The sequence below is a fragment of the Glycine soja genome, chromosome 3 (assembly GCF_004193775.1).
Source record: "Glycine soja cultivar W05 chromosome 3, ASM419377v2, whole genome shotgun sequence".
Taxonomy (NCBI): domain Eukaryota; kingdom Viridiplantae; phylum Streptophyta; class Magnoliopsida; order Fabales; family Fabaceae; genus Glycine; species Glycine soja.
Window position 1 is genome coordinate 25,064,432 of NC_041004.1, and position 72,089 is coordinate 25,136,520.

Below are 72,089 nucleotides of genomic sequence, written 5' to 3' on the forward strand. Positions count from 1 at the left end.
AAGCTGCTCAAGAAGGCCTTTCAGCCAGGACAACAGGTGTTGCTTTTCAACTCAAGACTTAAATTGTTCCCTGGAAAGCTTAAATCAAAATGGTCTAGACCATTTATAATCAAGAAAGTCCGACCATATGGAGCAGTGGAGCTTTGTGATCCTCAATCTAAAGATCCTGATAGGACATGGGTAGTGAACGGACAAAGGTTAAAGCAATATCATGGTGGAGCTATGGAAAGATTGAACCTTGTTCTACACTTGGATCCTGGATAACAAGAATATGTTTCAAGATAGTGACATTAAAAGAGCGCTTATTAGGAGGCAACCCAGCTTTTCTTTCTCTTTTCTCTTTTCTCTTTTTCATTCTTATCTCTTGCATGTAGTTGGGATAATTGCTTGTGATTGTGATTAATTATTAGCTTGTTTAGTAATGAACCAGGGGCTTTAAGCTTGTGTGAAGAGATAGACAGAAAAGACTTAGAAATTTTTTTGCAATTGTTTATCTGCTAAGCGCAGACCATGCGTTAATCGCCCAGTCTTCACACGCTAAGCCCGAGCTTGCTCGCGCTAAGCACAGAGACCCCTGATTGGTTGGCTGAATAGTTCAGCTAAGCGCACATCACTATGCTAAGCCCAACATCTTTACTGTAATTGAACCTTAATTTGTGGGCTTAGCGTGGATGATGCGCTAAGCGCCAACTCTCCTTTGGAAAAATTTATTGTAGTAGTGCTAAGCCCCAGATCCATTTTGGAATTTGAGTTTTCAAGTTGGGCTTAGCGGGGCAGGATGCGCTAAGCGCCAATCTCTTACTGTTTTTGAATTCTTGGAAGTGCGCTTAGCGCACCTGTTGCACTAAGCCTGAACTACTCTCTGTAAGTTGAAGCTTGATTGTGCGCTAAGCCTAACATCTCAGGCTAAGTGTATATTGCAGAAAATATCATGTTGCAGAAAACACTAAGCGTAGCTTGCTGCGCTAAGCCCCAGATGCTCACTGGAATTTGAAACTTCAAGTTAGGCTTAGCATGAGGTTAGGCTAAGTGCTTGGGATTTTAAACTCAATCATCACATGGGCACGCTAAGCACAGCTGTGTGCTAAGCGCGCCATACAAATTTTAGTTTTTAAAAACCAAAGGCTGAGGCACTTGGGTGTTACCCAAAAATCATTTGCCTTTGCCTTTGCTAACCCTGAGCGTTTGTGGATTTCTGCTGTGTGTTGAAACTAACTACTTGCTCTGTTCTTACTTCATTATGCATTACAATCACAATCAAAGTAAGTGAGTACATTTTCAATTTCATTTTCATCCTTCAAACCATAGGATAGATTATTTCTTGCTTTCTTAGTTAGTAATGTTGTTAAGTTAAGGTTTTTAGTTTTAGGGTTAGACACTCTAGGATTTTAGGTAACTTAGAAGCCCATTAGGGGCAATGTGGCTGAAAGGGGTGAAGACCCCTGTGTTTCTATTTGGAAATCGCGGTGAACGCGCTAAGCACGCCTGCTGCACTTAGCCTATTCATCGCAGCTGTTAAATTTTTGGATTTCCAGATAATCGCGCTAAGCAGACCATGTCGCGCTAAGCGCGTTTATCCCTGCTGATGAACGAAAGTGATGAACCCACTAAGCGCGTCTGTGCGCTAAGGGGGCCTAGTGTTCAAACATTAAGATTTTTGAAATTTTTGTTCAGCGCTTAGCCTGATCAGCGCTAAGCCTGACCTGTCAGGCTAAGCACCACTATGCTTCTGTGTTTTAACCCTTTGAATAATGCTAAGCGCAGTTGTTGCGCTAAGCCCTTGTTGTGTGTCAAAGAGGTTGAGCTAAGCGTGCCCTGCTACGCTAAGCTCAACTCTCTCACTGTTTTTGAGTTTTTGTAGTTAGGCTAAGCACGTCCTGTGCGCTAAGCCCGAGTGTCATTCTGGTGAGCCTAAGCTAAGCACGCCATGCTGCGCTAAGCCCAGACCCTCTTCTATTTTGAAAATTGTAGAGTTAGGCTAAGCCAAGCATGTTGCGCTAAGCCTAATCTGCAGAAAAATATTTTTTGTGTCTTTAGGCTAAGCGCGAGTCTACTACGCTTAGCCCATGAGTAAAGTGTTATAAGGCGCACTAAGCCCATCCTTCTGTGCTAAGTGCCCAGTTCAAATTTCAGTTTTATTTTTTTGTTTTTGTTGAAACTAACCTATGCTAATCTTTTGTTGTTTGATCTTATATTTTCATATGGCTTCCAAGAAAAGAAAGTTCATTGCTTCTTCATCTTCTCATATCAAATTTGACAAATCAAGATTCCATTCTCAGGAAGCTTGCGACAGATATAATGATATTGTGGTGCCAAGGAAACTACTACTAGAGAGAAATGTAGTAGTATACTACACTGAATTTGACGAACTTAAGAGGAATTAGAAAGAAGAAAATGGGATAAGGAGTTGACAAGCTTCACTGAAGGTAGTATTGATGTAGCTATTGTCAAGGAATTCTACGTAAACCTCTACGACTCGGAAGACAAGTCACCTAAGCAGGTGAGGGTCAGAGGCCATCTGATCAAGTTTGATGAACATACTTTGAACACTTTTCTGAAGACCCTAGTGATTCTGAAGAGGGGGAAAATCTCTGTGCTTATTCCTGGTTTGCACTCCTGAGGCCTGATCTTCAGGAGTTGGCTGCTAAGCTCTACATCCCAGGGAGGGGATTTGAGCTAAATGCTGATGGTCAGCCTTTGAAGATTTTAAGGAAGAACATGATCACTTTAGCTCAGACATGGAGCGTTCTTTCCATCTCTAACTTGGTTCCTACCTCCCACACATCTAATGTCACATTAAATAGGGCCAAGTTAATCTATGGAATAATTATGAAGATGGACATGAATTTGGGTTACCTCATCTTTCACCAGATCTCTATTATAGCTCAGCATGACTCCTCTAGGCTTGGATTTCCAGCATTAATCATAGCTTTGTGTAAAGCTAGAGGAGTCACATCATGATGCAATCCTACCCCCCAAGGGTATTAATGGAAGCTTGCTTGTGGATCTTCTATGGAGGCTGGATCTTTGAGCTTCAATGAGGTCCTTCAATGGTGGTTTTCCACCATGGACATGCAGTGGAAGGCAAAGGAGAAGAGGAGAGGGGAGGCACCATCCACTAGGGAATAAGCCATGGAAGAAGGAGCTTCACCACCAAGAATGTGCCTTGGATAAGAAGCTTGAAGAGGATGCTTTAATGGAGGAAAAGAAAGAGAGAAGGGGGGAGCATGAAATTGAAGGAATAAAAGAGGGAGAGAAGTGGAACTTTGAAGTGTGTCTCATAAGACTTTCATTCATCAAAGTTACAACAAGTGTACCACATGCTTCTATTTATAGACTAGGTAGCTTCCTTGAGAATCTTTTTTGAGAAAACTTCCTTGAGAAGCTTCTTTGAGAAAACTTCCTTGAGAGCTAGAGCTTAGCTACACACACCCCTCTAATAACTAAGCTCACCTCCTTGAGAAGCTTCCTTGAGAAGATTCCTAAAGAAGCTAGAGCTTAGTTACACACACCTCTCTAATAGCTAAGCTCACCTCCTTGAGATGAGAAGCTAGAGCTTAGCTATACACCCCCTATAATAGCTAAGCTCACCCCATTCCCAAAATACATGAAAATACAAAAAAAAAGTCCCTACTTGAAAGACTACTCAAAATGCCCTGAAATACAAGGCTAAAACCCTATACTACTAGAATGGCCAAAATACAGGGCCCAAAAGAAGGAAAAACCTATTCTAATATTTACAAAGAATAGTGGATCCAACCTTGACCCATGGGCTCAAAAATTTACCCTGAGGTTCGTGAGAACCCTAGGGCCTTCTTTAGCAACTCTAGCCCAATCCTCTTGGAGTCTTCTATCCAATACCCTTCGGGGTAGGATTGCATCACATAAGATTCTAGATCCCTAAAGAGCCTCAGCCTTGCCATTAACTTGGCATATATTAAGAAGAATTGTTGGAATCTAAATGATCCAACAGATACATTCAAAGGGCCAAAGAAAACCAGGGGCAAGAGACCAGAGGCCCCTACTACTTTAGTAGCACCAAAGACAGTCGCACCTTCTTCATCCACAGCTCTAGCACCTCCCAGTTTGACTCCAGCTATTCTTGCTCCATTTCCATTTCAGCTTCCAGCTCTTTCATCTTCTGGACCATCAAAGTTTTTATTTACACCAGAGATGCTTCATTCTATGCTCCAGAGCTTACACAAGGGGTAGGCCATTATCAGGCAGAGCCTTCAGAGCTTGGGCCTGCCATCCATCATGAGCATGGATGAGTTTGACACATAGGTGGCTTGGCTAGGAGCCCTGCCTTCTCCTTCTGAAGGGGGTGGGGCCTCCGCAGCCCAGGAGCCTGAGCCAGAGGAGCCCACAGCAGCAGCTGAGGAGCCAGTAGAGGGGGAGGATGAGCTCACTCCTCCTGAGCCCTTTTATTATGATACAGATGTACACATGGCTCAGGAGGAGGAGACTTCTACAGATCAGATGCCAGAGCCACCTCCTGCACCAGCCTCTAAGGACACCTTGCCATCAGTACTAGCCATGGAGCCAGAGCAGCCCATTCTTCAGGATGTACCAACTGCTCTAGTGCTGGATTTAAACAAAGATTAGCCACAGGATGAGCAGGATGTTTAAATTCTGTTTTGTTTTAATTTATGCAAATTATGAACAATTTAGTTTATCAGTTATTTAATTGCTTTATGTTTTAGTCATTTAAATTTAGTCATTTAAATTCCAGTCTTTTGAAATTCCAGTTATTTTAGTGTTGTTGAGTGCTTGTACAAAAAGGTTGTTTGAACAGTGAAATGATTGAATTTGATATTTAGTGGTGTGTTTTGTTTGAAATGAATGGTTGTGTTTGTGAATGAATTGATTGAGCAAATGTATGAATTGAGTGGATTGGAATGATTAGATGTTTGTTTTGATCAAGATTGCAGTCATTAGAAGAGAATAAGCATGTGAATGGAAGTATGACTGAAAATGTTAGTCAGTTTGTCAAATTGATTATGAAGGAATGCATTGACCACATCCCGGTGAGAGTGTGATCCTTAAATTTTGAGAGAAACAACTATCATTTAGTACTGATTTTTGCATGAATCTCTTAAGTATGGACTGGATGCATGAATTGAAGATGATGAAGGCCATGTGTTGATTGTGATAACCACTTAGCCAAAAAGCTGACCCTGTGCTCGAATAATATCCCTTGCACCCAGCTTGAGCTGAATGAATTATTGATTGATTGAATCCTGAGCCTATACAGTGTTATTTCCTGCTACCTTGTCTTAGGTTGTAGGAGAGCATCATCCACAGAAGCTTGGTTCAAAGCAAATTTGTCCTAAATTTGGGGGAGTAATTATCAAGGTAAATTTGTTCCAAATTTGGGGGAGATACTGGGTAAGAATTGAAATGGTCAAAGAAAATAGCATACACACACTATTTCTATATATACACATATTGTTCCTATATATGTGTTTAAAAAAAACTATAAATATGGATCAATCTAATAAGTATGTATGTTGTAATTCCATGAATGAAAGCTAAGTGCCTAAATCAAGGCAAGTTTGGGGTAGGAATGAAATCAAAGTAAGGTTATCTATGGATGAATGCTCTCCTAGAATCTAAGCTTTCGAATCCTAGAAAAACCATGATTTGTTGGCAGCCAAACCTATTACAAGCCTAGAAAGTCCTTCGGATTCATTTTGTGTGTTCATTGTTGTATGATATGATATGAAATGCAAAGGTTGGGACTTGTGTCAGTTGTTTATGATGGAATGAGCCTAAACACTTGAGCTTGAGTGAAACAATGACTGTGAGGTTTTGGTTGATGATCCTTCCTTGATTTCTACCATCCTTACTAGCTTATTTCAGTTGTAACTTTAATGTGTATGTTCTTATCTTTGAAAAACTGCATGTTTGTGAAAAGCAATTGATTGAAGAAGTCCATGATATTCAGTTCATATGGTTGAATTTCTATGTGAAGCAAACACCACTTTGAGTGATCACTGTAGTTTGTCACTTGAGGACAAGTGAACTGTTCTTTCTTTGCTTGAGGATAGGCAAAACTGTAAATTTGGGGGAGTTTGTTAGTCGTCTTATACGACTAACTTTTGTATAGAAAACATTTTCCAAAACTTGTATAGTTCTCCAAATTATGGTTATTTTGTAGTGATTTTTGTAAATAAATCTTGTTTTATTGTTAAAGTTGTCTCTAGAATATTTCCATTGGATTTAATGATGAAATCTGTGTAATTTCAGGTGAAAAAGAGGCTAAGTCATGAAGTGCTAAAAATGACAGTTGAGCTCAGCTCATTAGTTGGGCTAAGCTCGCATCCACCGCTAAGTGCAGCTTCAGTGCACTTAGCACAACAGAAGAATCTAGCACAACACCAATATCAAGGTTGCGCGCTAAGTGTGAGATCAGTGTGCTAAGCACAACGATTGTCTTCAGCCAGGCTTAGCGCATGACTGGCGCCAAGCCCAAATCCACTTACTCGCGCTAAGCACGAGGGTGGCACTAAGCGCGACGTCGCAGATTTAGAGCCTATTTCAAGTCCGTCTTGTGTAGAATTAGGGTACAACAGATAGATGATTTTTAGAGACGAGAGCACACCACAATGCCTATTTCAAGAAAGGAGCTCTGGAGGCACCAAGAGGAGCAGCTTTTGCAGAGAGACCTAGGTTTTGTAATTAGAGAGAGATTAGTAAGTTGCAGAGCGATTGTGAGATGTTGAGAAAAGGAGGAGGGATCCTCCTTCTTGTGTAAGGAACAATTATTCTCTACAATTAATCTCATTTGTGTTAGGGTTTTTCTGTATGGTTGGCTAAACACTCTTGTTGGGAATTTCTAAGGAATAGCTGATGTAATTATTTTAATATCTGATTGATTGTGTTTTCCGTATTCAATGCTTCTTTGAGTTCTTTCAATGCTTAATTTCTACATGCTCTTGGTCTGATCACCCATTTGTATGTTTAGTTAGGTGACTTTAGCATTGGGAAATGTACTGCTGCCTTAGAACTTGATAGAAGCAGGATTGAAACTTAGTCTTAAATGAGGGATCTACCGATTAAGTTTTAGTTTTCTTAATATGTTGTGATGATAATGCTGTTTAATCTAAGTCTAGTCCAACAAGAGAGATCCGAGGATGAAGCTTAGGTTAAATTAGTCTAAACTTACGTAAGTTGATTAAGCTGAGTCTAGTCCAACAAGAGGATGAAGCTTAGGTTAAATTAGTCTTGAAGCTCCTAGGGAGTTCTTTCCAAACTCTTGCTATATATGCAACTAGGAGAGCACAATTCCAAGCCAAAACGATTTCTAATAATTTTAAACAAAACCCATCATGGAATCCTCTTGAGAAGAAGAAAATGGAACCAACAAATCTAAGAAGGATAGGAGAAGTGCTCAACATTTAATAATCAACCCAAGAAGCTACAGAGAATAAGGAACAAACCACCAATAGTGTAGGAACTCCAACCTTTAGCTTTAAGGTGAAGAGGAAGTTTGGAGAGGAAGAAGGAAGTGAAAGAAAGTGAGGAGTGGATGATGTTTCCGATTTTTAAAAAGCTTGAGAGAGAGTTTGTGGTGAGTTTTGGGCTTTTCCTACCTATCCAAACCTTTTTCCTATACACACCAATTTTTACATGTGCTGCCCAAAATCAAGCCCAATAACCATAAAAGAGCACTATAACACACAATACATATGGAGTTTCATCCTACTTTTATTACTTAGTTCATTAAATAACATAAATTTAAATTTTGTTTCCTCTATTATTTTAATCAAATAGTCATCATATATTATAAAAACTACAATTAATGTTACATACAACAACTCACACACTATGTTTAACTAGACCCCATTTTAATATCAAAAGTGGTGCATCACACTTTTTTGTACACAACATGTATTGGTTATTTTTTTTTCCGAATAAATATTTACCAAATAATAAATTTTCTAAATTCATACCATGATGAAATTAACCAAATTCATACCATGATGAAAATAACCAAAAGTATAGTGATTTGGCTTAGAACCTTCTCGCCCACAGCCTAGAACACATTTGTTTATTTAGTCTCATTTATTATGTTCATTACTTTCTTAGGGTTGAGATATGATTTGAGCATTAGATTGTCTTTGTATGTATTTATTCCTGTAGAGAGCCAAAGAACCCAATACTTAAAAGGAAGACGCTAGCAATAGGAAAATTGCCTTGTTACCTTCACACATGAACACAAAGAAAAGGATAAATACCCATTATGATCCTAAAACTAAGGTGGTGACAAATTAGTCCCCAAAAGATGAGAAATTTAGGGTGTGTTTGGTTTGGATTTTCATTTTTTGTTTACATTTTCTGTTTTCATTTTCTGAAAACTGTTATCATTTTTAAAATATTAGAATTTTGAAAACATGTTTGATTTGACTTCTTATTTTGTGCTTTCAAGAAATAAAAACACTGAAAATGTGTTTTCAAAAGGAAAAATATTTTTAGATTGGCTTAAAATTACATTTCTTGCCTCCGCGTTTTCATTTAACCCAAAATGAGGTTTCTAGTTTCAACTGAAAATGAAATTTTATTGCTTCCAATTTTTGGTTCGTTTGGAAAAATATTTTCACTGAAAATGAAAACAGAAATTCAACCAAACACATTTTCATCACCATTTTATATTTCTAGTAAAAATGAAAATAGAAAACAACCAAACCAAACACCCCTTAAATTTAGTATCTGAATATGTAAAAAGTGTGACCAAATTGGTTTAGTAATTAAATTTGTGAGATCATTTTGTCAATCAGTTGTAATGTTCAAGGATCAATTTGACAATAAGTTGTATTTCTTAGGACTAATTTAATATTAAATTTCAAAGTTTAAGGATCAATTCGTCATTAATTTATCAACAAGATTAATTTATCGTACTTTTTATCAAATTGATAATTAAATTTAAAATTTTTATTTTTAAGGATCAATTTATTATCATCACATTCTTTAGGAATCAAAATAATTATTTATCCAAAAAGAAAAGGTAAGAAAAAGAAATATCATGCTATCATAAAAGTGCAACTTTCAATGAAAGGACGAAAGATATATTATAAATTTTCATTTTAAATCATATTGAAATTATGACATCCTTAACATGACGTGAATTCACCTACTTGCCATGAATGGGCAACCACCAAAAAAACGGTCACACTCAACCTTGCAAAATCCAAGCCATACACAGCTCATAGACTCAGGAGAGCCGAACTACTTTGAGCGTCAATTTAATAAAAAAAATAGTTTAATAATAACAATGAAGTTATCGGATAAGTTTAGATTAATTTTTAATTTTAAAATGGTTTTCTTTAAAATAATTAAAATTAAACATAACAATAAAAACCGAATTTTGCCTTGGATTTTCATGTGGTTTGCTTCCCTAGCTTTTCATAAGTCATAAATGTCATTGGTGATCTATCGTTGTGGTTTAACATTGTAATTTCTTAAAGCATATTAGCAAAATATAAGCAATTTGTTTGTCCCCTATGTTTCGTTTTATGGAAGTGTAAAGGAAAGAAATTAGCTTTTTTCTTTTGGAAGGGAGGTGAAAAGGGAGTAAAGAGAAAAAGTGCCTGAGATTCGTTAATATAAAATCTCATTCTATAAAATAATATTAGTCCTAATAGATGATCAATTTTTGTTAAGTATATACATTTTAGTCTTTACATAATGCACCTTTATTTTTTTTACGTATTACATGATACACCTTATTAACTAAAAAGATAATTTTTGTATTACTTTATACGGACATAACGGAATTTGTATTAAAATATTATTATTATTATTATTATTATTATTATTATTATTATTATTATTATTATTATTATTATTATTATTATTATTATTATTATTATTACTCAACCAACCAAATACTCAAATAGAAACTGATTCTCTTTTACCTTTTTCCCTTTTTCTTTCAACTCATACAGCTTGAAAATTTACTTATTTTTATACTTTTCTCTCTCTATTGTCACTCTTTTTTATAAAATTATATGTAACAACTTTTTTTCCTGAATACTTAATATACTTCTACGTCTAAAATGTACCTCAAAATCACTGATTAAACTAAATTTCCAAATTCATGTGCATGTTAGCACCACTAATTAAGCTGAATTTCGTGCCAATTCATACACGTGTTGAGTGGTTTTATAAAAGATTGTTTTTGTGACAAGTTGTTTTACATCACCTTCGTCTCTTCCTATATTGTAATAAGCAATAAGTCTTATTGTGTATTAATTTAATAATTTCCAATTTGGACTTTCACTTAAACAAGAATGCACTTAAGAAACTTTCTCAATTGGAAGTAGTAGAAACAGGATCGGAGGTAGAGTAATTTCATATATATTACTTTGAAAAAATCTTAATGCTATGTACGACTTTGAAGGGTTAAAGAGAGAGATATTTTGAAACAGAGAAGAAAAACAGAGAAATTACAGACAGGAAAAATAATAGTCAAACATTACCGGTGGCGCCGGTCAACGGTTGATAAACCTCTCTCTCTCTAAAGCTCTTCTTTATGTCTCTCTCTCTTGCTTGGTCTTTGAATTCTGTGGAGGAGCTTCTTGGGTTGGTTCTCTGAGTTTTTACCTCCTCTGGTCTGATCCAAAAAGGCTTAATTTTCTTTGTTCCGAGGAAAAAATTCTGCTTTTGAATTTGTTGGTTTTCAAGCTTGGTGTAGAAGGAAATGGCAGTAAGTTTTTTTTTTAATTTTTTTTTCTCTTTTTGTATTTTTGTTTTTCATTTGTTATGGTTTGGTTGTGTTTCATGTGTCTGTGATTGCTGTGAAAATTGTGGAGAAGGGTAAGGGAAACTGAGTTTAGTTTCAATCTATTACATTATTGTGTTGTTTGTTTTGCTGTATTAGATAGAGGTTATTTTTTCCTTCCTTCACATGTTATCTCTTCTGTTCATCTTTTGAAGCTTCGATATGGTTGACCAAAATTAGAGGCTTACTTTATTTGGTCAACCTTTTGTCACTAATCAACCATTAGCAGCTTCATCTTTCTGCTTCTTGGAAACATGAAGCAATTCAATTAGAATCTTATTATGTAGACTTTTCTTGGTTTTCTTTTGTTTGCTTTGGCAGCTAGTTTCATAAATCACGTTGAGTTAACAATTTGGCTTAGCCTTGTGAATACTGAATAGAGGTTTGTTTTGGTTTCATAGATTTCTGACTTATTCTTTGTAAGGTGTGGATCTTGTAACAACACAGTAAAATTTCTAGTTGTATGTGTTGTGACTTGTAGTTTTTTCTGGAATCAAAATATGACAAACTAAGCAGCTAACTGAATTGTATAACTTAGTCCATAAACGCAAACAGAAAAAATTGCAGTGATAATATTTCATGATTTATAAGGAAGAGAGCAAATTTGCACACCTACAAGTACAAGGAAGTTACTTTCTTCGTTTGATGGTGAATTATCTCATTGTTGTTCCCAACATGTTTCTCATCACAAGGCATTTAGGTTTGGAGTTACTTTTAATGTGTGAATCAAATCAAGGTTTCTGACAATTTTGTACTGAAAAAGAAAATTTGGAAAATTGTGCAAACCAGGTATTGAAATTTGTAGTCAACAATCACTAATTTCAACTATAATACACTGCTATTTATGCAGATAATTATGTGGATGTACCATGATTAGATAAGATTACTAACCTACAAAACTTCGGAAACCTTTGCAACAGCCCAATTGTCTTCTATTGTTTTTCAGCAGAAAGACATCTGAAATCACGTTTGAACCAAAATGGCCATACATGAAATCCACAATTACATACACATTCCTTCATGGCTAGAGGAACACCTTATGGTCAACAATCACTAATTTTCAGTATGTTTGGACATGTAAAGAAAGAAATAAGAAGAACAAAAATAGAAGAGAAGAAAAATTGAGTTCTTTATCTGCTTTTTTTGTTTGGCTATTTCTCTCTTGACTATTTCTTTCCTTCTAACTTATCATGATCCAAACCAAGCTTTAATGTATTCATGCACAGATGCATTGTATTGATTAGAAATATAAAATTGTCATAAGTTGGTCTTATTGGGAAGATTCTTGTGTATGTTGTTCTGATATTCACAGCCACAGTTTTCTCGTTGGTAGTGATTTTGTTTTATGTTGAATATTGTAATATGTTTTCAATTTGATATATTCTGTCCAAGAATCTGGTGTAGTGGAAAACCTGACCTTAGGCAAATTTGTGGAAGGTCTTTGTGTTCCAGGCACTGGTTCTGAGTGCTAGAGGTGGTGGCACAAAGGGCACTTCTAAACTCAAATTAGAGGCAGTGCTGGGAGGCTAGTGTCTGAGGTTGAAGATTCTATTTTTTGCCTTAATTTGTAGCAGATATAGCTTATTTGGAGAGCAATCCTTTAGACTAGTCCTTTTAATTTAGGGATTGAAAAGAATCTTTGAGATTTTTTCGCTTAATTCCTTGATACTGGTAGATTTTGTGTGATCTATACCAGCTTCCAGATTTGGTGGGGGCGAAATCATTGGTTATCAATTTTCTAAGCCCTGATCTGAAAGTAGTATAATGTATTCCCTTTTGCAATGAAACAAAAGGAGCAATACTGCTGTTTTTTTTTTCTTTGTTGTTATTTGCATTATGAATGACTCTGATTCTTGATTTTGAGTTGGAATAGAACATTTATTAGCATTTGAAACTTGTATTCTGGGGTCTATTTATTGAAACTTAACAAGAAATTTTCAATGTGTCAATTTGGCAGCAACGTTCTCATGTACCCAAATTTGGCAATTGGGATAGTGGAGAGAATGTTCCTTATACAGCATATTTTGACAAGGCGCGGAAAGGTCGAACTGGGGCAAGGATAATAAATCCAAATGACCCTGAGGAAAATGCTGATTTAAGTCTGGATAATCCATCATCTGATCACCTACCTCCTACCAGACCCAGAGCTAATTCAGAGGATCAATCCGGAAAAGGATCATTGCCTTTGGAAGATGATCCTAAGCATTTTGTCGACTCTCCAGCTCGTCATGACAATGTAAGCAGTAGGAGTGGCAGTAGAAGCCACGGAGTAGGTTCTGCTGAAAACCGTAGAAGACATTCGACACAAAGTACTGGTTCCGAGTACAGTATTGAACGTTCACCACTTCATCGCCAGGCTAGAGCCCCTGGCAGAGACAGTCCCCAGTGGGAACCAAAGAATTCATATGACAACAGCCAGGGAACACCTGGGAGATCTCGGTTAAGACCGGTTAATCGAGGAGATGAAACAGTTAGTTTTCTTTTCTGCTTCCTTTGTTTTACTATTTATGGCATGAAAAAAGAAAATCATATATAGTACCATGGAGACCAAGAAAGACATTGGGAGAAGTTGTTTAGAGGAACTTCATGGTAAATAGTGTTTCTAAAAATTTGTTCTTTAACTGAGTTGAATGATGTCATGTGATTCATGAAGCCAACCTCACGGACCAGGATTCTTTGCAGTTTAAAAGCAACTGCAGGGTCTTGCAGTCAACATCTGAGGGTCCAATTTTTGTTAGTCTTTAATTATTTAATATTTTTTATGGCCAAGCTGTGACTGCAGAGAATCTGTTTCCCCAACCTCACCTTGTGGGATAAGGCTTTTGTTGTTGTTATAGTACCAAGGATTTGACCTTGTTATCTTAGTGAAATTTTCTTTTGTATTTTATGATTTTGATATTCTGATAATGCAGCCGGATAAAGGTGCAGCTGTTCCAAAGTTTGGTGACTGGGATGTGAATAACCCATCATCAGCAGATGGCTTTACTCACATTTTCAACAAAGTGAGGGAGGAGAGACAGGGTGTCCCAGGACAAGTGCCGGGAACGCCTAATGAGAGACCACAAGCTATTAGGGGCCAATCTAACGATGACAAAGTCCAGGTATGTAATGAGATAGTAGATCTGTTAGTTTGAGTTTCCACAGACTGTGGTGCTTATCTTTATGCTATTTCTTGCTTCTCCAGTGTTGCTGCTTCGCATGGGGGGGCAAAAAATGATTTCTTGGATTAGAAGTGTGAATGATAATATTTGAACAAAAATGATGGAAAAGATAGCGTTGTGAATGATCATGAGGTGTGTGTAGCTCTTGTAAATATCCAAGGCTCTCTCTCCAAGCGGGAAGACATCGATGAAGTAAATTGACTGCAACTACTTTGTTCCTTTTCTTCTCCCTTTTGTTTTTCTTTCAAATATTCAAGGAGACTCTTTGGATGCAAGATTGTGCTTTTTCTTTGTTTTTTCTTCATTTTGAGCCTTCTGTTGTGTTACTGTTATGCTTTACAATTCAAATTAACTGTATTTACCTGAGATATAGAGGGAGATTGGTTATATAATTATTTTCCAATGAATTGATGGGTTGTGACTCGAGTTCTATTGTGTTCATGTTGGTGTTGAACTCCTCTAGTTTAGCTGGAGAATGATCCGGTAGCAAATTGTTTCAAAAAGTGATCTTATCATGGTCTGTTTGTTTCTGTTTGTTTCAGTTAATCAAGTAAGTTCATATTCTATTTGAATTTGTCACTTTTTGACCATATTAGTGCGCCCCTTTTGACTGCTAGACCCATGTTCTTCCTTTAAAACTTTTGGCCGATATGGTGGGACCACTACTTTTTTGAAGGCCATTGCGGGAAAGTTATGTGCATTCCATGAAGAAGTTTTCGTACCTTTCTTCATTCATTTACCTAATGATTACAATATACCTTTTGGTAATCAAACTTGAAAAGATTGTAGGGTTACTATCTCCGTATCTAATCAGAGGGCAGAAAAACTTTATAACATATAGACAAAAGAATTTTTCATTCTCAACCCAATGATGCATTTAGTCCCCTACCTTGACCGTATCAAACTTTTCCAATTTATGTACCCGTAAAGCTGTTATCGTGAGAAATCTTAATTATTAGCTGAAATGAGCTTGGTTATAACTGCTTCAACATGATCCAAAATTTGAATGAAGAATCAAACCATTTGATTGTCTAAGAGGGGAAATGTGTTTCTTGACCTTTTGTGGGCTCTCAAATTACTAAAGAAAACATTTTATTTGTGGTGAATCTTAACAGGCATATGAACAAACTAAAGTAAAAGTGGAATTCAAATGAAAACAATAAATTTGGCAAAGTTAACTGGAAAAGAATTGCATTGATTGGTTGTCTAGTAGAAGCTCCCTACAAACGATTCTGAAACATCTCCCACGTTTTGACTTTTTAGGAACTGCTTCCTAGATCATGGGCTTTTTACGCCAAATTATCTTTACGAACAGCTATATCTTATCACTAATCTGAAATAACAAACAATCCCCTTTTCAATTATGTTTCTATCTTGATTCATCCGGATAATTGAAAATGTTTCGACTGGTAGCAAAAGCCAAGCTGGTAAGACAAAGAAACTGAATTTGTTGAATATGAAAGATTATTTTGCTCTTGCAAAGAAAAAAAAAATAGGAGGCACAAAATGCTAGTTCTCCTCAAGGTTTTCTTCCAAAGCTTAGTCTAATCAGGCTAATATCCCTCTTTTTTCGGTTAATATTTTAGGGGTTTTTTATGCATCAGAAAATAAAAGACACAGAAATACAAAGAGGAACAGCCATGAGCTTTGGGCTGAGACCCGCAGGACATTGATGCCAGACTTTAAAGGGAACACCATCTGAAGAACCTTTCTTGGCTAGGCCATCCGCCACTTGATTACCTTCTTTCGGGTAATGCCTGAAGGTAAGAGACCACTGCAAATGCCTGAAGGTAAGAGACCAATGCAAATGCCTGAAGCTTCTGATCTTGTTAACCAGAGGGTACAAAGGATGATAGATCCCAACGTCGTCGTGAATCATGTTGATGGTTGATTGAGAGTCCGACTCACAGATTAGAGAAGTAATTTCCTCCAACCAAGTTATATTGAGACCATTAAAAATAGCCTACAACTCCACATTGATAATGTTGGTAAAACCGCACGAACCTTGGAAAACAATCTTCCATCGACCCCAATGATCTTGGATAACTCCACCGAAACCCAAGACCCCAGGGTGCCAAGAGAGCTCCCATCCGCATTCAACTTGGAGGTACCTTCTGGGGGAGGTGTCCATCTGATCTGAGATGTAGTCCTAGTCATGGTGTTGTACTTGAAGGCTCGAGAAACATCATCAAACAAATTGTGGATTTGGTGAAGAACTACCCAAGTATTTGTTGATGCGTTCTGAATGACCTCTTTATTTCTGAATTTCCATATAATCCAGCAGGAAATCATAAACAAAAGGCCATAGTCTGAAGAAGCATGGGAATGGAGCCAATCTGCAATATTCATGTCCCCTTGGTGATGGCTGACGTCCAACCGCAAGGCACTCCAAACTCCCACCACTTTAGGACAATCCGCAGCATGTGCACTATAGATTCTTCACTTGAATTGCACCTGTGACAAAGAAAACCAAAAGAGACGTGACGGTTAAAGCGAAACAGATTTGTGGGAATGTTTTCATTGGCAATGAGCAAAAGAAAGAACTTGATATTCTCTGGGATTTTTTGAGACCAAACCCAAGATCCTCTCCCTCGTAAACCAGCAGTGGGTAATCGGGCCTTTGTGAGCCAACCAAACGCGAATTTCACTGAACAATTACCACGAGAAGATATATAATTAAAGTTAAAAGAAACATGATTCACACCTAAATTATAATTAAGTCTTACTTCATTATAGGAATAGAAGTTATGGCTGTTAGTTTCAAAAATAAAATTAATTGTACCCAAAAAATAATATATATATATATAGGCTGACTTATCAGATTTTATGTAAGTCAATTCGTAGGTTCCTGTAGGCCGGCCTGGCCTATTCTTGGCTCATTACCTATCATAGGCTTCTTTTTTTAAAGGCTCGACTCGGCTTACATAAGAGTCTGGCTTGACCTAGGAGCCTATCTAAAAGTCTGTTTAAAGATGTCTTTGACCAATTAATTGTTTTATTAAAACCTAGTGAAATACTAACTAAAAAAAGAAACTTATAAAATTTCGTATAAGTAATGTACAAATCCAAAAATAATTGATAAACAAAATCATATTGAATTCAAGTTCTTAAAATACAATGTATATCAAAAGAAAATGAAAAAAAAAAGAGCATAATATTAAAAAATATATGGATTAGAGATGATTTATACTAATATAGCCAAATAAAAATATTTAAATTGTCTAAAAATGTCTTTACAAAACATTTTTTTTTAAGTATTAATCTGATTGTTTTATCATTTTAACTTTGAGTCTTTTTTTTTTAAAAAAAAATTTTCACATGCAAGTGAATTCTCTAAGCACTTTATGTTATTTCATCCTGTCATTCATAATGCCATAAAAATGGGATAGATAATAATAATAATTATTATTATTATTTAAACAAACCAACTTGTCAAGCTTAACAAGCTTTTTTTATAGTTTGACTTTGACCTTTTTATCTAAAAAAGTTTTTTAAAAAACTTGAGTTTGACCTTTATAATAAACAAGCCAAGCCGAACCAAGCCTTAAATAGCCCGAGTCAAAAGCCCTTGACAAGCAACTCGCTCATTTCCATCCCTACCCACGAATAATAACGACCAGGGTATTCCTTTCTTCTGAACAAGAGGGGTGTTGCTAGATGCATCCAACAACATTGCTGATGTACCCAACATTTTTTTAATACCCAAAATGTCCCTAGTTTATTGTTCTTTTTAATTTCTGGCTGAGTGGTGATTCGTAAGTGGATTTTTCACATACTGATCAATTTGATTCGTATGAATTATACGAATGAAGTTGATCATAAGTATGAAGTTCACCTATATAAAGTATACGGATGAAGTTCATCCGTATAAATCATACGAATGAACTTCATTCATATTGGTTTTTTGTTTTCATTTAATTCCTTGAATTTTTATTTTTTTAATTATTAATATGTTAAATTACTTATTTATGTATTAATTTTTTTTTACTATTATAAAATTTAATATATATTAAATTTTATAATAGTAAATATTTTTTATTTATAAAAAAATATACGGATTAAATGATTCATATAAGTTACATTATAATTAATTGTCACAAAATTTATTATTTAAATTTACATGTACATTAAATATACATTAAAAAATTTAGTATTATGTATAATAACATTATTTATTTGATAATGTAATTGATTCATTAGCTCAATTGGTTAGAGCGTTGTACTAATTATTGCTTGAACTATTAATTTTAAATTATTTTGTTACAACTATTTTTAAAAGAATTTAAAACCTCGGTACGAATGACCTAGCAACACCCTCAACAGAGAGTCACCTCGAAGATATTTAGCCTTAAACAACTGGACCCAAATTTTATGAGGGTCCTTCATCACAGTCCGTCGAGCTTGCCAAGCATAGCTACATAAGCCTCACGCGTAGTGGGAATGCCCAAACCACCCTTACTCTAAAGTTGAGTTTTAACATCCCACTTCACCCAATGCGAATGAGAAGATCCCCAGGTAAAGGATCTTGTAGTTTTATCTAACCCCTCATAAACACCGTGGGGTAACCACATATTTTTGAATGGACCAAATAATTTTAGGGTTTAATTTCCCTTTTAATGTCAAATATAACATTCTTGACACCATGAACCAAATAAAAATTATGAAGGATGCGATTTTTAAAATAATTAAAATTATAAAATTAATGATCTTATCATACGGTAATTCATTATTGGATGATAGAAAAAACTTTACGATGCCAATTTTATAAATTAAATCCACAATTTTATCATGAATAAATAATCCGTCGACACTCTCGAAAAAAATCCTTGATATAACTTAAGCTCAATTGTAAATATCTCTAGTTTAGTTCCATTAATTTCAGGTGGCTTTTAAAAAAACGTCATGGTTGGGCCTTTTCAGTATAGGATGGGTTTGAGACAACTTGAAAATTATATTATTTTGATAACTAATTATAATTAGAATTAGTTTTTGTTTGGGAAAGTTTGTTAAAAAGTTATTTGAAGGTGATTAATTTTGTTTGGATGTAAAAAAAACAATCAATTTTGACACAATAAAAGAGTTTAAAAACAGTTGGAAGAAAAAAAACACTGTTAAAAATAATCATAAGTTACAAATTTTTAGATTCATAAAAATAATTTATTTTTTCAGATAAAGTTTTTATATTAAATTTCAGCTGATATCCAAAAAATCAAACTTATTTTATAACAACTTTTTTTTCCTTTCATAAAGACAGACTAAATTGGGGACTAAAAGTTAAAGACCTACATTATATTATTTACATTAGTCTCACCAGCAAATATTTAAACTCAAAATAAATGAGGAAAAAATAAAATTAATAATTCTGTAAAAAAAATTGAACTATGTGCATCACATATTAACCTATTTTTGTTCAAATAAAATATGAATATTAGTTAATTGTAACATAAAAGATTATTTTAATGAATCTAATTTATATACACGACCAAGAATGAATCTACGTGCATGATGGGTTTTGGGGGCAATTACTCCCACTAGTTTAAAATTTTTTCTAAATGTAATATACATGTGAACTTATAAATTGTATCTGTTAATTTATTTGTATCAATACTATCCTCACAATACAAAATTTTTTGATCAGTCACTCATTACATTTTCAATATAAAATCTTCTTAATACAAATGTATAGAAACTTTTAATTATTTTAATATAACACAGCATTCTATTTATTAATATAATGCAGTAATAGAATAAATTTCTATTATATATGTATATAAAAATGTTTGTTAAACTCTATTTTAAGGAAAAATCTTCCTCTCAAGCTCTAACTGATATGATACCCCATCCTGGCGGTTAATTAACGCGTGGTACCGAAATTGAAGATTATAAAAAGCGTAAGTACAGCAGTCTAATTAACACGCCATCCATGCTCCATCAATAGGCACCTATAGTCTACAGTATATAGATAATAAAATAATTTTTTAAAACAACTTGACAAATGGCTTTATCACAAGCTTTGGTAATTAATTTGGCTTCTAATTACTAAATCTGTTTGTATATTTATTAATACGGTTGATGGTATTTATAGGAATAGTAATTATGGCGATAGCAATTAGAGGAATTTACAGGTAATTTATTTATTAATACGTTTGTACACTATTACAAATTACACTTTCAACATCGGTTATTTAAAGCATTCTACATCAGCTCTAAAATCGATGTTGAAAGTGACGATATTGAATGTATCATCGTTAACATCGGTTTTCAAAAACCGATGTTAACATAAATATGATAACATCGGTTTTCTAAATAACTGATGTTAAACACAAAGAACTACAACAAAAAAAGTGTATGCATGACGAAAGTTGACATTGGTTTTGTAGTAAAACCGATGTTAACGTTATATATTAACATCGATTCTCTAGAAGAATCGATGTTAATATATGACATTAACATCGATTTCAGTAGAAAATTGATTTCAGTAGAAAATCGATGTCAACGTTGATGATGCATATACTTATTTGTTGTACGTCTTTGTATATAACATCGACTATTCACAGAAAACCGATGTTAATGTACAACTTTAACATCAGTTATCTATAGATAACCGATGTTAACATTTGTACGTTAACATCGGTTATGTATAGATAGTCGATGTTAACTTATGTACATTAACATCGGTTATCTATAAATAACCGATGTTAATATACAAACGTTAACATCAGTTATGTACGAATAACTGATGTTAATGTACAAAAGTTAACATCGGTTTTGTGTATGACCGATGTTAAGGTTCATGTCGACATCGGTTTTTGTAAATAACCGATGTTGTTTACCATATTAACATCGGTTTTTGTTAATAACCGATGTTGTTTTCAAGTATTTTTTTATATATATACTTTTTGTTTTTACAGTAAACCCAAAATTGTACCTGTCAAATGCAATTTCAAGCCCAATTCACAGCAAATAAACATTTTATTATGCTTTCAAGCAATTTTAATGATAATAAACATCAAATAATTTATTTATCATAAAGAAAAATCATCAAATGAATTCAATGTTCATATTACATAGAAAATGTCAAAAATGTTAAACCAAAGTAAACTAAAGCTAAAGATAATGTCCCTAAATCCTAGGCCTGATCTCTAACTCGGAGATAAAATTGGGTCCACTAAATCCGCAATGCCTTTAATCTCTCTGGCTCCAACGGTCTAGGATCGTTAAAATACTGCATGATGAAATAAATCATAATAAGTTAATAATGTAATACAAATTATAAATAAATCGATTTTGTTTGAAATAAACTTACCACTTCCCAATTATTCCTAAAAATTCCAAAAATGATGGTGGACATCCAGTGCATCACATAGTAACCGCACTCAGTACTTCCTTTTTGTTTATTACACTAAATACATAATGAAATTTGGATATTAATTAAACAACTAGTGTACAGACACATAAAGATATATATTTAAGTGGAATTTTTATGTAAATGACGTACCTTGACGACAATCCACCTAGCAGGAGCCTTTGATTTAGGCTGTGGAGCATCATCAAGACCTTTTAAAGCACTGTTCCAAATGAGTAACAATTAAAAACTGGTGTTGTACGTTGAGGTATTTCAATGCAAATGTATTGAAAAGAACACTAACCTATTAATAATCCCCTTAAGGTAGTTGTCTGGCCTGTTATGCAATGAACAAAACCAGACAACTAGGTGTTCCTTGGGCAGGATGACCACCATCTGCCAGTGTCCGCTGCAGTGGAGATTAATATGGGTTAATACATTAGTAAACATTAATTAAATTCAGTTATTTCGTGACTTACCCATTTAGGTAGGCTCCAAGATAGACATCGCGTTTTGAACTCTGCATCCAACTCTTTATGTAACTTTCAGACTCAAACTGTGATTGCCCAAACCTCTGAATGGACTGTGGCTCAAGGAATCCATAGATATCAGGATTAGCCGCTCGCATACATGTTTCAGTGAGATGCCTGTTTATGTTAAGTCAAAGTTAAATATTTATGAATTGAAAGCAATAACTTAGGTAATTAAAAGTAATATAAAATGACTTATAGAATCCACAACTGTAACACTGATATGCTGAGACATTGACCTCGAACACGGTGGCATCCCATCTAACCTGATAAGGCCTCAAGAAAAGCTCTGGGATGGTCAATGTCATCAGATAAAGCGGATCATCGACCTCCGGATCGGGCTTTGGAGGTGGTTTTGCCGGAGACACAACTACCTGTTCATGAAACAAAGTTAAATAACCTAATTTAAGGCACGCTTAATGAATTAATTTAAAAAGAAGAAACATATAGTAAGGACAATAAGTACCTACTGTGATAAAGACTTGACCAGATGTGTCGGCCAAGCAAGAAAGGTGTGAAGTGCCTGCTCCACTAAGGAAACCTCATCAGTGGGTACAGGAACTGGAGCATCTGCATCTGTAACCTCCTCCACACTCACCTTTACTTGGCCAAGCAACAAAGGAGTGTTATAAACAACAGTGGATCCCTCATAAACTCTCCCCATGGCAACCAGGCGGGTAGGATCTGCTTCTATGTACAAGCCGCACCTATCAGAGTCACCTGTCTCAAGATCGTTTCCTGAGGGATCAACACAACTCCCCTTTGTGCTCACTCGAGGACCGGAGGGACCAACCAGAGGGTCAGGAGGCACTGCAAGTCCCTGAGATTGCATCTGCGACTGAAGCTGGAACTGCATCTGGCTGAAGGATGCCATGACCTGCCGCGTCACTCTCTCTATGATGGACTCCTCTTGTTGGTCCCTGATTTACTGGGTTAGCTGCTGCAATTCGTCAGGAGGCAGGGAGGAAGAGCTGCGGGACGTCCGTCGAGTCGATCCAAAGTATTGCTTGATGGTGACAACGTTATCAGCTTCTTCTTCATCTTGATGGAGTCGATGTTAATCAATTCTCCTTCATCATGATCATTACGATTAGCATGAACGTCATCAACTACTTCTTCTCCGACAACGTTAGGAGTAAATTGAGCGGTCAAAGGACTAACATAGGTGTCCATGTATGAATCATCATCTTCTACATTAACACCAATTGTTTTGCCCTGCAGAACCACGCACCACCTTTCATCACAAGGGTCTTGCACGTAAAATACTTGTCTAGCTTGTTCTGCCATGATGAAAGGGTCGTTGTGGTAACCAAGTTTCTTTAGGTCTACCAGCGTAAATCCTATATCATCGGTGCACACACCGTTGTTGCTGTCAACCCATTTACATTTGAAAACATATACCGTAAATTTCACATATTTAAGCTCCCAAATTTCATCAATGAACCCAAAGTAAGGGATGGAAGCTACACATGGATTGGCATCATTGACACTTGCAAAGTGTTGAGATTCAGCCCTTAGGGTGACCCCGCTGTTCTGCATTGTACTTTTGTCATCTTGTGCTTTTGTGTAAAATGAATACTTGTTTATGTCGTATCCTTGCCAAGTTATAACATTTCTTTTAGGCCCATCTGCTAGCTTTCTTAATGTTTATGAAGCATTGCCATCTGCAAAGATTGTATCTTTAAACCAATCACAGAAAGTCTTGTTATGCTTTTTCGACACCTAATTCTTTGACATTTTTGGATTATTCTGTTTGACTAAAGCTTCATGCTTAAGTATGTATGGCAAAACTTCATTACTGTTGTTCAAGACATACAAGTGAGCTTGTAACAAATGTTCTACACTTGGAGTGATCACATGCAGTCCTCTTGAACCCTTACCACCCACTCTGTCATCATGCCGAGACTCAGGAAGGCCAACAGGTTTAGCCTTCTCTAAGTATTCTGAACAAAATTCAATGGCTTCTTCTGCAATGTACCTCTCAACAATAGATGCTTCTGGATGATATCGATTCTTTGTATACCCTTTCAAGATCTTCATGTATCGCTTAACCGGGTACATCCACCGTTGATAAACAAGACCACATCATTTGATTTCTCTGACCAGATGCACAATCAAGTGAATCATGATGTCAAAGAAAGCAGGGGGAAAATACATCTCCAACTGACACAGTATAATTGCGGCCTCATTTTACAACTCATCAAACTTGACAAGATTAATGACTTTGCTACATATAGCATGGAAGAAAAAGCACAGGCGAGTTATCGCTAACCTGACTTTGTTTGGCAAGATGTCTCATATAGTGATATGAACCCTCATGGAACAAGGGCTGACTTAGGATCGTCTAGGATTAAACCTTGATGGAAAATGCGGAAATTGATTAAGGTAAGGATGGAAAATAAGGTGGTTAATTTCGTGGGTCTTAATCAGGTGGTTCTTGGCATAAAATGGATGAATGGGATGGTAAAATGTAGGTTAAGTGGTGGCTGGACAGAAATATAGAAATGGCAATAACTGAAGCTACAGGGCTCCAAATGAGGTAATTCCAAAACGAGGTGAAAGGTCTCGTTTTGAAATTCAATTTAGGCTCAAGAATCACTTAATTTGAGTGCGTAAAACGGGAGTTATGGCCACGAGATAATTCTGGGCAGAGGTGGATTTTCTGGAATTGTGGTTTGAAAGAACAAGGGTGAGGATGAAAGGAAGGAAAGAATCACTCTTTCCAGCGAGGGCAACACACAAAGGTTGTGAAAGTCCTTTGATACAGCCAGGGTGTTCTTGAATCACTCAAGAATTTAGGAGAATCACTCTCACTAAGATAAAAGAGATAAACTCTAATTTTCTGAATAAAACTCAACTTGTGTTTATTGATAAAATGGTTCAGCTTATATAGAAGCTTTACAGCAGATTTTAGTAATGACCCACTAACCTAGAATTAAAATAACTTAATGCCATTAACCTAGGGAATTAAAAAAAACTTAATGGCTGAGTGTAACTGAAATTGTGGCAACCAAAAGTCACCCCCAACAGCCAACAAGTCAGCCACCATTTGGTCTCCCAAAAGGCTGATGCCTAGGTTGCCAATTGGGCCCTTATTACAACTTGAACTAAACCTAACTAAAGCCTTTTTAGTTGATTAACCCAAAACATATTTTTGGTTAGCCAACTTTACAAGGATTGGGCCATTATTTAGACAAACTAAACACTCTAAAATTGAGACAAAGTGGTGTCATTTAGTCCTCCTCCATTTGGGCCATGATACCACTCACAACCTTGGACTTTTCTCCTTGAAACTTGGGCTTGTATTCAAATAGTATGGACAACACTTGTTGAAGAGCTTCCTTGGCTTTCCTTGCTCTAGCCCTTGTCATAGGTCCTCCAAGTCCTTCAAGTGGATCCTTGCCCTTGCTCTTGAACATGTCCTCATCATTCTCTCCCTCTTGAGAAGGATTTGTCCTCAAATCGGATTCTCCATCTGCATCAAAAAGAGATAAATCAGAGACATTGAAGGTGGAACTAACATTATACTCACCGGGCAGCTCAACTTTGTAAGCATTGTCATTGATTCTTTCAAGCACTTGAAATGGTCCATCTCCCCTTGGTTGAAGCTTTGATTTCCTTTGTTCCGGAAACCTTTCTTTTCTCATGTGCACCCAAACCCAATCTCCGGGTTCTAAGACAACCTTCTTTCTCCCTTTGTTGGCTTGTTTAGCATAACTTTTATTTTTCCTCTCAATTTGATCTTTGACTCTCTCATGAAGCTTCTTCACATAATCTGCCTTTGCTTGACCTTCTTTATGATTAAAAACAGAAACATTAGGCATAGGCAAAAGATCAAGAGGAGTTAGTGGATTAAAACCATAAAAAACTTCAAAAGGAGAACAATTAGTGGTGCCATGAACAGCTCTATTGTAAGCAAATTCAACATGGGGTAAACAAGCTTCCCAAGTTTTTAAGTTATTCCTCAAAACTGTCCTAAGCAAAGTTCCCAAAGTCCTATTAACAACTTCCGTTTGCCCATCGGTTTGTGGGTGACAAGTGGTTGAAAATAACAATTTAGTGCCCAACTTGCTCCACAAAGTCCTCCAAAAATGCAAATCATCAAGCCTAGGTATAGGATGCCTATATTTAATGGTGATGTTATTAAGGGCTCTACAATCAGAACACATGCGCCATGTCCCATCCTTTTTAGGGACCAAAATCACTGGGACAGCACAAGGACTCATACTATCTCTTACCCAACCTTTGCTAATGAGTTCATCCACTTGTCTTTGAATCTCTTTGGTTTCTTGTGAATTACTTCTATAGGCTGGCCTATTGGGCAAAGAAGCTCCCGGAATGAGATCAATTTGATGCTCAATTCCCCTCAAAGGTGGTAGTCCACTTGGCACATTTGGTGGAAACATGTCATGAAAATCCTGCAAAAGAGTTTTAACACTAGAAGGCACTTCAAAATCATCAAAAGTGTTAGTGGTCAAAATCTGATTTTTGCAAAACAAGATATAGAGTGACTGTTTAGCACGAAACAACCTCTTGACCTCACTTTTTGTGGCTAAATAGCTCTCCCTCACTTCAAGTGTTTCACTCTTCTTTTGTTCACTCTTTTTCCTCTCAAGTGTTTCCCTCTTTTTCTCACTCTCAAGTGTTTTGCTCACCTTTTCTTTTTCTCTTTTCTCTTGAAGAAGTTTTTCTCTCATTTTCTTTTGATCCTCACACACTTCTTGTGGACTCAATGGCTTGAGCACAATCTTTTTGTCTTGGTGCATGAAAGAGATCTTGTTGGTGTAACCGTCATGATTGGCTCTTTTATCAAATTGCCATGGTCTCCCCAACAGTAAGTGACTGGCCTCCATAGGAACAACATCACAAAGTACCTTATCATTGTATTTCCCAATGGAAACGTCCACTTCAACTTGCTGCCTCACTTGCACCTCCCCATCCTTACTAAGCCATTGAAGTTTGTATGGCCTAGGATGTGGTTTAGTAGCTAAATTTAGCTTTGACAATAATCTAGCACTAGCCACATTGGTGCAACTACCTCCATCAATGATCACCATGCACACCTTGCCATTGATTAAACATCTAGTGTGAAAGATGTTTTCTCTTTGGCTCTCCTCCTCATGCTTCAATTGACCTCCAAGTAACCGCCTAATCATCAACAAATCTCCCTCCGGAGTCTCCTCTTCCTCTACGTACTCACTCTCCTCTTCCTCTTCAACATCAGATTCACTTATATATTCTCCATCTCTAAGAACCATGGACCTTTTGTTAGGGCACTCATAAGCATAGTGTCCTAGGCCTTGGCACTTGAAACACTTCACATCTCTACTCCTTTTAGAGGGTTCCTCTTGGGACTTTGAGCGAGTTTTTGATGGGATAGGTGTGGAACTACTAGAAGTAGCAGCCCCATCTTTCTTACCTTTGTCTTTCCAACCAGAAGAATCAAAGTTGGTAAAACTCCTCTTAGCCACTCCCTTCCTTTTTAATTGTTGCTTCACTTGGATTGCTTTGTGAAGCAAATCATCCATTTCAACAAACTCCTGCAGCTCAACAATATCACGGATATCATTAGTCAAACCATTAAGAAATCGAGCCATAGTTACCTCCTCATCTTCTTCAATATTTGCTTGAATCATGAGCACATCCATTTCCTTGAAATACTCCTCAACCCCCTTGTTGCCTTGGGTTAGTTTTTGGAGCTTGAATTTCAAGTCCCTTGAGTAACTAGCCGGCACATACCGCTTCCTCATGATCTTTTTCATCTCCGTCCATGTATCAACCATTGGCTCTTCATTTCTTGCTCTCTCCTTTTGTAGCTTGTTTCACCACACAAGAGCATAGTCGGAAAACTCCGTGGCGGCAAGCTTCACCTTCTGGTCCTCCTCATAGTTGTTGCATGAGAAAACATGCTCTATTTTCATCTCCCACTCCAAGTAGGCCTCCGGATCATTCTTTCCTTTAAATGGAGGAATGTTGAGTTTAATACCATCAATTCGGTTTTGTCTAGGAACACCATCATTCCCTCTTCTCCTCCTTTCTTCTTCATTATGATCTCTATTCTCCATTTGATCCAACCTCTCATGGAGCGCATCATCTTGTTGTTTCATTAACCTCTCCAAATGTTGCATCAAAGCTTGCATTTGGAATTGCGAAAGCCCCACTCCATCATTAGGATTAGTACCTGACATCTCAAACAAACAAATCAAACGTAACAAGACAATTATAGTTGTTGTTTGAATACCTCACCCACTCAAGTGTATCACACAATTATGGCTTTTCTCTAATGAAACACTCTTGCCTTTTACCACTCTAATTCCCCTTGAGTTCTTAGGCAATTCAAGAGATTATGGCCACAACAAAGAACAATTCACCAATATGTGTAAGGTAAGGCTAGAGAGACAAGGAAAAGGTTAACCAAGAAAAAGGCTAACAATGTTTTTAGGCACAAATGAAGGAAATAAAATTCAGAATTTAGGAATTCAAGTAACAATCCTTCACGCAACCAATATATTACCTTAAAGAGATTTTTTTTAAAGTTCTTCAAGCATGAACCATTCAGCCCAATTTTTTTTTTTTTTTTAATTTTGATTATACGAAATTCTGCTTCTTTTTTTTTTTTTTTTTATAACAAAGAGATCAAAAGGCTTAACTTTTGCAATGGTTCAGCCTAAAAAAATATATATGAATAAGAAGGTAATATAAATGGCAAAGAGAATAAAGAAGGATGTTACCCAATATTTCCAGCAAAGGAAGTGTTGATCCTAGAACCGGAGCTCTGATACCAAATGATATGAACCCTCATGGAACAAGGGCTGACTTAGGATCGTCTAGGATTAAACCTTGATGGAAAATGCGGAAATTGATTAAGGTAAGGATGGAAAATAAGGTGGTTAATTTCGTGGGTCTTAATCAGGTGGTTCTTGGCATAAAATGGATGAATGGGATGGTAAAATGTAGGTTAAGTGGTGGCTGGACAGAAATATAGAAATGGCAATAACTGAAGCTACAGGGCTCCAAATGAGGTAATTCCAAAACGAGGTGAAAGGTCTCGTTTTGAAATTCAATTTAGGCTCAAGAATCACTTAATTTGAGTGCGTAAAACGGGAGTTATGACCACGAGATAATTCTGGGCAGAGGTGGATTTTCTGGAATTGTGGTTTGAAAGAACAAGGGTGAGGATGAAAGGAAGGAAAGAATCACTCTTTCCAGCGAGGGCAACACACAAAGGTTGTGAAAGTCCTTTGATACAGCCAGGGTGTTCTTGAATCACTCAAGAATTTAGGAGAATCACTCTCACTAAGATAAAAGAGATAAACTCTAATTTTCTGAATAAAACTCAACTTGTGTTTATTGATAAAATGGTTCAGCTTATATAGAAGCTTTACAACAGATTTTAGTAATGACCCACTAACCTAGAATTAAAATAACTTAATGCCATTAACCTAGGGAATTAAAAAAAACTTAATGGCTGAGTGTAACTGAAATTGTGGCAACCAAAAGTCACCCCCAACAGCCAACAAGTCAGCCACCATTTGGTCTCCCAAAAGGCTGATGCCTAGGTTGCCAATTGGGCCCTTATTACAACTTGAACTAAACCTAACTAAAGCCCTTTTAGTTGATTAACCCAAAACATATTTTTGGTCAGCCAACTTTACAAGGATTGGGCCATTATTTAGACAAACTAAACACTCTAAAATTGAGACAAAGTGGTGTCATTTAGTCCTCCTCCATTTGGGCCATGATACCACTCACAACCTTGGACTTTTCTCCTTGAAACTTGGGCTTGTATTCAAATAGTATGGACAGCACTTGTTGAAGAGCTTCCTTGGCTTTCCTTGCTCTAGCCCTTGTCATAGGTCCTCCAAGTCCTTCAAGTGGATCCTTGCCCTTACTCTTGAACATGTCCTCATCATTATAGCCACGGCTAACAATTGTTGTATGAGCACGTGACAATCGTGAGACTTTAACCCTACAAGCTTAAGCTCCTTCAACTGCACAAGGCTCTTAATATTTGAAGGGTATCCTTGTGGAACCTTCACCCGACGAAGACACTGACAAAAACTTATCTTCTCCTTCTTGGACAAAGTATGGCAAGTTGGGGGCAAGTAAATTTTCTTCCTATCAGACCTTGGATGCAACTGTGATCGTATACCCATATCAGCTAGATCTGGACGAGTATTCAAGCCATCCTTCGTCTTACCTTGAATGTTAAGGAGCGTCCCAATCACACTGTCACAAACATTTTTCTCCACATGCATAACATCAATACAATGTCTAACGTTAAGATCAGACCAGTACGGAAGATCAAAGAAAATGAACCTCTTCTTCCATATGCAACTCTGACTTTTATCCTTCTTTTGGGTCTTCCCAAATATAGTATTCAGGTGTTGAACCCGCTGATATACCTGCTCACCAATCAACGGTATCGGCACAATATCATGCTCTTGACTTCCATTAAAAGCTTTTTTCAGTCGTCTGTAAGGATGATTGGGTGTTAGAAAGCGGCGATGCCTATTGTAGACTATTTTTCTCCCATGTTTAAGTTGTATGTAACTTGTGTTTTCTTCAGAGATGGGGCATGCATGATGACCCTTAACACTGTAACCGTTGAGATTCCCATATGCTAGAAAGTCATTAATGGTACAAAAAAGCATTGCACTATTTTCAAAGGTCTCCTTGCGAAACGCAACCCCCTCGTCCCACAACTTTCTCATATCTTCAACCAACGGACTTAGATAAACATCAATGTCATTTCCTGGCTTTCTTGGGCCTGATATCATCATAGGCAACATCATGTATTTTCGCTTCATGCACAACCAAGGAGGCAAATTGTAAATTACTAGCAGAACTGGCCATGAACTGTGTTGAGTGCTTAAGGTGCCATATGGATTCATTCCATCACTGGCTAGTCCAAGTCTAAGATTTCTTGGCTCTTTCCCAAAATCCGGATACAAATCATCAATCTTCTTCCACTGCAAGCAATCAGCCGGATGACGAACCATTCCATCAGAAATCCTTCCATTTGCATGCCATGTAAGGTCTTTTGCGTCACCCTCATTAGAAAAAAGACGCTTAAACCTTGGAATGATTGGAAGATACCACAAAACCTTCGCTGGGGGGCCCTTGTTGGAGTTTTCATCAGAACTACTTTCTTCTTCATCCTTCACTTTGTACCGTGAAGTCCCACAGATAGGGCATTTGGACATTTCTTGGAATTCATGCTTGTACAGTATGCAATCGTTGGGGCAAACATGAATCTTCTGATACTCTATACCCATCAGATACAATATCTTTTTCTCCTTATAGTAACTTTTAGGCAACATGTTGTCCTCTGGAAGCAGATTGTGCACTACCTCAAGCAGTGAGGTGAAACTTTTGTCACTCCACCCATACCTGGCCTTCACATTAACCAGACTTAACATAGCAGACAACAGGGTTAAGGAATTCTTGCACCCTGCATACAAAGGCTTCTTAGAATCACTCTGCAATCCTTCATAGACAGGGGCATGTGCTTGCTGGAAAGACTCTTGTCCAAGGTCACGAATCATGTCCTATAACCGATCTCCCATTTCTACATCAAACAGTTCAGATTGGGACCCACTCTGCATGTCTATGACTTCACCATGCCATATCCACGTCGTGTAATTCTTCTCAATCCCATCACACAATAGATTGTCCCGTATGTCATCGAGTAATTGTCGTCTTCCATTCAAGCAGTTGATGCAAGGACAATAATATTTTCCTTCTTCATTCGGTCGACCTCTTTCTGAAGCAAATTGCAAGAACTGTTCGACGCCATCCTCATATTCTGGGCTCATGCGACTTTCATTCATCCAACTTCGATCCATCTAAGCAATTCCATGCATGAAAATCTCACTTTTTTTATTTATAGGAGTGGCCCTATCCCATTTAGGAAAATTGTCTTTTATGTTAGCTTCAAACGTTAGGGTTACCATTATTTACAAAAATTTGACTAAATTTCGGCAACATTTCGCATTGGTCTCCAAGTACACGACATGACATCGGTGAAATGAATTCCCAATAATCAAGTATGCACTCAGAGAACAACTTGAAATGCATTGAACCGAAATTTAATCAAATTAATGAAAATAATAATAACCTTCACGAATGAATCTAACATAAAAATACCAGTCTCCCCAAACTGTCCAAACGGACAATTCAAGACTAAATACAATGACTAATGCAAACTGTCCGCAAGAGTCATTGCATTCAGTCTCAAACGGGAATCTAAGGTTCACTCAACATGAACAACAATTGTTTATATAGCAAATTACACTGATCACATACAAGAACATACAAAAGGTAAAATTCAATTACAGCCAAATATAGACATCATCAGTTGTTTATGTAACTAATTTAAAATGCTGGGTTTGAAGGATGCTTATGCTTTATTATTGTAGTTGGGTATATGTGTGTGTGTGTGTGTGTATCATGAGGGTGCGTGTGTATCATGGGGATGTGTGTAGTTGTCATGCTAGTAAAATTTGAGGGCAAACTAGTGATCAATGTTGTTTTTTGTGATGACAAATTATGGAAATCTATCCACTATTGCTTTAAGTCTGAAGGACCCTGTTAGTGTGAAGGAGAGGAGGGAACGTTTTCTGCAGGGTTAGGGCTTAGCTGATTCTACAAACCAACTATCTTGTGCCTCTCAGCAAGGATGAAATCCTCACCTTATGACTGCCCTTGAGCTTCCTGTGAGTGATTGGGAGGACAAATGGATTGATGTGTACTTCGACATAAGTTCAAACTTGCTAGACATTTGTAATGCATTTAGCTCTGAGCTTTGACGTCTGAACCAGGGAAACCTTCCTCTTAAGTGTGCACTGCACAATTTAGACTGTTTTTTTTTGTTTTGCTCAGCGAAAATAGATAATATAGTTCTAGTAACCCTAGCATTGAGAAATGTAGTTCTATGTTAGATAATCTTGTGGGCTCACTAGATCTTGCTAAGGTTAAAAATTCTGGCAAAGGAAAGGTTTTGATGCAAGCAATGTATGGAGTTAAGGTGGAGACTGTATTTATTTGTAGGGTGTTTACTGTAGCATTCTCTGGCTCGTCAAAGAAGTTATCAGACTTGAATGTGGCGGATATACATTCATGGGCTCTACATTTTAGAAGGTTGCAGAATCTTGTAAATGAGGAAATTAGAGTAAGATTTTCTGTTGGTAAATTTACTGTATTGAATGAGTTGGAAGCGGTTGATGCCTCTATGAAGATATTATATCCTACTATCTAGGATGGTGTAGATACCGTTGAGATAGAATGGCTTCTGAAGACTGTTGAGGAATTACGTGCGGGTATCGAGAAGCTTTCACAAGGAAATGATCTTCTTGCAAAGGGAGTAGATAGGTTTTTTGAAGCCGTTATGACTAGTCGCGATACTTTGCTCAGCTCTGTGATCGTTCCCCATGCCGTAGCAGCTAGTTCACTAATTTTGTGTGTGTGTGTGTGTGTGTGTGTGTGTGTGTGTGTGTGTGTGTGTGTGTGTGTGTGTGTGTGTGTGTGTGTGTGTGTGTGTGTGGGCCTGTGGGTCTGTATGTGTGTGTGTGTGTGTGTCTGTGGTTGTGGTTGTGTGTGTGTGTGTGGGGGTGTGTGTGTGTCAACAGCACAACCTGCATTTCAAAGATAGCTTTAGGGGAGGACTATTGACAGATACTCATTAGATGTTAGATAAAGTTAGTTAAACAAATACAGCAATTTATCTACCAAACAATGGTATTGGGCTTGCAAATTCATTATTTGTGATTTACTTTCCAAATTTTTCAATAAATACTACTTTCATGGCATTGCAATTTATGCTGTACTTAGCAACAACTGATGAGTATAAATCAAACAGTTCTACAAGTATACCAGTAATGCATACACAAACAATTTGAGAGTAGTTTTCGAATAAAACATATAAATACCTGAGTTTGAGGCTTCAGCACAATTCACTTTCCAGCAATGACCGCAAGACCAGTTTTAATTAATTTCGAAACAGCAATGACCTCTGGCTTCTCAACAATGCCTATCACCACAGGATAATTTCAATGTCAACAGAAGCACAATAAATCTTATCATAATAATAATAGGAAGAATTTTATAGCTTTATATCAACTTAAGTGAACTCAAAAACATCAATGACTGTTCACTATAGCTAAAATCACATTAGTATGGTAAGATTACACATTCAATGGGAGGATTAGGCAAAATGCAGGTATATAGTATTTTCACAAGGGAAATAGTATGTAGAATAGATATTTTATTTTGCTCGGCAATAAGAGAATATATATAAATAAGCACAAGATCTACAAAGACTACAAACATAGCATATACACCCAACAAGCTCTCTAAACAGAGAGTTTACAATATCCTCTTAAAACTTGGCCAATACCAAGTCCATGCACGATATAATTTTTGCAACAAATAAGCACAAAAAAATTCGAATCTTTGCCTATGAAGACCATGATTGGACGCATAAGAGAAGATACAAATGCATCAACAAAGCAATATTTCCATAACAAAACAGGCATGCTCCCGCAGTCTGCCACTGCAAGAAAGAAACAGAGAATTCCTTGTTGTATGCCTTCACTTATGCCATAATTGCTCTCGGTCAGGTTAAGCTCCATCAAAAAATAACTTTGTTTCTAAGTAACCATATGTTCCAAATAAATGCGGTCCATCCTACATGCTACCATGAATTGGCATTGGTGCTGGTGCCCTTAGTTCCCCTAATGATATGGCTAAAACAATCATTTCCTTATTCACTTGTTTCTCAAACTAAAAAACATATAGCATTATAAATGTAAATATACAAATTATAATGAATACTTCAACAAAGAATTTGTCTTTGCATTTTACACATATTTGTCAATTACTTTTTCTGTCTTGTTGAATTTTATTTCCATCTCTTTAATTTCAAGTGTACCCATACGTGTGTGTGCTCACAGCTAGTGTACAACTGTATATTACAAAATGGTGGTCCAGTGCTCAATGCTTCCAAGTTCCACCATTGTGTGGTTTGAGGAGGTTCCTCTCAAACTTACCCATGTGAGTAGACTTTGGTTGTTAAAAGTTGGAATTAGTACTAGTATGTCATTTTGTGTAGATATTTCTTGGACAGTCTAAATATGAAATTATTTTGCCTTCACTCTCCAGTCACCTTCAATGGCACAACAGCTAAAGGAGCCTTTATCAAAATTCTATCTATATATAGATATATGACAACTGACTTTAAGTTAATGCCAAGCAGTGGTAATATAATTTTCTTATGTTCTCTCATTATAGAATTGATTATTAAGATGAGGAGTTATTATCTACAACTCCACAAAAGCATGCCTAATTATCAGAAGGCAATCATTCGTATTTTTACTTTTATAAAGTTTCTAATTATTTTTACTTCCTCTCTTACTTAAAAATCAATTAGTCATTATTTTTAATCAAATAGATTGTCTCTCAATATATCAATACTCAACAATTTTAAAGCTAATTAGTCATTGGGGAGGCATTGTTGGACCCCCTTAAAGCAGCTGGTCCTGTTCAGATAATTTCACAATGATTAATCATTAATGAACTTTGGTAGTTTGGTGAGGTGTAGGAATTTGGTGAAGGGGGCCTTCCTGATGAAAGATGCAAAGGTTAGTCTATATGAATGAGGTAAATGACAGCGATGCATGACCCTGAAATTTAAATCAGCAAAGAGCATTTTGGTATGAGTGTGAGGACAAATGATTCTGTGAAAAATGCCAAGATCAATTAAAAATTTAATTGTGTTAGGAACCCCTCTGAAAGATTGGGAAGCAATCGCAACAATTCAGATAGTGGCCTAATATCTGAATTTAATGACTGGCTTGCTGCAATGGAGGTTGATGACATTCCTTGTGTGGGTAAGCCCTTCACTTGGGTCAGGCCAAATGGATCTTGTAAAAGCAAATTGGACAGAGTGTGTGTTTCTGATGGCTGGTTGTCCAAGTGGCCTGATAGCTCCCAATTTAATCTTGAGAGGAATTACTCTGACCACTGTCCTATTATCATGCACTCTAAATGCATTGATTGGTGCCCTAAACCTTTTAAGGTTTATGATGGTTGGTTAATGAACAAATAGTTTCAAAAGGTGGTGAGGGATTGTTGGTTTGAAAATCAGCCTATGGGGTGGGGTGGTTATGCTTTAAAATGCAAGCTTCAGCACCTTAAACAAAGGTTGAAAAACTGGAGTAAAGATAACATAGGTGACCTGTGTAGCAAAGTGAAACAGGTCCAACAGAAGCTAAATGACTTGGAGAATTCTATGTCAGCTCAACCTTCTGACCAACAAGTCAAGGAGCTCAAGAAAACCCAAGCAGACCTTTGGGAAAAAGCTACTATGCATGAGTCCATTGTGAGACAGAAATCAAGATGCAGATGGATCAAAGAGGGGGACAACAACACCTCTTACTTTCACAGAATTATTAATTATAGGAGGAGGAGAAATGCCTTGAGGGGGATGCAGATTGGTGACACCTGGGTGGAAAACCCTAACATAATAAAGGCAGAAATACTACATCATTTTCAGAGCAGATTTAATGAGCCTCATTTGATCAGACCTAACCTGGATGGGGTTTCATTTAAAACCTTGACTTTTACTCAGAGGGAAATGATGATTGAACCATTTAAAAAGGAAGAGATAAGGTGTGTTGTGTGGACTTGTGGCAATGACAAAAGCCCAGGGTCAGATGGATTGAATTTGAGATTTATTAAGCACTTTTGGAAGGATTTGAAGCCTGAGTTTCTAAGGTTTATAGCAGAATTTCATGTGAATGCTTCTTTCCCCAAGGGCCTCAACTCCTCTTTCATTAAAAATTGCTTCCAAAGCTTTCTGGTGGGGAAGAATAAAGTGCCTGTTAATATTCTCCAATATGCAGACGACAATTTTTTTTGAAGAAGCTTCTATGGATAATGTCAAATCTGTGAAGGCCATGCTTTGATGTTTCGAGATGGTTTCTGGCCTGCGAATCATATTTGCTAAAAGTCAATTTGGAGCTATAGGGAAATCTGAGGATTGGTGCCTATCTGCTGCTGCCTTCTTAAACTGTGCTCTGCTCAACTTTCCTTTCTGCTACATAGGGATTCCTATTGGAGTTAATCCGAGAAGAATGGTGGTGTGGGAACCCATTATCAGAAAATTCGAGGCTAGACTCAATAAATGGAAACAGAGAAGCATTTCTATGGCTGGCAGAATTACTCTAATTAATGCTGTCCTAACAGCGCTATCTATGTTCTATTTGTCTTTTTTCAGGGCCCCTACAGCAGTCATTAATAGGCTAACTGCAATTCAAAGGAAATTTCTCTGGGGTGGCAGCTGTGAAGGGAGAAAGATAGCTTGGAGTAAAGTTTGTGCCTCTAGAGCTATGGGAGGCTTGGGAATTACAGACATTAAGGCACTTAATAATGCTCTATTAATTAAATGGAAATAGCTGATGTTTCACCAATCAGACCAGCTTTGGAGCAGAATCCTATTTTCTAAGTACAAGGGATGGAGAGGCTTAGACCAGAGGCCATCAAAGAAATATTTCTCCCAATGGTGGTCTGACTTAAGGCTTGTTAATCAGCACCCGGACATGGAGGATGTCTCCAAGCAGTTCTCTTGGAAGGTGGGTAGGGGAGACCAAGCTCTTTTCTGGGAAGATTCTTGGGTTGACGGTGGGGTACCTCTCAAAGACCAATTTCCAGAACTTTACCAAATTTCTTCCCAAAGATTACACATTGTGGAAGACATGGGGTACTTCTCTGATCATGGGTGGGAATGGAATTTCTCTTGGAGACATAATTTGTATGACAGTGAGATGGGGGTAGCTTCAACTTTTTTATACAATATTGCAGCTATCACAATTCATGGCAATTTGAAAGACACCTGGCTGTGGGGGGCTGAACCTAATGGGATCTTTTCTACCAAATCAGCCTACGTACAACCTTATTAAAGCTGAGCAGCTCCCTGAAGTTTCGGGCTTTCATCAGCTTTGGGATTTGAAAGTCCCTCCTAAAGTCTTATCTTTTGCTTGGAGGCTGCTTTGGGATAAACTCCCTACTAAGGATAATTTGTCTAGGAGACAAATTCAGCTTGATAATGACCTATGTCCTCTCTGTCAAACTCAACCAGAAACTGCCTCTCATTTGTTCTTCACCTGCGAGAAAGTGTTGCCTCTGTGGTGGGAATTCTTTACTTGGGTCAAGCAAGATACAACTCTTCATTATAGCCCAATCGATAACTTCCTTCAACACTCATCTACAACTGGAGGAAAGGACATCAATAGAAGATGGAAGATATGGTGGTTGGTTGCCACAAAGTCAATTTGGCAATCCAAGAAAGACTTGCTGTTTCACAATCACTCATTTGATATCTCTAAGTTGGTTGATAATTCTATTTTCCTCACTTGGACTTGGCTCAAGGGGTGGGATAAGGATTTTAGTGTTCCTTATCACCAATGGTCATCAGCAATGCCTTTAGCCTTTGCTTAAGTTTGATGTGTAGGGTTGGGGTTGTGTTGTTTCTTTTGTGGGGCTCTTTTCTTTTGTACCTTATCAGGAGATTTCTCTCCAATGCTATTTGTAGTACCCCTGCTACTCTTTCATATTAATATATTATTATTTTTGGCGGTTCAAAAAAAATTCCTTTAGTGATTTCAGACCCATCTCCCTCATAGGATGTGTCTACAAAATCATTGCAAAGTGGTTGGTCAACATCCAAAGCAAATTAAGCTTCAAAACCTAATACCACCTTAAAGAAGAAAATTTATAAATTCAAACTATTTGAAGCTGAACAAAGGGGAGTTATGGGCTAAGGTGTTGAACTCCAAATATGGAGGATGGAGAGGCTTGGCTGAAGTGGACAGGGTAGGCAACAAATCTGTTTGGTGGAGAGACTTACAAAAGGCTCTCACCAGTTCACACCAAGGACAGATTATCCAACAGGGAATGAAGTGGAGGGTGGGCAGCAAAGACCAAATAAAATTTTGGGATGACAAGTGGAATGGGGAGGAGGAATCATTGGTTGAGAAATATCCTAGACTATACTTAATATCACTATAGCAGCATCAACTCATAAGATCAATGGGAATACATACAGATGGGGGGTGGGAGTGGAATCTCTGTTGGAGAAGGCCATTGTTTGAAAATGAAATTGATTCAGCAGTTCATTTTCTCACAGACATTGAAGATTCAGAAATTCAGCAACAAGGCACAGATACTTGGGTATGGTCTGGAGATCCAGCAGGTCATTATTCAACAAGAACTGCATACAACTTGTTAGGGGAAGAAGCAACAGTTGGTAGACAGGAGGACTGTTTTGACAAGCTATGGAAAATAAAGATTCCAACTAGGAAATGGCAGTAGAACACTTCATTTTAGAATCTTGTACTGCTTTTTTCTATATAGTATCCTAATCTTGGATTTACCAATAACAAATTTGTTTTCAAAACAACCAAATGTTCATCCAATACAAACTTAAAGCATGTAAGGCTTCAAACAGCACCTTCACAACCATCTCTATCAAATATGTACTTCAAACTGCACCTTCATAACCAAATGTTCATCCAATACAGACCTAAAGCATGTACTGCTTTTTTTGTTTACTTAATACACCTTGACTTAAGGTTATTTGCCTTATAGGTTTTCCTGAGAAAAAAATGTCAAGGTTTTATAAATAAAAAAAGTTATTTCTTCAATAATTTTTTTTCTTTGTTAGTTTGGGAATTAGATTGCAATGTGGTCTACCTCAAGCATTGTCTTTTCTCTCTTGGGGCCATTCAGATGAAAATGGACGAATGGTGTTGAAGTCAACCTGAAACAATCGCCAACAGGGTGATGATTGAGTATATATGGGGAAGCTAGGGCTTTTCATGTTGTGACATTTTATTTTTTCTTCATGTTTGGCACTTTATAGTTTCACCCCCCATCCTTTTGGCTGGGCATTAGGTGTTTTCTTTAAAAAGTTTAAAAGTTATGCATTGTGCTTCCCCTTTCAATCGAATGGTCAAAACATCGACTGAAGTTGAAAGCAAAAGGAGCCAACTTTCCACTATTACTTAGGCTTTTGAGTCTATTTAGCCATAGAGGTTATAGTGGGAAAAGTACAACAAAGGCTAAATCCCAAGCAGCAAATTGAATTAAGGTTAATCAATAATTTGGTGGACCACAAATACTATCTCATAGTCATACACACATTGATACTCTTTAGTTGAAAATTTTGACAATGTAAAGACAACCCAAGCCAATAATTTTAAATCAATGTAGTGTCTTTGGACATTGGGTTACAACTATTTTAGTAATTAAAGAAAAAATAAGGAGGGGAGAAAGAAGAGAAAGAAAAGGGTCACTATTGAATGCTCCATTAAGCTAGAGCAGGCATTATGCCAACCAAAAAGGGTTTCACTTTAACATGATGATCCACCATTTATAATTCTGTAGTAATTGTACAATGGTACACCCCAGGAATAAGTGCCAGAAATTGATCATAGGCCTACTAGCTGGGTGGAGTAGGAATGACCAATATGGTGGTGCATTGGGTGAGAAATGGAATTTGGCCATGCCTCAAATTAAAGCTTTTATGGTGTTAAGAAACTGTTGTGTGTGACTAGTGGTGGAGGGCATAATCTCACAACCATAAAGGACATTCAATTTTACCTATATATGTATAGGTTTGTGATTGAATTATTGAATGGTAACGGATAACATATTTTTCTCCATTTGATTACCAAAGGCAACAGAGCCTTGATGGGGGAAACAGAATAATAAAGGCACACTCATCATACAAATTCCATTTGAAAACTTTGCCAATGCTAGCTTGTCAACATTTAATTAGGCTGGACCAACTTCTTTATTTGTTTGTGGATATTGGAAGGCTGAACCATCTGTATCAGATCTTATTTTTGAAGTTAAAAAGAATTCTATTTTGCTTATGTGCTACATTTCTTGTAAAACCCAAAACAAACAATGGGGTTCTTAAGGAAATCTGTTAAAAAAACCCAAAGAAATAATTAACACAATTTTCATACATTAGCCACTATTGAGATTCATAAGTGTAATTAACCCATAAAGGATTATGATTTTGCAAGGTCTGTAACTTCATGAACTAAAGAGCAAATACAAATGAACAAAATACAAATACATCCAGCAACATCAAATGACTCAAATCCATTACTTCAAAATACAAATACCCAAAGGAACTACAACACAATGTATTTTAATTATTAGCAACAAGAATATTCTCATCTTGGTAAGAACCACAAATAGAGATGCATATACTCACCGATTGTCAATTGTTGTTAGTGGTGGAGATATTCCTAATCAACACTGATCACTTAGCAGCACACAGAACACAAGCAACAAAGAACCTTGACAACGACTAAAGAAGACGAACAAATCACCTGAGCAGCAAAGTAGACATGATATATACAAAGTTAAGCAATTGGTTTCGAAACATGACAACAGAGACATACCTTCGATGGCTTCCCTGGGAGTCTTAAAGCCAACCACAAGTGACTTCCAAAATTGATTCCCACCCTTTCTGGGACTCTTTCCTTTCCTAGTTTTCTTCGAGCAACGAAAGTGAGCAAATGTTAAAACGAAAAATGCCTAATGTAAAAACGATAAGACGTACCTCAATCGATATGTGCCAGACACGAACTCCACAAAGACGAACTCTACAATGTCGTTGCAGTCACAGAAGCGCAACCCAGTTTGCGACAAAGACGAACTCAGGCAGAAGGAGAAAGAAGAAGAACGCCCTGGGAGTCTTAACACGAACCACATTGGACTTCCAAAATTGATTCCCACCCTTTCCGGGATTCTTTCCTTTCCTAGTTTTCTTCAAGTTGTGAAAGTGAGCAAATGTTAAAACGATGAATGCCTAATGTTAAAACGAAAGGACGTACCTCAATCGATAAGTGGCAGAGACGAACTCCACAAACACGAACTCCACAATGTGGTTGCAGTCACGGAAGCGCAGGCCAGTTTGCAACAAAGACGAACTTAGGCAGAAGGAGAAAGAAGAAGAACGATAGGATTCGAGCGCGCGGGTTGTGCAATTTTAGATTTTTAATATATAATGATAGCAACATCGGTTTTTTTAAAATAACCGATGTTAACATCAACTAGGTAACATCGGTTTTCTTAAAACCGATGTTAACATCAACTCGATAACATCGGTTTTTCCCAAACCGATGTTAACAACGAGATACTAACATTGGTTTTTCCGAAACCGATGTTAACTACTCCATAGTAACATTGGTTATTTAAATAACCGATGTTAATATCGAGTAGTTAACATCGGTTTCCGAAAAACCAATGTTAACTAAGTCTACTTATTTACAAAAATGCCACCGTGCTTTTGTTAACATCGGTTTTGTGAATAACCGATGTTAACCGTGCGATGTTAAATCTAAAAACTGTAGTAGTGGTATATTTATTGTACTTTTTATTGAAATGATTTTTAAATTGGCTTTAAGTATAATATTAATTATTTTAAATTGTTTTAATAACAATTTTTAAATAAGGGTCAATATAGAAAAAAATATTAAAATTTAAAATTTATAAAATAAAAAACCTTCCATAATTTATAGATAAAATCAATTATAAAAAAAATTTTAATATTGATTGATAGTAATTATAATTTTGAAATAAAATAATTCCAATTTACTTTAATTATACGTATTTGTCATAATTATCAAACCCTATTCACTCTACTGTTTAAATGTATAATCAGTTTAACAATTTTCATTGTTTTGCTTATATTTATTCCTAACTCAACATTTTTCTCATCTACAATTTCATGTCAAATGGCTTCGAAATACGACTTGATTTCAGCTGTCACAAAAAAAGAAAGAAAGAAAAAAGCCAGAAATGCACTATATTTATGCGAGTTTTAAGGATGTGGCGAGTGTCTATGTTGATGCTAAAAAATATCACTTTCCCTTGGAATGGTGTTGATGGACACCAAGGTTTTCTGTAGTTGCAAATATGGACGAATATCGATCAACACATCACTCCTTTAATTAAGTTGAATTTTCAACTCAGTACAAAAGTGACAAAAAGTGTTAGTGGATCAGGTACAGGCAATGTATTTACCTTCACTCACCCTGCTGATTGGTTCAGTAAAAGTTTCCAGACAAACAATTTGGTTAGTCAGTATTTTTGTGCTTATTGTAGTATCCTTATTTTTATTTTTAAATATACACGTCATATTGTTTACATTCTATTAAAACAAATAGTTAGCTATACAAATTAGCCTAAAGTTACACGTCATAATATTTACATTCAATTAAAATAAGTATGAAAAGCATAAAAAATATTATTTATTAAAAATCTAGTTTCATAAGTGATCAACAATTGAATTTTAAAGAAATCGAAAAAAGAAAAATCATAACAAACTTTAGTATTATAATATTATATATATGTGAAATATTAATAATAATTTTAACTGTTATTTTTTTATTTTCTCCCAAGGGAAACAAAACTTTCAAAGCTTTTAGAACACGAATCGACCTTGAGATGCGTACATGTTTAGTGTGCGATCTTTGGACGATAACTAACTTAGTTATAAAACCTTTATGTTTTGTGAAATACAATAAATCACATTAGAAGATAAGTTGAATAGTGTGTTAGATAAACTTTTTAAAAATGTTTTACAATAAAAGTGATTTGATAAACAAAATAGTTTATAGGGACTATCGTCTAGTGACAAAAACTATTTTCTTAAGCATAAATGGATTGCTCTCCACTGGTTTATAAAAGGTGGTTTTAATGTTAAACTTATGTGCATGGATGTGTCAATAATATGCCTTTGAAAATATTTTGACAAGCTAGAGGAGAGTAGTAGAAACACTATGTTTTATGCTGCTTCACTCAACCTGAGCTACATCCAATTCTCCTTTATCAACCAGTAAAGGGTTCTACTCATCAAATTTGATTACAACAAGATTTCCACCAATGGGATTACATCTTCCTCGGGTGCTTCTTCTATCAATCTTGTCACCGACATAGTTGGCATCACAGGAACTGATTAACCTGAATTCCCTTCTTGGCTAAAAGTAAAGACCAAGATTAGAAGTTCCAATCAAATATCTAAATATTCTTTAAATAAGTACGCTTTGTAACGACCCACCTTATTGTTATGATATCACTTCTAAATCGTGTAAATTTCAATTTTTAAATGAAAACTCCATTAATTTGCTTATGAAAAATGTGAGTATTTTTTTTTCACGATATACATTCACCAAAAAACGCATAAATACTTACAAGAAATATATATATATATATATACAGAGAGAGAGAGAGAGAGAGGGAGAGAGAGATAGATATAGTAAATCAATACACATAATTCATATGACTGAAGGTAAATTAGTTCATACATATAATTAAATATGTGGTATACATCCTAATTTCTAAAGAGCTATAGAGCCAACTATGAAGGAGTTGATTAACAAAACACAACTCTTTCCCAACGTCATCACGTTAGCTTGGTGGCTCCGACAAAAGAATCTCACCCCATGTAATCTACTGCTATCCATCTGCTCCCATAAACGAAGGTTCACAATCATCACAGGACCAACCACATGGTACAAAAGTTGCAAGGGTGAGTTTACTACAAAATAAACCAACAATTATATAAAAAAAACATAATTAGCAAGAGAAACAATAACAAGTACCATGCTCATTCACAATTATCAATCAATACAACATACGCTTAATTAATAACTATTAATAAACTTTTCCATAACTCCAATCAATCATACTTAATATGATGCATGCACTTGACCTCAACTCTCAAATGCAATGTGGTATCATTCGTCAGGAAATAGCCTAAGTGTGTCCATGCAACACTCTCACTTAGGAAAAGTAGCCAACAAATGTCGACGTCACCTTGTCGTGCACAGACAACTCCCCCCCTCCCGCCAATGGTGATCAACCTTAGTCTCAAGAGAGTTCCAAATCAAGTGGCATGCCCCCAAGTACAAGTATTTCCCCTCACGAGAAACTGCAAGTACTTATTGACAAAGTTTATACTATTTCCATGCAATATGAAGTATGAAACATGGGCGTCATCAATGCACTGGCCGTGGATAATTAAAGATTCTAAGACATCCCCCTCTAGAGATGCTTAAAACTCTTTAACCACTCTATTTCCCCACCAGGGATATCCATCATGCTCATTGCACCCCCATTTACATACACAACATACATTGTCACAATGACATTTTCAACATCATCAATGTCTCATATGAATGTCATTATCAACATCATCTCATCTCAATGATATTACCAACAATAACTGAAAAAAGATAATGGAACTCAATAAAGCAAGAGGGGGGTGAATTGGTTTTCAATCTACAATTCCCACCCTGAAAAAAAGAAATTAAGACACCCAACACTACGGTCCTTTGTGAATAAGAGCCTAAAAGAACCCTACTCTTAGCCTAAACTAGAAAACGCTATTCTAGCATGCCCTAAGTGATTCATGCATAACAAAAAGACGTGTAAAACCATACACAAAAAACAAGTAAAGAAAGATACAACTTGATCAATCTTTTCCCCAAAAAACCCTTGCTAGACTGATGAAGATTTCTTGTTGAACTCAAGAGACACAACTCACTTCTAAGAAAAAGTCTTCATAATCAAACAATTTAGCAGTTGTGAGTTACTATATAGCTTTTTTCTTTTCTTCTCTTTTCACTAATGACAACACGAGATCTTTAGCTCATTGAGGGGCTTTTGTGTTATTTTTGAGATATTGAGTATTCTCTTGATGTATATGGAAGGAAACACAAGCTGGTTATTTATAGAGAAAACAATTATAATCATCTATAATTGATTAAATCTACGAAGTTATCAATTAATTCAATGAAGTAATCGATTAAATTCTCTTTTTAATTGATGAAAGTGTTCTTACCAACATATGGAAATAACTCAAGAACAATGTAATCAATTAGATACTCAAAGTAATCGATTAAAATGTTCTTGTTCACTTATGAACAACTAACCGAGAAAGAAGTAATCGATTACGATAGACCTGTAATCGATTAAAATTGAGTTTTTTCCTCTTGAAGAAACTTTTCTAACCGAGAAAGAAGTAATCGATTATGATAGGCCTTTATGTTGTTCACCATGTTGCTCCCCCTATCTCTATCAATAACAACATCATCTCATCTTAATGACATTAACAATAATAATAACATAATCTCATCAATTTTAACATCAATAACAACATCATTCTCTATCAACAGTATCATAAACACCGTCATCACATATCAATTAATATCATCAATAACAATATCACTAGTAAAATCGCATTCCACACATACATGCATATATAGTTTATGCCTGAGATTCACACTACCTAAGTCTTCACACAACATAAGTGTAATAAAAATAATAATGTCATTCAACAATAACAAATGTATCATATACCATTATTCGAAAACATTGTTTTTCTTGAAAACCAACATGCATAGTGACAAACATACATTCCCATAATTGGGTTCCCTGACCGCAATTAAGGTATCAAATCCATCAAATTATAATAAACTCCTCTCACTTATCGTGAGCTCTCTGTCAGCTCTTCTCTACATCGCTTAGAGGTCCCTCTCGTTCAAATTCGTCTGTCCAAACACATAGTTCTATATACCAAATCGAAGGCAATTTAGTATAACTTTCAAAAATAAGATTAATAATAAAATTCAGGGTCAATTACCCCTGCAAAACATAAAGGGCTAAGGGGTGTTTTAGATTCTACTACAAAGAGACATCATTTTGAAATTTTGATCACGCTAATGTGACCGGAATTCAGCGGAGGTCACAAAAATAACAAATTTTATAAAAAGATAACTTTTACAACGTCTCATTTTCAAGGGTTTTTCAAAGGGAGTGTAAAAACATCCTATTATAGTATCCAAAACACAAGAGACACTAAAAGAAACTCAAACTAACTAGGAGAAGAGCATAGAAGTCAGGATTACCTTGGAGAAACTACAAAAGAAAGGATTAAGAGTTTGTTCTATACTGAATCCTTGAGGTGGGTTCTGAGGATTCTGCTCTGATTAAAGTGTTCCTCTCTCTGTGGTGGTTCGATGGCAACCAATGACGACTCGTGGTGGCCACTAGTGGTCATGGATGATGGAGAAGAAGGTGTTAGGGTTTGGGTGGACGTTTGGAGAAGAGAGTGGAAAATAGTGTTTTTTCACATCAAAGAACGTACTTATAACTGCAAATCTCGCTTAGCGAGCTCATCACACTCGCTAAGCGAGAATCCACTTTTGGTGTTAAGTGCAACTTTTACGTCGAGCACAACTCCTCTTGAGTTGGGATTTGCACTGAGCGCGACACTTTGCGCCAAGCACAATTCCTCTTGCGCTGAGCACTACATTCTGCGTTGAGCGGAATTTCTCCTCGAGTTGGAATTGCGCTGCTCGCAGTAAGCGAGATGTCAAAAAAGTGTTATTTTGCAAATCCCAATGGGAAAACCATGGGGACGTGAGTTATGAACCTACAGTTTAAATTTGAAGAAGATCGAATGGTTAACGAGTCTGAGATCACGGTTTTACCAGAACAAGTTTAGGTAAAACTTGAAATCTCATAATGTCGACCTAAGTCAATAAAACACCACATAACTCAATATCCACATCAAGCAAATCACACATGGCTAGTTCACACAACACCTCAACTCATCCAAATCAATTAAATAATCAAATAACATACAAAAATACATTGAACATTGATTTACATTAGCGAAATTGAGGGCATTACAACTCTCCCACCATTTTAGAAATTTCATCCCTGAAATTTACTCGACTCAAACAAGGCTGGATAGGCTTATCGCATCTGGCTCTCTAGTTCCCTTGTTGCATCATCTCCTAATGTAGATAACCTTGACCAACAAAATCTCCTTCCTTCTTATGTGCTTTGTTCTCCTATCCTTGATCCTCAAAGGCAATGTTTCATATGTCAAGTTCTCTTTCACTTGTCATCATCCAATTCGATCACATAAGATGGATCGTGGATATATACTTATGAAGTTACAACACATGAAAGACATTGTGAAGATTAGAAAAGGATGGGGGTAATGCAATTTGGTATGCTACAGGGCCGACTCTTTTGAGAATTTCGAAAGGACCGAAAAAATGAGGTGTGAGTTTGGAGGATTTCAATGCTCGACCAACCCTAGTCCTCAGAATGACTCATAAGAGTACATGATCACCAACCTTGAATTCTAGGTCTTTCCTCATCTTGTCTTGATATCTTTTCTTCCTACTCTAAGTAGTCCTCATCCTCTCTTGGATCAATTTGACCTTCTTAGTGGTTTGTTGTACCACTTCAGGTCCTAAGGGAGGTTCTCTCTGGGTTCTAGCCAACATAGGGTTGTCCTACACCTTCTACCATACAGAGCTTCGTAGGGAGTCATGCCAATGGTAGAGTGAAAACTAATGTTATAGGTGAACTCTATCAACGATAGTAAACTCTCCCAACTCCTCTTTTGTTCTAAGACACACACCCTAAAAAGGTCCTCTAGCGAATGAATGGTCCGTTCAGTCTGGCCATCAGTTTGAGGGTGGTAGTCTAGGGTGGTAGGCTGAACTTAGCCTAAGCTTTGTTCCCAACGCTCTATTTAGACTCTCCCAAAATCTAGAGGTGAACCTAGGATCTCTATCAGACACTATGCTAGATGGCCCACCATGTAATTTGATAGTCTCACTAATATACAGGGAGGTTAACTTCTCCAAGGAAATTCTAATATTAATGGGAATAAAGTGAGCAGACTTGGTCCGTATGTCAACAATAACCTAGATAGAATATAAATCTCTAGGGTTCCTAGGTAGTCCTACAACAAAATCCATGGAAATGTTGTCCCACTTCCGCTGGGGTATCTCTAAGGGTTGTAACTTACCTGAAGGTCTCTAATGTTCTATCTTAGCCTTCTGACCGACTAAACATGCATACACAAACTCACTTACCTCTCTCTTCATGTTGGGCCACCAAAACATTATCTTCATATCCTGATACATCTTGGTAGCACCAGGGTGGATGCTCAGGTTGCTCTTATGTTTTTCCTCTAAGATTGTCTTCCTAAGCTCATGCACATTGGGAACATAGATCCTATCTCTCCTTGACTATATGGCTTTTATCTGAGTCTTCAGAAAAGGATAAGACTTCTGGCCCCCTCTGATCTCTCCTAACAACTCACTAGTAATCCTTAAATCTCCCAGTCTCACACTATTAAGGGTAACCTCACACACAAGGCTAAGGTCTCTAAATTGTTCTAGGAGATCCAACTCTTTAACCATTAAGGCAGATATATGTAGGGATTTCCTACTCAAGGCGTCAGCCTCTTAGAGGGGTCTATAGCTATACCCCCTTGAGATATCACGTGCCCTAGGAAACTAACTTTCTCTAACCAAAACTCACACTTGGACAACTTAGCATAAAGTTGTCAGTGCCTAAGGGTCTACAACACAATCCTCAAGTGCTCCTCATGTTCCTCTCTAGTCTTGAAATATACCAAAATATCATCTATGAATACTAACATAAAACTATTGAGGTAAGAGTGAAAGACTCTATTCATGTAATCCATAAACACACCAAGAGTTTGTCACATCGAAGGGAATGAATAGATACTCGTAGTGACCATAACAGGTCCTAAAACAAGTCTTCGAAATATCCTCAGACTTCACTTAGATCTTATGGTAACCTGACCTAAGGTCTATCTTGCTAAATGCACAAGCTCCTACCAGTTGGTCCATAAGGTCGTCTATCCTAGGAAAAGGGTACTTATTCTTAATCGTCACCTTATTCAACTGGCGGTAGTCTACACACAACCTCATGGTTATATCTTTCTTCTTCACTAACAACACTAGTGCTCCCCATGGAGACACATTGGGTCTCACAAACTGCTTACCCAACAACTTCTCTGACTATTTCTTAAGCTTGGCTAACTCTATAGGAGACTTCTGATAAGAGGCTATGGATATGGGTCAAGCACCAGGTACTAGGTGTACGTAAACCTCTATCTATCTCTCAAGTGGTAAACCAAATATATCCTCAGGGAACACTTCAGGAAACTCTTTGACAACAAGGAGGTCACCCATGGAACCTTTGTCTCTACTTTCAGGTTAGACAAGATCATGTACACTGGAGCATCTTCTTTTAAAGATGTCACAACTTGGTTGGTGGAGATAAACATCCTATCCTTACTCACTCTAGAATAATTAAACATCACATTTTTATCAAAACAGTTTAACAAGACATGGTGGTAAGATAACTAGTCCATACCCAGAATAACATCAATTTGGCTCAAAGGCAAACAAATCAGATCAATCAAGAATGTTCTACTAGAAATTTCCACAGGATAATTCAAACAAACATTATAGGTTAACACAAAACCACTAGTTGCAGTCTTTACCACCACATCTTTATTTAAAGAAGACACAAAAAGCTTAAGTTTCTCTACTCACAAACAAGATATAAAGGAATGGATTGCATCGAAATCGAATAGCACAAGTAAGGGAATACCACTTACAAAACATTTACCTTGGATTAAATTTTTTGATTTTGAAGCTTTGGCACCGTTAAGAGTTAGGACTCTTCCCATGGCCTTCGTACATCCAGTTTGGTCATTCAGATCCCCACCATTATGCTCCTTCTTGGGATATGGGCAATCTCTCTGAATATGCCCCTTCTATCTACAATTGAAATAGGATGTGTCTTTATCGACATAGTTTGAGGAGATGTGCCTTGGCATAGTGGGTTTGCTACCACTACCACTAGTAAACCCTATAGTAGTAGTCCTCTGATTGTTGGGGTGATTACCATATTTCTTAGGAGGGATCGAGTATGGTTTTCCCCGATTTTGAGATCCATTCTTTTTGTTCTTCATTGGGCCCGCACTCCTATAATAGGTCACCCTATCTCGGGAGTCTTCATCCCAACTCTGACACATGTTCACCAAAAGTGGAAACTGACAAACACCATGGTAATTCATAATTTGCTTCACCTTAGGTTGCAAGCCGTTCAGAAACTTCACACATTTTGAACTTTCACCATCTCTTTCTTGATAATGAGGAAAGTACCTCACCAGCTCCTCAAACTTGGCTGCATATTCAGCCACAGTCATGTTCCTCTGCTTGAGCTCTAGAAACTCCATCTTCTTGTTCCTAACATCTTCTGGAAAGTATTTCTCCAAAAATACCCGCTTGAAGTTTTCCCAGGTCATAGCTTGACCTTCGGTCTCCAAGCATTGACGAGTGTTCTTAGACCAATACTCATCTTCTTCCACCAGAGTATATGTACCAAAAGAAACCTTCTATCCCTCTGGAAACACCATCACTCGGAAGATTTTCTCAATCTTCCTTATCCAATTCTAAGCACCATCAGGGTTATACCTTTCATTGAAAGCAGATGGATTGTTTCATTCGAAGTGGTCCAACCCTTGATACTTAGTAGCTCTAGTAACTTGTCCCCTATTCTGATTCCCCATAGCCTGAGCTAAGGCTTGGTTAGCATCTGCTATCACATGATCATTTCGTCCTGCCATCACTCCCTATGCACACTAGGAAATGGGAACATGGAAGGAATACATACATGAAAAGGAACAAAACAAAGTCACATCTATCTCAAGTCCCTACTTAGTTACTCTTGGAAGTCGATGCTTCAAGAAAATACTCCTCTAAAACAGTTCTCTCTTAAGACATTAACACTCATTTCCCATACTTTGTATTCCTGATTGCTTGCTATCGCAACGTGCCCTTTTGCGGGCGGGCGACGCGTGACTCGCGGGATGCGTGTTCCACGAAAGGAATACGCGCGGAGTCGCCACCAACGTTTATTTGTGGAAAACGTCGGAAAAACTGAAGGAAGACCGGTCAAAAAGAAAATTCTAAGTTCGGGAGTTGTATTTACGCTTGAGGAAAGTATTAGCACCTCTCACGTTTGTCTCAAAGGACAACAGCCTTTAATCGAATGTGCAAACATGACTTTGATTTTTTATGTTCCCTTTTATGTCTTTATACCCTTTATATATTTTTTCTTTTTTTTGTGGTCGACAAGGGTGTTCCCCTTTGCTCCTACGTATTCCTCAATTGTGATGGGGAAATCAGACCTACGTAGTTCTTGTTTATGCGTGAATCAAGTGATTCTTTTTTTACTTGAAAGGTGATCATTTTAAGGCGTTGGACCTTGAAAATGATCCATTTTACTTGGTAAGAAACGAAAATGATAAACTTTCAAAATCCTATTTTTGTGGAAGAGCTTGACTAGGCGAGTCGATTTTAGCCTTAGTTTCACTTTAGTTATTTAATCAATTCAATCAAGAATGAGAAATCCCAAAGAGAAAACGTCCGATTGATTTTTCGCTTTATTTCACTAAAAGGTATTTTTTTATTATCATGTTATTATTTACCTCTTTTTTGATTTCCAACGTGGTTGCGGCACGACCTATCGGTCGGAATTCATTTCAACCAAAGTTAACGGATAATACAATTCAAACGATCGGTGGAAATTTATTTTATTTTAGGTTAAGCGAGAAATGACTTAAATAAAATGGCTTAAGCACGTCAAAAGGGGGTATAAAAAGTAAATGAAAACGAGAATAAAAATACATGAAACCAAATGTGGATCACCACGGGTACATAGAATGAATTGAAAAGCTTGGTTTGAGGTACTTACCCGTTGAAGACTGAAGAACGATGAAGAACGAATGAAGAACGTCGAAGAACTGTCGAAAACCTTCGCGAAATCACTCACGGAAACGTTACGGAAGCGCCTCGGCTTCGATTTTCTTCACGGAAACAATTTTCCTAAGCAAATTCGAAAGAGAGAGAAGTGCCTAAGGGGATGAACCCTTTTTCTACTTCACTTCTCACCCTATTTATAGAAAATTGGGGGAGAAGCTTGCCACCCAGCTCGCCCAGGCGAGCAAGGTTGCTTCCTCCAAAAGCAACAGCCTTCTGGAGGAATCTTCTGGAGGGCCCAAGAGGGCCTGGTTGCTATTTGCACCCCCATTTTTACTAAATACACCCCTTGCCTTTTTTTTTGTGATTCTTTTTTCATAAAGTTACGGAAACTTACGGATTTCGCAACGATACTTGTTTTCTTTCCGTAATGTTACGGAACCTTGCGGATTACATAATCATCCCCTTTTTGACTTACAGAATGTTACGGAACCTCACTAATTGTGCAACAATGCTTCCTTTTGATTTCCGGTGCGTCACAGAACCTTACGGATTGTGCATCAATACCTTCTTTTGATTTCCGGCATGTCCCGGAACTTCACAAATTTCCTAATGATGGGTGCCAAACACCTCACAAGGACCAAACAAAAGTTACATGCCACCAAGCAAAGGTCCCCGGACGAAATTAGGGTATGACACTTGCCATGTCATCCCATCGCACTTCACAAATTATACAAATGACCAGTCTGATAATTGATGACAAGGCATTGAAACTCATCATATAACAGACATCAGGGATACAAACATGTTAGGACTACATCAATCAAATATCTATAACTCATGGAAACACAATAAAGAGAGTAAGTTCCAAATAGAAACAACCAGAGTAATTATCAAACAATCAGGTGCTGAAACATCAGGCATTCACAAGGCAACCACAAAATGCATAGAGAAACATAGCAAACTCACAACTCACTGGTCGAAAGGTTCGACACCGAAATCTAATAGCACAAGTAAGGTAATCCCACTTATGAAACATTTACCTTGGATTAGATTTTTGGATTTTGAAGCTTTGGCACTGTTAAGAGTTAAGACTCTTCCAGTGGCCTTCGGATGTCTAGTTTGGTCATTAAAACCCACCTCATCACTATGATATCACTACTCTAAACCACGTAAATTTCAATTTTTAAATGGAAACTCCATTAATTTGCTTATGAAAAACGTGAGTATTTTTTTTCACGATATACATTCACCAAACAACGCATAAATACTTAGATGAATATATACATACATACATACATACATATATATATATATATATATATATATATATATATATATATATATATATATACATACATATATAATAACTCAATACACATCATTCACATGACTGAAGGTAAATTAGTTCATACATATAATTAAATCTGTGATATACATCTTCAATTCAAAAGAACTATAGAACCAACTACAAAGGAGTTGATTAACAAAACGCAACTCTCTCCCGAAATAGTCCCAACGTCATCATGTCGACATGATGGCTCTGACAAAAGAATCTAACTCCAATCAATCATACTTAGTATGATGCATGCACCTGAACTCAACTCTCAAATGCAACGTGGTATCGCTCGTCAGGAAATAGCCTAAGCGTGTCCATGCGATATTCTTACCTAGGAAAACTAGGTTGCAAGTGTCGTGGTCACCCCCTCTCCCATGGTGATCAACTTGAGTCTCAAGGGAGTTCCAAATCGAGTGATATGCCCCTAGGTACAAGTATTTCCCCCTATGAGAAACTACAAGTACTTACAAACAAAGTTTATACTATTTCTAAGTAATATGAAAGTATGAAACATGTGCACCATCAATGCATTGACCGTGGATAATTAAAGATTCTTAGCCATCAATGGTCACTGCACCTCCATGTATATACACAACATACATCATCACAATGACATTTTAAACATCACCAACGTCTCATCTGAATGTCATTATCAATATCAACATCTTATCATCTCAATGTCATTTTCAACATCAACATCATCTCATCTCAATGACATTATCATTATCAACATCGTTTCATCTTAATGTCATTTTCAACATCAACATCATCTCATCTCAATGACATTACCAACAATAACAACATCATCTCATCTCAATGCATTAGCAATAATAGTAACATCATCTCATATCAATTTTAACATCAATAACAACATCATTCTCTATTAACATTATCATAAACACCAACTTCATCTGATACCAATTAATATCATCAAAACAATATCACCAGTAAATCACATTCCACACATACATGCATATATAGTTCATGCCTGAGATTCACACTTCCCAGGTCTTCAGACAACACAAGTGTAATAAAACAATAATGTCATTCATCAATAATAGATGTATTGCTTCCCATTAGTGAAAAACATTATTTTTCTTGAAAACCAACATGCACAGGGATAGTCATACATTCTCATAATTGGGTTCCCTGACCCCAATTATGGTATGAAAGCCATAAAATTGTAATAAACTCCCCTCACCTATTGTGAGCTCTTCTCTACGTCACTCAGAGGCCTCTCTCATTCACGTTCGTCGGTTCAAACACAGAGTTCTATATAGCAAATCAAAGACAATTTAGTATAGATTTCAAAAACAAGGTTAATAATACCATGCGAGGTCAATTACCCTTGTCAAAACATTAAGGGCTAAGAGGTGTTTCGAGTTCTACTACAAAGAGGCGTTATTTTGAAATTTTTATCACAAAAATGTGACTGGGGTTTGGCGAAGGTTACAAAAATAACATCTCATTTTGAAGGATTTTTCAGAGGGAGTGTAAAAACATCCTATTAATGTGTCATACCCTAATTTTGTCTGGGGATAATTATTTGTCGACATGCTGATTTTTGCCGATCACATTGAGCTTCTTAAAGCCAATTGCCACGCGATCCATAAGATTCCGCGATGTTTCAGAAGGAAATAAGCCAAAAACTTAAAATAGGGGTGAACTGATCAATTTAGGGGGTGTTCTTCAGCCTTGAGCCCATCTAGGCCCATCAGGAAGCTTCTACATGAAGCAACCAACTCGCCTGGGCGAGCTGGGCGGCAAGCTCCTCCCTTATTTTGGCTATAAAAGGGCGTGGGGGCTGAGGGGAAAGGTTTCAACACCTTTGGCAATTAGATTTCACTTAAAATTAGTGAGGAGAAGAAGAAAGAAGGCGAAAATCAAGGCCGAGGCACTTCCTTGACATTTCCGTGATCAATTCCATGAACGTTCTTTGCCGTTCTTCGTTGTTCTTCGTTCGTTCTTTGTTGTTCGTTGATCTTCAACCAGTTAGTTTTTGATTTCGAAGTTTTGAATTCATTCTTGCTTTGTATGTTTTCATCTTCATCTCGTCTACTTTTGGTATTCTTTTTCTTTGTTTTAAGAGAGTTTCGACCGATCGTTTAAGCCGTAACCTCACTTAATCAATGTTAAAATGAATTCCGACCGATCATTTGCATTATAATCTCATTTAATCGCCTTCAAAATAAATTTCAACCGATTGTTTATGCTGTAACCTCGGTTAATCATAAAAAAAGGCAAGTTTCAACTGAACATTTACTTTGAAAGTTCTCTCTAAATGAGTTGAGAAATAACCAAGTGAAACTAAGGCTAAAATCAACTCACAAATCAAGCTTTTGCCCGCAAAAAGGTCATTTGAAACCGTTTCAAGGTCCAATGCCTTAACGGTCCTTTTTACTTTTATCGGTTAAAACAAACCACTTAAAAGTCTAAAATCAACACCCCACATAACTTTCTTGCTTTTCAAAGAACTATGTAGGTCTGAGTTTCTCATTGCAATTGAGGATATGTAGGAGCAAAAGCCCTGCTTTTGTCGACGCCAAAAAAGTAAAAAGTAAAAAAACATAGAAAGGGAAAAAGATAACATAAAAAAAGGGAAAAATAAAATGAATTAAAAGTCATGATTTTGCACATTTGATTAAAGGCTGCCGTCCCTTTTGACGGACGCGTGGGGTGCTAATACCTTCCCTGTGCGTAAAAATAACTCCCGAACCTTTTATTCTTAAAGTTCGTAGACTTGCTTTTGGTTTTTCTAACGATTTCCTCAAATAAACGTTTGTGGCGACTCCATGCGTTTTCCATCCTTGGAAGACACACCTATGAGCCTCGCATCACCCTCCTGTCGAAGGGTAGGTTGCGACATAAGGTACCCAAAACATAAGAGACACCAAGAAAAACTCAAACTAACTAGGAGAAGGGCATATAATTCAAGATTACCTCAGAGAAACTATGAAGAAAAGGATCGAGAACTTATTTTATACTGAATCATTGAGGTGGTTTCTGAGGATTCCACTCCGATTAATGCATTCCTCTCCATGCGGTGGTTCAGCGGCAAGCAATGACGGCTTATGGTGGCCATTGGTGGTCCTGGGTGGGCATTTGAAGAGAAGAAGAATAAAAAATCTCATTTTTCACACTGAAAAATGTATTTATAATTTGTAGATTTCGATTAGCGAGACGATCTCACTAAGCAAGAATCCACTTTTGGCGCTAAGCGCAACATTTTGCTTTGTGCACAATTCTTCTCGGATTGGGATTCGCGATGAGCACGACATTTCATGTTGAGCGCAATTCCTCTTGGGCTAAGCGCAACATTTTGCTCTGAGCACAATACCTCCTTGGGTTGGAATTGCATTTAGCGTGCTTCTCGCGTTAAGAGAGATATCAAAAAATTTTATTTTGTAAATCCCAACTGTCAAACTGTGGGGATGTGGGTTCAAAACCTACAGTCCATATTTGAAGGTGATCCAATGGTTAACGAGTTTGGGATTTTGGTTTTACCTGAACAGATTTAGGTAAAACTTTAAATCTCATAATTTCAACCAAAGTCAATAAAACTCCACATAACTCAACATTCACATCAAGCAAATCACACATGGATAGTTCACACAACACCTCAACTCATCCAAATCAATCAAATAATCAAATAACATAGGAAAATACATTAAACATTGATTTACAGTTAGCGAAATTTCAGGGCGTTATATAGACTTCCCTTGGATCTTGTTGGATTCTAGTACATAAGGCTAAACTAAACAATATATCAAGTCTAGGTGTAATAAGATATAGAAATGAACCAATCATTGTTTTGTGTTGAGTGTTGTCCACCTTGGATTCCTTGTCTAGTCCAAGACGTGTGTGTTGGATGCATGGAGTTTTTCATTTCTTTGACATCATTTAGGTTGAACTTTGTTCGGACCAGAATACTTGTTTACTTCTTCTTCCAAATTGGTATTACTTGTTTTTATATGGGAGTGGTCTTACCGGCAAGTGCACCGGGTCGCCAAGTAAAAATAATTAAATCGGAATGAACCGAGTATCGAACATAGGGAACTTGTTCATTTAGCAAAGTTTTGTTAAGTAAGTAGGCATTTGCAAACAAAAATTAATGATTGTGAATTAAAGCAAAAGTATGTTCTATCCTAAGTAAAAGCAATAAACGAGAACAAGTAAGTGTGAAAACATATATCTAAAGGCGTTGGGTCCTCCTACTGAGTAAGTTGATGCAATTAAAGATGTTTTTCTAATTAAAGATGTTCCTGTGTTCTATGCTGAGGATACCTGTCATACCCTAATTTCGTCCGGGGACCTTTGCTTGATGACATGCGACTTTTCTTTGGTCCATGTGAGGTGCTTGGCACCCATCATTAGGCAATTTGTGAAATTCCGGGACATGCCGAAAAAGAAAAGAAAATATTGATGCACAATCCGTAAGGTTCCGTGACACACCGGAAATCAAATGGAAGCATCGTTGCGTAATTAGTGAGGTTCCGTAACATTCCGTAAGTCAAAAAGGGGATGATTATGTAATCCGCAAGGTTCCGTAACATTACGGAAAGAAAACAAGTATCGTTACGAAATTCGTAAGTTTCCGTAACTTTACGAAAAAAGAATTACCAAAAAAAAAGGCAAAGGGGGTGTATTTAGTAAAATGGGGGGGTGCAAACAATAATTTTCGTATCTGGGCCCTTCTAGAGGTTTCTGGGCAATTTCTTGCTTAAGGTTGAAGTAACCTAGCTAGATGGCCACCACACCCCCTGTTTTGTTGAAAAATGGGATTCCGGGGCTTCCGGGACAACCGTAATGCTTCCGTAAAATTCCCATAAATCTAAATAAGCATAATTAACTTAATACGGGTGAGACGGAAGAGAAAAAAAGAAGAAAATCAAGTCCTATATGCTTCCGTAAGGCTTCCATAACTTTTCCGTAAATTATGAAAGAAGGGGGGTAAACTTATCAAAATTGGGGGGGTGCAAATAGCAATTTCAAAATTTTGAATTGGGCCTTCCGGAACGTTTTTTGAAGCTGGGTTGCTTCTGGAGGAAGCAACCCAGCTCGCCTGGGCGAGCTAACGTCGCCTAGGCGAGCTAACGTCGCCTGGGCGAGCTGGGCGGCAACCTCCTCCCCCTTTTTCCTATAAAAAGGCTGAAAGGGGCTGTTCTAAGGATCCCTCAGCCCCCTGGATATGTATTTCAACTATTTTGGGTGAAAAAAAATTGTTTCCGTGAAGAAAATCCAAGCCGAGGTGCTTCCGTAACGCTTCCGAGATGTTTCCGTAAGCAAATCCGTGAAGGTTTTCGTCCGTTCTTCATCGTTCTTCATCCGTTCTTCATTCTTCAACGGGTAAGTTTTCGAATCCGAGACTTTCAATTCATTTCTTGTTTTTTTAAGCTTTCATCTTTATTTTCGATTTCTTTTCTTCCGTCTTTAACGCGCTTTTACCGTTTATTTAAGCCGTTTTCTCATCTAATAAATGATAAAATGAATTTCAACCGATCATTTGTGTTGTAATCTCATTTAATCACTTTTAAAATGAAATTTAACCGATCGTTCACGCTATAACCTCGGTTAAACCAAAAAAAGTAAAATAATAATAAAATAATCAAAATATCTTGAAAAATAATAATAAAATAATCAAAATATCTTTGAATAAAATAAATTAAAAAAATCAATCGGACGTTTTTCTTTAGAAGTTTCCTTGAATGAATTGATTAATAACCAAAGTGAAACTAAGACTAAAATAGACTCACAAATCAACTTTTGTCCGAAAATCACTAAAAATCGTTTTAAGGTCCAACGCCTTAAATGGTCCTCTTTGCTTTTATCGGTTAACATGGACCGTTCAAAAGCATAAAATCAACATGTAACTTTACCGCTTTTGCAAGAACTACGTAGGTCTGATTTCCTCATCGCAATTGAGGATACGTAGGAGCAAAAGCCCCGCTTTTGTCGACCACCCCAAGAGATCGTTAATGGTCCAATGCCTTAACGTTTCTCTCCTTTCAAAAACAAGAGATCGTTAATGGTCCAACGCCTTAACGTTTCTCTCCTTTCAAAATCAAAAGACCGTTTAATGGTCCAACACCTTAAATGACCTTTTGTTCAATAACAACATATTTTGCAAAAAAAGACAAAAACAACTTAACCAAACACTTTGTTCCGAAAGAACTACGTAGGTCTGATTTTCTCATCCCAAAATTGAGGAATACGTAGGAGCAAAGGGAAACACCCTTGTCGACCACAAAAAAAGGAAAAAATATAAAGGGTATAAAGGATATAAGGACATAAAAGGGAACGTAAAAATCAAAGTCATGTTTGCACATTCGATTAAAGGCTGCCGTCCCTTGGGACGGACGTGTGGGGTGCTAATACCTTCCCCGTGCGTAAATACAACTCCCGAACCTTTCACTTAAAAGTTCGTAGATCGCGTCTTTTTCCGGTTTTTCCGACGTTTTCCTCAAATAAACGTTGGTGGCGACTCCGCGCGTATTCCTTTCATGGAACACGCATCCCGCGAGTCTCGCGTCGCCCTCCCGCCGAAGGGTAGGTTGCGACAGTTGGCGACTCCACTGGGGACTGTTTTTTAGAGAGTTAGGCCATTTAATCTTGTGCAATGATTTATCATGACTTTCTCCTTTGTTGGTTTCCCTTTATTTGTCTTATGTTCTTGTGTATATAAACTATTTGTTGCTTTTAGTGTGTTTTAGAATGTATGCATGAGGTAAATATTTATTCATTTGATGCACACAAACACTAACACTATTTGCACACACTGTGAGTGAAAAAGGGCCCTATACCCGGGTTCATGGGAACATAAGGAGTGGAGGTGAATCTGTGATCATGCTAGGTCTTCGACTTGCTTGATTACAGTGAACCCTCATCTAGAACTTTTCTCTTTGAAAACTTATTGTTGCTAGTAGTCCCTACTGCTGCAATATGTTCTTCGAAGGGGATGATACCTCTAGAAACCATCAAGAGAGATATGACTACCTTGGGGATTATTGCTAAAAGCCTAGTTAGTTCTCTCCCTTATAGGTCCCTTAAATAGGGGCACGGAGCAAACACGCTGCGTGCCATTTTTCACACTGCCATGCATAAGTATCATATACCCGTTTGCTTATGTTCAGTGAATATTATCATACTATGTACATCCCCGTATTGTACCTTTCGCATGTGCATCATGTGCGGGTTCCGTCTTAATCCCCTCTCTTGGGCAAACCAACGGAGGGTCCGTGTCACCTTCTTAAATACATACGTTGGGCACTTTGCTACCCCAAGACGTTGTATCTAAGAAGGAGACAATTTCCCGAGCTCCCGTATTCATAAATTGCATCCGTGTCATATGCATTCCTTCATGCATTCATCCATTCCACCCATGATAGATGTCGGAGTTTTGATTCGCACTAGATTTTATTTCACTTTAGTAAAACATGGGATCAAGTCAAAAGCCTTCGCTTAAAAAGAGGTTTTATCAAGTCAAAATCAAGAGCTTAGAGGTCACCAGTTTACGAAAGTTGGGGCAATTAATGGGTCAACTTCAACGGCAAGCCTTCCGCAAAGCCTATGGTAAGCATTTGGGACCTAGCTAGGGTAGAAGTCTCCATGGAACCAATTGCCTCCCTCGCCCAGTATTATGATCAGCCGTTGAGGTGCTTCATCTTTGGGGACTTCCAGCTATCACCAATGGTGGAAGAATTTGAAGAGATCCTAGGATGTCCTCTAGGGGGAAGGAAACTATACCTCTTCTCAGGGTTCTACCCCTCATTGGCCAGAATTTCTAAAAAAGTCCAAATCTCGGCGCAGGAATTAGACCGCCAAAGGCAAGTCGAAAATGGGGTGGTCGGAATACCGAGAAAATATTTGGAGGTAAAAGCAAGAATCTTGGCAGATAAAGGCGAGTGGACCCCATTCATAGATATTCTCACACTGTTGATTTTCGAGGGAGTCCTCTTTCCAAATGTGGATGGGTTGGTGGACCTGGCAGCGATCGACGTTTTTCTCGCCTATCATAACCACAAGGAAAGTCCGGTTGTCGCTATGCTAGCCGACCTATATGACACCTTCGACCGAAGATGTGAAGAAAGCAATGCAAGGATTGTTTGCTGTACTCCAGCTCTCTATGTGGGGCTGGTTTCACACCTTTTTCTCCAAGAAGGTAGGTCCGTCTATCCGCTACAAGGTTACCGCTCGTGCGTCGAAAAAGGAAAGGCGAATTGGGACTAACTCTTGGCTAGCATGGGGGGGCGTCTGTTAATTGGTTCCCTCGCTAGAAGGAAGGAAGAATCAAGATTCTATCTTCATGAGAAGGATGTCCAAATGTTCCCTTGATGGGAACAAGGGGTTGTATTAATTATAATCTCGTTCTCGCCATAAGACAGCTTGGCTACCCCATGAGAGGAGCGCCATTAGACGAAAGCATCACGCCTTTCATCGCACGGGGTTTTAGTGACCACAACGCGAGGGTACTCCAAGGAGTTCGCAAGGCATGGGATGCGGCGTGAAGAAAGGACAGAGAGCTTAGGGGAAGCAGTAATGGGATCATCGGCGGCTATCATAAGTGGCTGAGAGTCCGAACACAAGGATTGGATTGGCTCCCAAATCTAAAGACTGTGAGGGACGATGAGGTTAAAGCTTCGGAAGAAAGTGATGAGGTACAAGCCCTAAAGGCAGAGCTTGAAAGAGCCCGAGTAGTCGAAGAGAAGTTCAAGTCCATAGTCTGAAAAGAGTATGATGAACTAAGGGACGTCAATATGGCCACCGCTGAAGCCTTGGAACGAGAAACCAAGAAGGCCCGAAAGGAAGAACACGTGCCAGCAAAGTTTTGAGGGGCTTTATAGGGCAGCAATAGTAAGCTCAAGCTCCGAAGAGGTGAAAGGAATCATCACGGGTCAAAGGCATGATCTTGAAGGACGAGCTAAAGGCTTACCTTAGGTCGAAAAGAAATTTGTCCCAACAGTTAAGCGAGACTGAAGGGAATATGTGGGCCATCATCGATGAGTGCAAAGAGAAGCTAAATCTAGCGGCGACACACGAGCAAAGGCTAGAGGATGAGTACGCCAAGATATCAGCAGAAAGCGAAGCAAGGGAGAGGGTAATTGATTCATGGCACCAAGAGGCAACAATGTGGACGGACCGATTTGCTCTTACTTTGAACAGGAGTCAAGAACTTCCCCGATTGCTAGCCAAGGCCAAAGCAATGGCGGACACCTACTCCGCCCCCAAGAAGATCCACGGACTTCTCAGCTATTGTCAACATATGATAGACTTAATGGACCATATGATTAGAAACCGCTAGGAAGTTTGTATTGTCGCTCAGATCTTGACTAGTTATAACTTTTTGAATAAAATGAGTTTATCCCACGTTTTTACTCCAAAAATCAGTGCGAATCAAGTCACTCCCGCATTTTATCACTAGCATGCATTGTATGTTGGTCTCGTCCTTTGTCACGGGAAGCCGGAAGGTCCATATCACCTTCTTAATTGTACACATGGGGCACTGCGCCCCCAAATGCGCAAGTAAGAAGAGATAATTTTCCGGGCTCTCGTGTCCGTAAAATGCATTCATATCATGCATCGCATAAGCATCTCTTTATAACATCATAATGGACATATCCTGCATTTGTCCGTTATCATATTCCAGCCTCACATTTTGCATGAGTCATGGCATCATCATGCATATGCGTTCAACAAACTTTTTGATCTGCAAAATTGCATACCATTTGTTTTCATGTTTGCTCATCCTTGCGTTTTCCTCTACAAAACAAAAACAAAAAAGGGGGAAGCGTGAAACTTCACACTACATTCTTAGTTTCATGTGTTAGGCACCACGAGCCAGCCATGTTGGGATCATAAACCCGTTTCACTTAAAAACAAAATAATTGAACATGGTACCTAATGCATGGTTAACTAGGAAATGGTGTTTCTTCGGGCATCTCAATTTCATAATTACATTTTCCGTGCATAAGCTTAAAGTATGCCCGAGTCATTCATCCCTATGAGATGTTGTTGAAGTATTGGCGATCAGAATTGCCATTCCTTGGATTATAGGGTTGAACCAAGCTCATGCTTTTACAAAAAGGTTCATCAAGTCAAGTTGAAATATGGAAGTAACCGTCTTGCAAAATTGGGGCAAAAGATGAATCGAGTCACATCACTGCTTCGTCTACTGCCAAACATATTTAGGATTATTGATGTCCTTGTTACTTCCAGTTTCACCTTGACAAAGATGTCATGGACCATGTTGAAAATCTAAATTGATTCAATCCCATATCTTGCGTAAAAATTCGCAATACTTCAACTGTACATCATTCGCATGCATCCATGCTTTTCATTGGTTGCATTGCTCGTTGCATTCTTTCCTTGAAAAATAAAATAAAATGAACTTAATCATTGTTATAAAAAAGAAAGGGACACGCTTTACGATGCCCTTACCGAACTCGTGCTAGAGCTAGAGTAATGGGTGAAGTAGAGGAGGTACAAGAGAAGATGAAGGCCGACATGGAGGCCATCAAAGAGAAAATGGCCACAATGATGGAGGCCATGATGAGCGTGAAGAAGATAATGGAAGCCAATGCGGTTGCAATTGCCGCTACCAGCGTTGTTGCTAAGGTGAACCCGACGTCCCCATCCGGCCTCAAGCAAATGAATCATCCAACCTCAAATATGGTAGGCAAAGATTTAGGAAGTACGGGCGGCCCCCATGATGTGCAAATTCAAAACGAGCACGCCTTCCCGTCATATGGCTTGCCTCTCAACTATACGCCACCCAATGTGGCGTACACTCCCAATAAGAATGTCAATAACTCCACTCCTATACCCATTGAAAGCCAGCAACCCCAAACTGATCATGCACATGTCTCTTAAACCGTGGAAGAGACCCATGAAATTCCCCATCACAATCTAGCCGACTTCGAGCCTTGGCTCGGATATACCACTGAAGGGCAAGCAGTTGGTGGTATACCCCTACAAAACCCTTTGGAGGGCCCTCAGTATCACCCACAACTGCACCTCTTGCATTCCACAGCGGTTAAAAACCCTCATGACTATGGCAGGAATGGGAAAGTTGGATCATCTAGAGGAAAGGCTCAGGGCCATTGAAGGAGGTGAAGATTATGCCTTTGCTAACCTAGAAGAGTTGTTCCTAATACCCAAACATGGTCATTCCCAAGTTCAAGGTGCCGGACTTTGGCAAGTACAAGGGGACTACTCGCTCCAAGAACCATCTAAAGATGTACTGTCGGAAGATGGGGGCATACGCAAAAGATGAGAAACTGCTGATACATTTTTCCTGAGAAAGTCTTACTAGGACAACTGCCGCCTGGTATACTAACTTAGGAACCTTCTTGAGTCCATTCTTGGAAGGACCTAATGGTTGCCTTCATTAGGCAGTGTCAGTACAATTCTGATATGGCTCCGGATAGGATGCAACTACAAAAAGTGTGCAAAAAGGGGGCACGAATCTTTCAAAGAATACGCCCAAAGATGGAGAGACTTGGCAACTCAAGTAGCACCCCCAAAAACAGAGAAAGAGATTATCACAATGATAGTAGACATGTGACCGGTGTTCTACTATGAAAAAAATGGTGGGTTACACACCTTCAAGTTTTACAGATTTGGTCTTCGCCAGCAAAAAGATCGAAGTGGATCCGAAAAGAGGAAAATTTGATCATCCTACTAGGACGATTGAGAAAACTGGGGCAAATGAAGAGGGTGAGAAAGAGGGAGAAACCCATGCTGTGACTGCCATTCCTATACGGCCAAGTTTCCCACCAACCCAACAATGTCATTACTCAGCCAATAACAAACCTCCTCCTTACCCACCACCCAGTTATCCACAAAGGCCATCCCTAAATCAACCACAAAGTCTGTCTACCGCACTTCCAATGACGAAGACCACCTTTAGCACAAACCAAAAAAAAAAACACCAACAAAAAGGAATTTTGCAGCAAAAAGCCTGTAGGGTTCACCCCAAATTCCGTTGTCATATGCTAAACTTGATCCCATATCTACTTGATAATTCAATGGTAGCCATAACCCTAGCCAAGGTTCATCAACCTCCATTTCTCCGAGAATACGACTCAAACGCAACGTGTGCTTGTCACAGAGAAGCCCTGGGGCTTTCCATTGAGCATTGTAGGGCTCTGAAGCGTAAGGTGCAAGGTCTAATTGATACGGGCTGGCTGAAATTTGAGGAGAATCGCTTGTTGAATCCTAACATTAACAAGCAACACCATACATGGGGCAATTCTGGAAGCTATTGTTATGACTCATCAGGATTTTCAAGTTTATGCCATAAACCACAGTTACAATGTTAAATGATATAGATAAAATGGACATCCTCTCACGAACACATCTTTGCTTATTCAACTTCCACCGGAATGTGAGTGTAAGCCATTGGTCTGTTTGCTCAACCAACCTGCGCTCCTGAGTGTTGACTTCCAAGACCGTTCAATCAGAGATTACTCATCTTGCACGTTGGTGGGGGTGCCGTAAAACAACGAGCAAAGTTCAAAACAAATAAGTTTCAAAATAAAAAATAAGTTTCAAAATAAAAAATAAAAAGGCATTTGATTGACTGTGTTTTCAAGTAAAAATATAGACGTTCATGTGACCTCATTTTGTCTTTTTAGAGAGAAGTGAGTTATCAAGAATAGGATGTTGGACAAATGGCCTCAGTTACCTTGAGAAGAAGAGGGGATTGAATTAAGATACGAATATTATTCCCCAATTAAACTTTCACTCTCTCTTTTCGGATTAACAATGCACATAGGGACAACCCTTCCCTTGTGTTCAAGAATCCTCTACTACAAGAGACCCACGGTCTCTTAATCCCTTTTCAGAAATAAGAAGAAGAAATCTCTCTTAAAAGGGATAGATTGTACAATGAAGACCAATCAAAATTCATTATTGAATATGCAAGTGGTTGACCAAGGAATCTTTTTGAGAGGATAAGACATTTCAGTTCAGAAAAACTCTTGATCTTTCGAGAGGATAAAACTGTTTGGGCAATGAAAACTCTCTTTAAAACATTTGAATGGCCGTTCATAAAACATTTGAATAGATATGTCTCTTGGAAATTATTTTCTGAAAATCCCCTCTGGTAATCAATTACAAGACTTACGTAATCGATTACAGGTTTTAAAAATTTGAATAAAAACATTTTTAACTACTGGTAATCGATTACCAGAGAGCAAATCTCAAATTGAAATGATAGAATTCTTTGGTCAAACCTTTGTTTGTTTCAATTTGGAAACTTCTTCCTAAAGATTCTAAAGAGATCAAACTTGATCATATATCTTGATTTTCTTGGATAAAACTTAGAAGCACTTGATCCTTTAGCATCATCAAGACATCAAAACATCTTGCTTCTACATAGGAGTCATTTGACTTAATCCATCAACTGAAAGATCCTTCAATTATTTCTCGTCCTTGGAAAATTCTTTTTTTCAAGAATCAACTGCTTCTTTCATTCTTCCTCACTACGAGGTCGTGAAAACAAGACAACAATTGGTAACTCTAAGCCCTACACTGGGGCAACGAAAGGCACCATGCAAAAACTTCAAGCGAACCTAGGGGCAGATTAGAAGTTCTCACCCAATAGGTTCCCTCCTACAAGGTCATGACGAAAGGCAACGATTGATACCTCAAAGCCTTACACTAGGGCAATGAGGGGCACCGTGCATGAGCCTCAAGTGAACATAGGGGCCGATCAAAAGTTCTCACCCATCGATGTTTTTAACAAAAAAAAGGGGGACAAACCCTAGGATTTCAATGGATTGATCAAACATCAAACGACTCCATTGCCGTCACTACAAAATGGTCAAGTGACTAAATCAAACAGAACACACACTCTGAGGGAGTTCCCGGAGAGATTTGCAAAAAAGATAGGATGAGGTTGCATGAATTATCACCTCTTTCAAAAGGACAGTCAATCCGTGCTTTCCAAAAAAAATTAAATCAAAATCAAAATCACAAAATAGGGAAAGAATGTCATGAACATTGTACAACTTTCCATTACATTGCATTGTTTCAAATGAAGTCCGCATTTACCAAATTTCACAACAAAGGTTGCATGCATCTGCATCCCTAAAAATCATGTTAACTGCATAGATTTCCTACATCTAATGTCCAAATCTTGTGGATTTGGGATGACCGGCCCTCTCGATGAGTCGATCTCTTGCTTTCTCATAAGGGTGGACCTTGGGTACTAGTTACCCTCACCGTTGAGAGGACTACACGTCCTCGCCTTGAGAGGACTACGCGTCCTCACCATCAGAGGGCTGCACGCCCTCACCATCAGAGGACTACACGTCCTCGCCTTGAGACACGCCCTCATCTTGGGTACTAGTTACCCTCACCATTGAGAGGACTACACGTCCTTGCCTTGAGAGGACTACGCGTCCTCACCATCAGAGGGCTGCACGCCCTCACCTCTAGAGGACTACATGTCCTCGCCTTGAGAGGGCTACACGCCCTCACCTTGGGTACTAGTTACCCTCACCGTTGAGAGGACTACACGTCCTCGCCTTGAGAGGACTACACGTCCTCACCATCAGAGGGCTGCACGCCCTCACCTCTAGAGGACTACATGTCCTCGCCTTGAGAGGGCTACACGCCCTCACCTTGGGTACTAGTTACCCTCACCGTTGAGAGGACTACACGTCCTCGCCTTGAGAGGACTACACGTCCTCACCATCAGAGGGTTGCACGCCCTCACCTCCAGAGGACTACATGTCCTCGCCTTGAGAGGGCTACACGTCCTCACCTTGGGTACTAGTTACCCTCACCGTCAGAGGGCTACACGCCCTCACCTTGAAAGGACTACACGTCCTCGCCAGCAGAGGGCTGCACGCCCTCACCTCCAGAGGACTACACCTCCTCGCCTTGAGAGGGCTGCACGCCCTCACCTTTAGAGGGCTACGTGTCCTCATTTTCAGTGTGCTCGACATCCACACCTTAAAAGAATTTAAGGTCCTCTGCCCTTAAATGCTTAACCGAGACTTGCACTTCCGGTTAAGGGGCCAGTAGTTTCCTTTTAACGGTTCCTGGGCCACCCCCTGATATTGGAGGAGGGCCAACTGTGCGAGCACAACCAGAGAGGGAGGCTATCACACAGCTACTATGCATACCGGGGCAAGATTTCACCTGTGCCGCTGCAAAGAGACGAGTGCGGATCATGCGCACCAACATGACCACTCTTACACAGATATAGATGACATTGCTACTTAGCAACATTCTGCCCAGCGACCGCAATGCCAATCTCCCCCTGCAAAAGTATCAGTTGGTTTGTGTCGTCCTGACATGGGTAAGTATGCATATAGTTCAACTGATTTCTGATACCATCTATTGTTTGCAGGGATCGCACCCAAGAGACACCCAGTGGACCCGGAAAAGTCCAACAGGGCCCTGGGGTTTCCAGCTCTGGTTACGGGCCTCTATCAGTCCTACAGGGTGCTCGTACCCCCCCGACAAGGTCACATCATCATAGGTAAGTATGCACATCGCTCAACTGATTTCTGATTTCATCTATTGTTTGCAGGGATCGCGCCTGCAAGACACCCAGTGGACCCGAAGAAGTCCAACAGGGTCTTGGAGTTGTCAAGCTCTAATTACGGGTCTCTGTCAGTTCTACGGAGTACCTGTCACCTCCGGCAAGGGCATCAGGCACCCTACTAATCGAGCTTTCATCAAGAAGTACTGCATCTCCAGGCAGGCGCAGGGCGAAACACCACAGCAGCCTGGGGATGGTCGGTAGCGGGCAATAGACGCACCGCCACCACCTTTAGAGTTCACCTCTGCTCATCCACAAAAAGGTTTGAGTATTGCCTACGACACATGGCTGACCAATAGGCAACCAAGTCCAAAGCCAAAGGTAAGCAAAGTACTAGGTCAGTGACCGACAAGTCATAAGGCGTCCAGCTAAAGACGTTAAAGAAGCGCTACTAGGAGGCAACCTAGTACCTTTTGAATCTATGCTTGTTATTTGATCACTTTTTATAGTAGGACGCACCTAGTTGCTCATGATCCTGGGGATTTAAAAAAAACAAGCGCAAGCTCGGAAGGTAGTCATACCTCACAAAATATATATATGTATGTTTAGGTAGTGAAAATACCTTAGATATGCATGTATGTAAACAAAAAAATACTTCACAAAATATATATATGTATGTTTAGGTAGAGAGATACCTTAGATGTGCGTGTATGTAAACAAAAAAATACTTCACAAAATATATATTTGTATGTTTAGGTAGAGAGATACCTTAGATGTGCGTGTATGTAGCAAAAAAATACCTCACAAAACATATATATGTATGTTTAGGTGGCAAGATACCTTGGATATGCATGTATATAGCAAAAATACCTCACAAAAATATGCACATGTTTAGGTAGCAAAATACCTCATGAAAAAAAAGAAGAAAAAAAAAACAAACAAGAAAAAGAAATAAACAAATGATAATGATAAAAAAAAGAAGGAGAAAAAAGAAAAAATAAGTTGTCAAGCTGAAAAACCAACATGCTTTTGAAAAGAGATGACTTCCAACTTTTCTTTGGAAAAATTCACTGATCATAACTAGTTTTTAAAAAAATGTGTATACACCTGAAGGGTGAATGCTGTGAAGATTTTCCCAGACGCCCAAAATGGACTCGGATGAATGCACAAATTGATAAAAGAACATATTTTGGAAACGTTGGGTTGACTAAAATAGAGGAAATGAATCCTGAGCCCTAGCATCACATGACCATAAAAATTTGACACTTGAGTGTCCGCATAGGTGCATGCATAACCAGTTTTGCATAAAATTTCCAAATCATCATTTTTGCATTTGTGTCATGGAAATAATGTGGGGCATCCCTTTTTATCCTTGAACCAAACCAAACCCTGACATGTATCATGTCTAGCCATTCTACAAGCCTTGAGCCAAAATCCTGACTCACCATAAACCTTACCCTCGGAAGCAAAAAAAAAAAGAAGGAAAGGAAATTTCCAATCAAAGAGAAAGCAAAAAAGGAAGGAAAGGAAATTCCCAATCAAAGAGAAAGCAAAAAAGGAAGGAAAGGAAATTCCCAATCAAAGAGTGGGAGAAAGAGAAAAAAGAAAAGAAAGGAAATTCCCAATCAAAGAGTGGGAGAAAGAAAAAAGAAAAGAAAGAAAATTCCCAACCAAAGAATGAGAGAAAGTAAAAAAGAAGGAAGCTCCTGGTCAAAGAAACCAGAAGAAATGTGCAGAGAGGTCTTTGGACCAGACAATATCTGAACAGTACAGAATTGTCATCAAATGAACAAAAGAAAGAAAAGGAAACCATGACCTAAAGTGGTCTTCTCCCTTTGATTACCAACCAAAATCCTGTGCATCGGTGACTTGTTCGCCTCACGCAAAACCAAAACAGAAAAGGAAAAGGCAAAAAAATAATCAAAAGCTGAAAAACTCCCCAAAAGAACCCATTCCCAAGGGAAGTGGAAATTCCCAATCAAAGAGTGGGAGAAAGAGAAAAAAGAAAAGAAAGGAAATTCCCAATCAAAGAGTGGGAGAGAGAAAAAAGAAAAGAAAGAAAATTCCCAACCAAAGAATGAGAGAAAGTAAAAAAGAAGGAAGCTCCTGGTCAAAGAAACCAGAAGAAATGTGCAGAGAGGTCTTTGGACCAGACAATATCTGAACAGTACATAATTGTCATCAAATGAACAAAAGAAAGAAAAGGAAACCATGACCTAAAGTGGTCTTCTCCCTTTGATTACCAACCAAAATCCTATGTGTCGGTGACTTGTTCGCCTCGCGCAAAACCAAAACAGAAAAGGAAAAGGCAAAAAAATAATCAAAAGCCGAAAAACTCCCCAAAAGAACCCATTCCCAAGGGAAGTCCTATTTGATCCATGATCACGCATGTAATTTTTGATTTGATAGGAAATAATTTGCAAAGTCAAGTCATCACATATCTATGGTTCGGAATTAGGATCAAACACTTACCTGTGCGAGATTGATACACTTTGAGTGGATTTCTTCTATTTTTGTCGAACCCAGTGTTTCCTCTAAATGGTCATTTAGAAACGAAATGCTAACATCCAAAATCTCATTTATGGTTATGGGAGATTTCATCAGCAGACTCTCCTTCCCCGGTAGACGCATTGTTTTTCACTCGAAAAAGCATATGCTGCTCTAAATCAGTTGGAATATTTGTCTCTTTGCTAAAGCATGTTTGCATTTTAGTGGAGAAAACACCGAGAATTTTTCAAGTCTCACA

The 72,089-nt window shown here is 37.9% G+C and overlaps 3 protein-coding genes and 1 pseudogene across 3 annotated transcripts; 3 read left to right on the forward strand and 1 right to left on the reverse strand.

Annotated features, from left to right (window-relative positions):
• Positions 1–10,476: 10,476 nt before the first annotated feature.
• LOC114406331 (RPM1-interacting protein 4-like) lies at positions 10,477–14,383 on the forward strand. Its single transcript, XM_028369019.1, has 4 exons — positions 10,477–10,708; positions 12,741–13,253; positions 13,696–13,884; positions 13,968–14,383. The coding sequence occupies exons 1-4, from the start codon at positions 10,703–10,705 to the stop codon at positions 13,998–14,000; spliced, it is 741 nt and encodes a 246-aa protein (XP_028224820.1). The 5' UTR covers positions 10,477–10,702; the 3' UTR covers positions 14,001–14,383.
• Positions 14,384–15,544: 1,161 nt separating this feature from the next.
• LOC114405058 lies at positions 15,545–16,293 on the reverse strand. The gene is made up of 2 exons (XM_028367745.1): positions 15,949–16,293; positions 15,545–15,871 (listed from the first exon to the last, which is right to left on the reverse strand). The coding sequence occupies exons 1-2, from the start codon at positions 16,291–16,293 to the stop codon at positions 15,545–15,547; spliced, it is 672 nt and encodes a 223-aa protein (XP_028223546.1).
• Positions 16,294–32,516: 16,223 nt separating this feature from the next.
• On the forward strand, positions 32,517–35,926 carry LOC114405060 (annotated as a pseudogene).
• Positions 35,927–37,418: 1,492 nt separating this feature from the next.
• LOC114405061 lies at positions 37,419–38,316 on the forward strand. The gene is made up of 2 exons (XM_028367746.1): positions 37,419–37,649; positions 37,759–38,316. Exons 1-2 carry the CDS (start codon positions 37,419–37,421, stop codon positions 38,314–38,316), a joined length of 789 nt encoding a protein of 262 aa, XP_028223547.1.
• Positions 38,317–72,089: the final 33,773 nt, after the last annotated feature.

Excerpts from the sequence above, each read along its gene's own strand:
- LOC114405061 (XM_028367746.1), top strand. The coding sequence starts at position 37,419 with ATGGAGGATGTCTCCAAGCAGTTCTCTTGGAAGGTGGGTAGGGGAGAC. Across the intron at positions 37,650-37,758 it reads TGTATGACAGTGAGATGGGG|CCTACGTACAACCTTATTAA; the intron begins GTAGCTTCAACT and ends CTACCAAATCAG.
- LOC114405058 (XM_028367745.1), bottom strand. The coding sequence starts at position 16,293 with ATGAATATTGCAGATTGGCTCCATTCCCATGCTTCTTCAGACTATGGC. Across the intron at positions 15,872-15,948 it reads ATGGAAGATTGTTTTCCAAG|GAAATTACTTCTCTAATCTG; the intron begins GTTCGTGCGGTT and ends ACTTGGTTGGAG.
- LOC114406331 (XM_028369019.1), top strand. Across the intron at positions 13,254-13,695 it reads TTAATCGAGGAGATGAAACA|CCGGATAAAGGTGCAGCTGT; the intron begins GTTAGTTTTCTT and ends CTGATAATGCAG. Across the intron at positions 13,885-13,967 it reads CTAACGATGACAAAGTCCAG|TGTTGCTGCTTCGCATGGGG; the intron begins GTATGTAATGAG and ends TTGCTTCTCCAG.